General features: G+C 35.7%; 4 protein-coding genes and 1 long non-coding RNA gene across 5 annotated transcripts; 4 read left to right on the top strand and 1 right to left on the bottom strand.

Annotated features, from left to right (window-relative positions):
- Window positions 1-11192: 11192 nt before the first annotated feature.
- Window positions 11193-15027, top strand: LOC110908622. The gene is made up of 3 exons (XR_002574745.2): window positions 11193-12690; window positions 13599-13686; window positions 14586-15027. It is a non-coding gene; the product is annotated as an uncharacterized LOC110908622 (long non-coding RNA).
- Window positions 15028-28542: 13515 nt separating this feature from the next.
- Window positions 28543-33023, top strand: LOC110908621 (PLASMODESMATA CALLOSE-BINDING PROTEIN 3). The gene is made up of 3 exons (XM_022153559.2): window positions 28543-28916; window positions 29021-29054; window positions 32539-33023. Exons 1-3 carry the CDS (start codon window positions 28610-28612, stop codon window positions 32795-32797), a joined length of 600 nt encoding a protein of 199 aa, XP_022009251.1. The 5' UTR covers window positions 28543-28609; the 3' UTR covers window positions 32798-33023.
- Window positions 33024-35260: 2237 nt separating this feature from the next.
- Window positions 35261-37417, top strand: LOC110908620 (ER lumen protein-retaining receptor). The gene is made up of 6 exons (XM_022153558.2): window positions 35261-35501; window positions 36217-36482; window positions 36654-36769; window positions 36862-36935; window positions 37026-37089; window positions 37180-37417. Exons 1-6 carry the CDS (start codon window positions 35411-35413, stop codon window positions 37214-37216), a joined length of 648 nt encoding a protein of 215 aa, XP_022009250.1. The 5' UTR covers window positions 35261-35410; the 3' UTR covers window positions 37217-37417.
- Window positions 37415-40059, bottom strand: LOC110908619 (ankyrin repeat-containing protein NPR4). The gene is made up of 4 exons (XM_022153557.2): window positions 39505-40059; window positions 38756-38905; window positions 38161-38666; window positions 37415-38084 (listed from the first exon to the last, which is right to left on the bottom strand). The coding sequence occupies exons 1-4, from the start codon at window positions 40010-40012 to the stop codon at window positions 37482-37484; spliced, it is 1767 nt and encodes a 588-aa protein (XP_022009249.1). The 5' UTR covers window positions 40013-40059; the 3' UTR covers window positions 37415-37481.
- Window positions 40060-48222: 8163 nt separating this feature from the next.
- Window positions 48223-50928, top strand: LOC110908618. The gene is made up of 4 exons (XM_022153555.2): window positions 48223-48365; window positions 48493-48756; window positions 50352-50475; window positions 50706-50928. Exons 2-3 carry the CDS (start codon window positions 48535-48537, stop codon window positions 50463-50465), a joined length of 336 nt encoding a protein of 111 aa, XP_022009247.1. The 5' UTR covers window positions 48223-48365; window positions 48493-48534; the 3' UTR covers window positions 50466-50475; window positions 50706-50928.
- The last annotated feature ends 21161 nt before the right edge of the window (window positions 50929-72089 follow it).

Below are 72089 nucleotides of genomic sequence, written 5' to 3'. Positions count from 1 at the left end.
TCTTTCCAAGAGGTCAGTGAGTGCTGGACAATCTTACCATATCTATTACCAATACGATCAAAAATTGCCTTATCCCATAATTGAGCTGGTACACCGTTTATAAGAACTAATCGAGTTTAATATATTTATTGTTTTTAAATTATTTTAAAAAATTGTTGTTTCCACAAATAACAAATTTTTATCATGTTTGACACAAATTCATTATCTGCAAGTTTCTATATTGTATGAAAAAATATTTTGTCATCTCAAATAACATGTTTGTTTGTTATTCAAGGTAACATGTTTTTCTTTCAACACTTTGATCTTATTTTATGTGTGAAACGGACATCATATCGTATAAAACGGACATCTATTTACCATTTTTTCTTGTTTCACAAGTTTTATATTTTTATTGTTGATTATAACATTTGTAACTTTTATATTTATACATTAAATGATATAATTAACATAGCAAACAACTTCACATTAATATTAGTCATCAAAACCATGCTAAAACAACTCATAATGACAATAACTAATAACTTTATTAATTAAACTTTATAGTAATCATAGATATAACAACTTAATTTAGAATATTACAATTATGCCTATAACAACGACAATATAATGGGATAGCACATGAACCTTCTCTAGTACCAAACTTCTTGAAACATAAAAGTTGACATTGATCTTTAACACACGGTACCATAAACAAATCGGAGTGACAATCACGATTTGGCGTCACCATTCCGGTACCTGCATATTTACAACATATACTTTGTTATTTGTTTCAGTTCTATCTCCAAAGGTTAAGGCTAATAAGTTTTGCGTGTTAATAATTGCTAAAGGTTGGGCTAAGCTCGTTTATTACTATTAATAGTGAAAGTGCATTGTACAACAGGGCTTAACGTACATTGTGTATATATAACATGCGGATTTTGGGTATACAATATGCGGTTTTTTGGATGGGAGGTAAATTCGTATGTACATGAAAATAAAAATCCGCATTTTAAAAAAAGAATAATCGCATGTTGAAAAAATAACAAGTCGCATGTTGAAAAAAAAACCAAAATCGCATGTTGTTTAAAAAAAACCACATGTTATGAAACAAAATAGGCATGTTATATATTTACATCGTACGCCGCGTACGTTAAGTCCAATTGTACGTTAACCAACCCCTATATATATATATATATATATATATATATATATATATGAACACACTAGGTTAGAGATACATTTATTTATTACATGATTTAAATAAAAAAATATTAAATAGTTAATTGATATTTTGAAGTCATAGTTTATAAATAAGTTACTATAAATAGTAAATAATAATGTAATATACTATGTTTTACTATAATTGTTTATTAATTAACTTATCATAATTTTAGTTTAAGAAATGAAATATGAAGAGATAAAATAAGAGGAGCGAGAAAAATAATCTTGCATACATAGAATTATGACACTTGACACAACCAACTATTTATTTGGTATATAAGTATATTATTTAAATTTAATCAACATAATTACTTTTACAAATATTTAGGCGTGTTTATCTTTGTAACTCTGTCTACCCAAACACATTATATGAAGCTTGAGCTCGTTTATTATACAAGCTACCATTAAGGATCAAGCGCGTTGAAGGTTGACTCAATTGAACTTTTAGTGAACCGATATCGAGTAGCTAATTAGCGGATCAGGCCATTAACATCTCTAATCGGATCGGAAAAATTGTTTCCATGAATATTCAAAGAGGGTTCAAATGGATTTGTGTGATATTTAATTGTTAAATCAAATAGAACGAAATCATAAATTACCTGCGCTCAAGAAAAACACAAGAAAGATGAAGATAACCAATGCCTTAGTCATCGTTGACGTTCAAGTTATATAGGAAGTTGTTATACCGAGTTATATAGGAGATGAGACTATAATTAATCCATTTATTACAATTACATTTATTACAGAATTTAATAATATGATGTAATATCATAACAAATAACCAAGTCAATTAATTACGTTTTAGGCTATAGGGTGTGGGGACATAGGTTGGGTTATCAATCACCATGTAGGACCATTAATGGTTGCTACACCACCCGCTTCCTCTTCCACCATAGTTGACATGGATTAAATAATGACAACCATGGACCTCCTTTCTTTTTTTCAATATTTTCTTTTCACAAAAATAAATTAAAATAAGAATAATGGTTTAGGTTATGATCACACTCTTAGGATAGTGGTTTTGAACAATGGATTAAAAGTGGATGACATGGCGGTGGAGGGTCATAGTGACCATGAGGATCATGACCACACCCTATAGCTAGGGCTTACCCACCTTTAGAGGTAAGAAAAGAAACCAGATTATTATACCCTACTTGAAAGAAAAAAAAAAAAAAAAAAAAAAAACCTAAAACATGGTGTTAAAAACTTGGGTATTTTCAATCTGGTTCTCTACTCAAACCTATTTGTTGGATATTTACCAGGTACCTTGTTCTATTAATAAAAATTGGGTCCAACTTGGTATGCCTGACTCTCCTAGACCAAAACCTAAAAAGAAATTAATCACCATTCAAATCAGTTTCATGAATACTAGTGTTTATGTGTAACTATAGGTGAAGTATACAAAGAAAACCCTTTAGAGTTGAAAAAACTTAGAAAAATCCTATGTAATATTTTTATTTTTATTTTTCTAAAAAAAATAGGAAATGTAACATAAATTATATTTGGACATTTTTAATAATAAATGTAAAATCCGCCGACCAATTTTTTTTTTTAAATGTTCAAAAAATATGTATGTCACATTTTTTTGACATATATATTATGTAACATAAAAATTTTAACATTTTTTAAACCACTCGGCACTTTTTTGTTTTTTTTTTACAAAAATGTTCAAATGTATGTATGTTACATTCCCTTTTTTTAGAAAAAAATAAAAATGTTATATATGGTTTTTACAAAGTTTTTTTTTTAGTTTTTACAACTCAAGTGAGTTTTCGTTTTATCCCTCCCCTACAACTATATATATATATATATATATATATATGTATGTGTGTGTGCATGTGTGTGTGTGTGTGCACGCGCGCGCATGCTAATGGTGAAGTCCTCCTAGATAAACGAGTACGCAAGCACTACTTGTTATTTGCATAAACAACAAGCCTCGCGTAACAAAGAATATAAAGACACCACAAACAAAAGCAATTATATAAATATCACACTTATTCGTTAAACACCAAGCACACAATCTTCGGGGCAACGACGCTAAAATTTGATCGATGTCCAAGCACCAGTCAAAGATAAAGAGATATGTGTTCCTATTCACCTTAGCTAGTTGGGGAAGTAGGGTGTCGAATCACGAAGATTTTGCAATCAGTGGCTAAACTCGATTGATTAAGACTAATTTTAAGATTTGCTCAATGGTGGAGACATGAGATAGTAATTCTGATTTTATTGAAAATAACGAGCAACAATGAAATTATGATTTGTACACAATGGTTTATAAAAGGATCACACTTTGGTAAAATAATTAGCAAAATCTCATAACTATGGATTCGAGTTTAGATAAGCATAATTAATCAATAAGGTTTTTCACAATCAACACCAATTCAAGAAGACCAACAATCATCTATCAAATGCAGTTAGTGTAATAAAACCTTCACTAGATGCTTTTAACAATTGTATGCAATAAAGAATTGGGATAATCAATCAAATTGTAGCATAAACCATATGTCAATAATGATTATCTTAAAAATGTCGACGGTGCAAGAAAACCTTTAACTAGATGATTCAATAATAATACAAAACAATAGATTCTCATAAATTAATCAAATGATTACATGAATTAGTTCTCAAATAGATATAAACATGAAATAAACCCTAAAAACTTACAAACTCTATGCTCGAGGATGATCATGAGTAAATTAGCCTTGCATCTTCATGAATTGCATCTCGTATTCTTCATATTTCGGTTTGAAATCTTCAATCAGAGGTTTAGAATGAGAATCCAATTGTGGAAAATCACCCAAAATAGTCTAGAAATTGAATGTGTTTGAATGAGGACGAGGCCCTCATTGAAAACTAAAAACTGGCTAAATCATCTATTTCCTTAATTTCCCCACATGAAATCATCCCACAACGTCGAGGACACTAGAAAAGGCGTCCAGGATGCGCCTTTAGATCGTCAGCGCCCTCCTATGTTGCATTACGCCCCCAAGTTGCTCCCAGAACGCTGACTTTTGTTTTCTTCTATGTTTTTCGTTAGTTTGACCCCTTGATTCTCTAATCTCTCGCCTTATCTCATCCATAGCCATCCAAACTCATCCAAAATCCCTTTTGCATCCTTAATGCATATAGTCCTGCAATCATCAAACTTTCTCAAAGTATCATTTTTTTCTAGATAGTTATACATCTAAAAACAATAATTACACATCCTTAAACCCGGATTACACCTAGCCATCACATCCCCATGCTTACCATTTGCTTGCCCTCAATCAAACTATCTTGTAACACATTTGCACCAATTAACCAAATAAAACAACATCTCAACCATATGTGAGTTGAGGTCCAAGGTCATACCCGATTCACAAGACTTACATATATCAGTAGAATTACATCCCAGCAAATAACACGATGTGTGTGTAAAACACAAAATTGCCTAATTAAACTTGATGTGCCTCTTGATTCAGCATGCATGTAATCACACCTCTCACAATTAACATTCCACTCATTTTCATATATGGGCTAGCAATGATGCACTAGCATATTTGTAACACTCAAAACCGATTATGAATCTCATTATCATAAGCTTACATATCAATCATATCTCCACCAACTAACACAATCATAATGCACAAATCAAAAGGACTTAACGAGTTAAAATGTAGGCTAGGATATAAGGTATGGAATGGTTATTTGTTTGAGTGACTAAAGATGGTGAAAATCCAACTTGATAGGTCAAAACAAAACAAACACAAAACATCTAATTTCGATTAACTCAATCCACAAAGAAAACTCTTTTTAGTTATCTTTTTTTTTTCTATTTGATATTTTTTACTTGTCTTTCTCATACTTCTTTTAACAATACATAACATAACAACTATGACCTAGCTTTGACCGAATTTCACCACTCGGGTGTCAAAAACTTTAAAAAGTTAACAAAGCTAGAGGGGTTGGTTGTTTTGGGTTAAGAAAAAAAAATAGTTAATGCTCAAATAGGTGACTAAGGGTTATAAATGGATAGGAAGTTGAATTAGTGGCTTGCTCGATGGCTTACACAAAAACACAAGAGAACAAATTGAAATTTGAAATTGAAAATGAAAATCAACAGAAAAATAATAGAATTAATAAAAATTACACAAACCACGGGTTGTGTCCCGGGAGAGCTAAGGGTATACCCGTTACCTGCCACCACTCATAGTGGTTGAACAAAGTGCTTGCCTCCCTCAGCTTTCATAAATGTACTTCGTCAATGCTCTGGTAGGTTTTCCTATGTATTCCATTTTGGGCCGAACATCGTTGTGACATTCACCACTTAACAAGGTTAACGTCCGTTTAATTGTAATTTCATTGCTAGCTTGATATCTCAACTGAGCCTTTATTTGTGTAAATGTAATCTTGTGATTGGTAAACTTACCATATTTAGTAGGAATCTTGAAACAAAACCGTAGACAAGTCTGCTATTTATAGAAACTTTTGGGAATTAGTAAGTATTAGCGAATAACTGGTAATTGCTCAAATATGAAAATTTCAATCAACAAAACCTTAAACATATCAAAGTATGCTAATAGTAGTTAATTTAATCCAAAAATGATAAGAATTTACATAAATGGAATCTTTGGTTGAGAAACCAATTAAATGTTCGTATGTAACATCAACTAAGGCATTTAGTAACTTTAAAACCTAATTAGTTAAATTTTATATTTAATTAATAAATAAAGATTAATATAATAACAATAGTTATTATTTCCAAAAAAAAGTGAACGTTAAATTATAAATCCTTTTTATATAAATTTAAAACACCATAGTTCTCCATAATACTCAACATTTAGTGTAATTAATTAAAATTAATCAAATCAATTCCTAAAGCATCTAAGCCAACTTTGATCCTAACACCAATCAGCTAAAAAATGTCAACCATAGTAAATTCTAAATTATGGTGGATGGGAAGTGGATAACTAAACCGGTAGAAATTAAACGCGAGGTGCTTCGTTTTTTTCTCGCAACAAGTTTGTTGAAGATATGAAAGTTCGACCAGGCCTCGAATGCTTTGGTTTGAAGAATATTGGCGAAGACGAGGTGGCGGGTTTAATCGCGCCATTTTCAGAAAAAGAAATAAAGGATACAGTTTTTGAGTGCGGTAACGATAAAGCGTCAGGGCCTGACGGTTTTAATTTTCGATTTATTAAGCATTTCTGGAGATTTTTTGCGGATGATTTTGGGAGGATTTTCAAAAAAAATTCAAACGGGTATTATTAATCGAGGTGTCGGGTCGTCGTTTATCACGTTAGTTCCGAAAGTCTCTGATCCGGTTGCACTTGGAGAGTATCGGCCTATTAATCTATTAATCTGATAGGGGTGGTTAGCAAAACGATTTCTAAAGTTTTAGCTAACAGATTAAAGGGGGTTATGGGGGAGTATTATTTCAGAGACTCAATCTGCGTTTCTGTCTGGTAGATACATTCTTGATGGTCCGATGAGGATTAGTGAAATTTTAGCATGGGCGAAAAGAAAGGGATAGGAGTTGTTTTTATTTAAGATTGATTTTGAAAAAGCGTATGATAATGTTAATTGGGAGTTCTTGTTATTAGTTTTACGCCAAATGGGTTTCCCAGATTTATGGTGCAAGTGGATTCAAGGTATTCTAGTCTCTGCGAGGTCGTCGGTTCTTGTTAATGGCTTGCCTACTTTTGAATTTGATTGTGGCAAGGGTATTCGCCAGGGTGATCCAATATCTCCCTTTTTATCCATTATTGCTATGGAGGCGTTTTCAGGAAGGAATTCTGAATAAAGCTACTTCTATTGGGGCTTTTAACGGTGTCGTGTTATCGAATGGAGGGCCAATGTTGTCGCATTTTTTTACGCGGATGATGCTATGATTATGGGCGAGTGGTCAGATTTCATTTTTAATAATATGAAGAGGATGTTGAGAATTTTCTATTTATGTTCAGGGTTGAAGATCAATTTACATAAGTCCACGCTATACGATATTGGTAAGATATCTGGAGAGGTCAAATCGAAAGCTGAAGATTTGGGATGCAGTTCGGGTGAAGCGCCTTTTGTTTATTTGGGTATTAAGGTGGGAGCGAACATGAATAGGGTTGCCAATTGGGAGGTGGTAGAAAACGTGTTCCAGAAATGTTTGTCTAAGTGGAAAGCAGATACTCTATTTATTGGTGGGCGGGTTACTCTTATAAATTCGGTTCTTGAAAGCCTCCCGACATACTATTTTTCATTACATAAAGCGCCTGCTAGGGTTATTAAGAAGCTGGAATCACTGGTTAAGAAATTTTAATGGGGAAGTGGTACAAATGTTAAAAAAAATGCATTGGTTGTCATGGGAAAAGGTCACTCGTTCCAAAAGTGAAGGTGGGTTGGGTGTTAGTAAACTAGAAGCTTGTAATAATGCTCTTTTGTTGAAATGGTTATGGCGGTACCGTATTGAAAAAAAAGGCGTTATGGAGGAAGGTTATTGAGGCGATTCACGGTTCTAGGCGAAGGTGGGATCCAGTTGCCTGTAATAAAGGTATTACGGGTACTTGGAGCAGGTTGGTTAATGTTGCTAGTATAATAAAAATTGGTGATGTGGTTTTTAATAGTATGATTAGGGGGAAGTTGGTAATGGCTCGCAAATCAGGTTGTGGATTGATCCTTGGATATCACCGGTTCCTCTCAAAGGTTTGTTCCCTTCTCTGTTTCGTTTGGAGATGAACAAAGGTGTTTAGTGGTAGATAGGTTGGGGACTGGGAGTCACGATGGTGTTGTTTCGTGGGATTGGTCTTCATATCCAACGTCCGAGGACCAGTTAAAAGAGCTAGTTGAATGTCAGAGAATGATCGCGGATGTTTGTTTATCGGTAAAGGTCGATATGTGGAAATGGAATGATGGTTCGAATGATGTTTTTTCGGTTGCTTTGATCAAAAAATGGTTAAAAAGTGGTGAATCTTCCAATACAGGTAACAATTTTTTTTTTGGTGTAAGTGGGTCCCAGATAAATGTAACATCTTCATGTTGAGGGCAGTGCTAGATCGTATTCCTATTAAAGTGGATCTAAGTAGGAGGAATATTGATGTGGGGAATACTTTGTGTCTTTTTGTGGAGAATATGAAGAGACGACGGATCATATATTTTCGGCTTGTGGATTTTCTTGTGGTGTTTGGCATGGTGTTGCGTCTTGGTGTGGGATTCCAAATCCATACCTTTTTGCAGTTAGCGATGTATTGGAATTACATAATCATTGGGCGACAAATAATGTGAAGAAAAAGATTATGTATGGTATTGGCATAATTACATGTTGGAGGCTATGGAAAGCAATGAATGAGTTGTTGTTTTCTTCTAAGAGAAGGAGTGTGGTCGAGATTGTATCCGATATTAAAGCTTTTGGTTTTTTGTGGTATAGGAATAGATCAAAGTCGAGTTATGTAGATTAGAAAGGATGGTGTAATTTTGACATTATGTAAGTTTGTCTTGGTTTGGGGCGTGTTTGTCTCCGTCTTGGAGATAAGTCGTCCTTTGTGTTTTTAATGAAGTTAGCTTTTAAAAAAAGAGTAAATTCTAAATTATCTATCATTTGAATTCTGAATAAATTCAATCACATTATACATTATACATATGAAAAGAAAGAGCCGATGAATAGTGTTTCTCATTTTTTTAATATTTTTTTTAATATTATTCTTTTCTAAGTTTTATAATTTTGTTGGTTTATTACTTCAATTGATTTAAATATATATTTTTTTCAACTTTTAAGATACAATCAAAGTACCACATGAATCATAAAAAATTAATGTATACAAGTACCATGTTGTTCGGTATGATATGGTAGCGATACCGTATTAGTTCGCAAAAACAATAAAATAAATGTTGGTATCGATCGATTTCGATTGGATTTGGTACGATAACGACACAATATCCGTTTTCAAAAAATTATGGTAACATCGAAATAAAAAGAGGCGATGAACAGTGGTTTTTGATTTTTTTTCCCAATATTGTTTTTTTTCGAAGTTTTTATTATTTTATTGGTTTATTGCTTTAAATGTTTTACAAATAAAATTTTCTCATATAATGTTTGAGATACGATCAAAATATCTGTTATCAAACATGAAACCATAAAAATAAATGTTGAAGAGACGATTTTGCTTTCTATAAACTGATTGAAGAGACGATTTTGGCAATTTGCTCAAACCCCTTTTAATTCTTTTATTTAAGTATTTTTGTTACATATTTAATAAAAAAGAATATATATGGAGTTTTTAGAAAAAAAAATAATAGTTTTGTAACATAATTTTTATAAATTTTCATTCAAATCACTAACTCAGTTTATTTTTTTTAATGTGAAGGATGTTTTAAATTTTATAAATTAAGACAGAAATTAATTTACAGCTTCTTTATATAAATCAGTTTTATAAAGAGAAAACGTCATTGATGTGCAACACATAACAATCGATTACAACTTTTATGTTGTAGAGATAGAAAAAAATTATAAAACGTTACATATTTTTTAAATGTGTTGAGCACCTAGGAAATATGTTGGTAGAAATAAAATATTTAGGTAAATTGGATTTAAATAATCTCAGCTTTCTCAATTTGACCGATAATAATTCCAACTACGTTATTGACCGATAATAATCCGAACTGGTCCACTTTTGGCCGATAATAGTCTGCGTTAAAAATAGCTTAATGGAGTTATGCTTTTTTCCGAATTACAAACAAACTGATGTTTTATGAATTTTGATTAGAACAAGGATACGAGTTGATTTATGTAAAACTTATCTCGAAGTGATGCTTCAAATGGTTAGATTTGTCTTAATTAGAATTTTAAACACCCGAATTGAAGCACCATTTTCGTCGTTTGAGGCAGTATTTCGAGGTAAAATTTACATCAATCAACTCGTATACTCGTTCTAATCAAAAGCCCTAAAACATCAGTTTGAAATTCGGAAAAAAAAACTTAACTACGTTAAACTATATTTAACGCAGACTATTATCGGCTAAAAATGGACCAGTTCGGATTATTATTGGCCAATAACTAAGTTAGGATTATTATCGGCCAAATTGAAAAAACTGAGAGGATTTAAATCAAATTTGCCAAATATTTATTTAATTAAGAATATGAGGGTAACTAACTAATACTTATTCTGAGTGGCTTGAGTAAATAACCTTTTGGTTCATAGCATTATAATTACAATTTGGTGGGTAATTTAAGGTTTGGTAATGATACGTTGTTTGATAGAGGGAGGGGGCACTGGCTTCTGTTTTATCTTAGGAACGAATTTAAAAGAGTAGAAGATGAATTACAAACTTGGTACATATGATAAGATTTTTTATTTGACATTTTTCAATAAGGTCACCAGCATTTTGGTTTTATAAAATTTAGAGGTTTAAGTAGATTTTATTTTTATAAAACTGGTCTATATAAAAAATTAGAAATTAATTTCTGTCTTAGTTTATAAACATCCTTCGCCTTAATAGAAAAATTAACTTAGTTAATGTTTGGATGAAAATTATAAAAATTATGTGACAAAGCTATTATTTTTTTCATATAAAAATTGCATGTATATTATTTTTTATTATATATATAACAAAATTAATTAAATAAAAGAAATTTAAAAGAGTTTGAGTAAATTGCCAAAATCGTCCCTGTGGTTTTATATTTGTCAGTTTCATCCAAATATTCCCAACTTAACAGATAAACTAAGTTAATAATTTGGATGAGAATGACGAAAAGTTACAAACGTTTGGGGCAATTTGGTACAAAAGTGTCATTTTGGACGAAAATGGCAAATCTGCCCAAACCTCACGATTTTGGCAATTAACTCATTACAAAATTTGTCAAATAATCGGTTTCCTTAATTTTCGCACATGAAATTGTACCTTGGTGTGTAGGATGCCAAATAAGGAGTCCAAGACACCACCTTCATGTGACACCCCGTAATTTCGATGATAATAACTTACGTTGATGTACGCATAATAAATTACCTTATTATTATTATTTTATTTTAATTTTTAATGATAATAACTTATGACAAGCAAAACGTGTTATTAAACGGGCATTAACTTGTTAATTCGCCTAAGTATTTACGAGTCCAAATAACTATTCCTATGTGTGTAAATATATTTATATATGTGTAAATATATTTATATATCACACACACCCATATATACGTACATACAAATATTACTTCCATATTTTTTAGAGAAAAATTAGATCTCTACCACCACACACTTACACTTAGATTATTATAGTCTAAGGACCATCCCTTGTACTTTAACATTTGATGCCCTACTAACTCAATCCCCATGACTGTTTGTGTGAATATGACAAGACAAATGAATGGCACCATGACATGATGCGTAAAACACTCTCCAATATTATGAATTCAAACACTCAACACACATGCTTTCTGACATAGTATTGTTTACTCTAAACTTTTCTGGCCAAACTCACTCTAGACCTCAGGTTTGTGAATATATTATAAAAAAAAAAAGAAAAGAAAAGAGAAACCATGCCTAAAATACTTTGTACACTACAATAACACTCATAAGAACACTTCAACTCTCCATCTCACTCATCTCTCCTGGCCAAAACACACCAACACGTTCATCTTTTTCAATCTCTACACACAGACATAACACAGCCAAACACCCCCCCCCCCCATCTTCTTCTCGATCTGTTTGGTCAGGATGACCGGAGCCGGAACCTCACCGGCCTCCCTCTTGCTTCTCAGACGACAACAACACCCACCACCTTCTGGTGGTGGCGAGTAGCGGGCGACAACAAGATCGGAAGAGCCGACGAGAGAGAGAGAGAGAGATTGAGGGAGAGAAGATAGAGAGAGTTAGTGTCGGCGGCTGACCAGCGACGTAACTCCGACGGCGGCGGCGGGTGTCTCTCGACGGCAGTAGACGCCGGCGACGGTGAGAACGGCGGTGGTGATGAATCGCAGCTCGAGTTCTGGTACGATGTTCGGGTTTCGCGGCACGTTCAAGTTCAGGTCAGGTCAGAAGTTGTATTGGGCTCGGGTCACTTGGTTCATGTTGTTCAGATTTCGAGTTGGGGATTCAACGCGGTTCAGGTTCGGGCCTTCTCGGGAAAGATTCATGCTCAACATCTGATTTCGGTTCAACATCAGGCTCGGGCATCTGTTCGGATGACGTTCGGTCAGATCTGTTCAGGTCGGGTCGGGTTTAGCGGCACGGCCCGACTAGGGTCAACTTAAGGGCGCTTCGGGTTGGTTTGGTTTGAGATGAGTCACGGTCAAAATGTTCGGATCAGGATCATGCTCATCGATTCTATTCTAGTTCAGGTTTCGTTTGATTTTGAGTCGGGTTAAACTCATCGGTTCAAGTGTGATGTTGGTTTCAGCTTCAATCAGGGGTCGAGACGCGGGTTCGAGTCAGCGGGTCAGACCCCGGTCAACAACAGGTCAAACCGAGTTGACTCGGTCAACACCCGAGTCAACTCAGGTCAACAGACGGTCAACTGAGGTCAACTCAGTCAACGTAAGCTCCGTAAAGTTTAAACGTAGCGAATTATTCGTGCGTTATTTTCTTAGATTGTTAGAAATACGCGAACCGAGCTCGAACCATCGTTTATTTACTAATTATATACGTTAAATTTTTGGCGCACTTTGACGAAAATTATATACATATATTGTTTGGTTGGCAATGATTGAATTTTGATAAATGAAACGACAACTTTTTATTGTCGGGTTATTCCTAAAACAGAGGAAACTCTGTCCGATTTTCGCTAAAAACCCGTAACACAAAACATATTATATTCTAAGAACGACATATATTGAAGTTCAAGTTTTTCTTACAAAACGAATATAAAACCACTTTACGACACTTTGACAAAACACAAATTACTAGTTAACGAAGCCTGAATACTTATGTAAAATAAATATAACGTATATATTTATCTTGAACGTTTTTATAAAATAAATATAATTGTCTGTATTTATTTCAATTATTTCGGATCCGAATATTCTTATAACATGAATATATTTGTTATATTCGTTTCAAACGTTAAATTTTTGCACATATATATGTATATATATATTGGTTTATTTCCATCCTACGAAGATTTCAACGGTATATTACCAAAGCATATATGACCTTCGAGTACGAACTAATATTCACCTACGCCTACTATTCATGACGACTAATAAGGCTTCATTAATATGGTTACGTCTATATATGTATATATACATACTACACCCTTCGGGAACTAATTTATTTCGCGACTTAATTTTATCCCGATTATGAACGGGATCATTAAATAACCATCGATTGGTTATTCTAAGTCAAGGTCACACTAACTTAGAGTCGTTTGGTTAACGACTCGGTAGAGTTCGGACACGTAGTTTAGCTACATTTAAATTGGAAACTGATAAGTTGTTCCATGTTAGGAATGCTTTAGTTGCACGCTAGCGAGTTCACATTCTTGGAACTACATCACGGAAACACATTTAGCTAGCTTTGCACAGGAATGTCCAGGTGAGTTCATAACCCCCACTTTTTACTGTTTTACATTTTTTTTATAAATGTTTTTGGGGGTGGAAAGACATGCAAGTTTTGCAAAAACACAATGTTTCGATAAACAAAAATCACATGTTTCTAAACCATTTCGTAACAGGATTTCAACGAACTCAAATGGTTTACCAAAAGGTTTAATCCAAACTTACCGGTTTTTACAACAATACAAGGTTTTCGAAACATGTATGGGTTTCAATGACGTGGGCAAAGGCCCAAGGACATGGGCAAAGGCCCAATAACATTAGGTGTGTAGCTATGGAATTAGATGATAACAGATCACTGTGCGTAAGTAGGAGGATGACATTAGTAACCATTAATCACGTAGTGACCAAGGTGCAAAAGGTATAGATCTATCGAGTTTGAGGCGCACTCCACTCCGGGTTTGTTAACCCTTTATGAGTGCTTTTGTGATCCCAATTGATAACAAAGTTGTCTCGGTTTGGTTACTTACTTATGGCATAGGTCAGTGTATTAGCTACACACTGATTGATCCTTAGATTCCATAGGTATCCTACATACTATGATTTCAATACCGGTTTACAAAGATAACAGAAAACATTTCAATACCGGTTTACAAAGATAACAGAAATCGTTTCAATACCAGCTTACAGATATGACAGAAAATATTTCATTACTGGTTTACAAACTCAACAGTTACATATATCGGTTTATAAACATAACAGAAAACATTTTGTTACCGATATACAAAAACGACATTTCAAATGCTTTGAGATATTAAGATCTCATAAACCGGTTTTTCAAATGCAAGATTTCAAGTGTTTTAAAACGCATTTGATACAAAACAAACAAACTATGAACTCGCTCAACTTTATGTTGATTTTTCGCATGTTCTTTCTCAGGTTGCATTCTACAAACTACGGAACGGTTGGAATAGAAGAACCCATGGGAATTCGAGTACTTAGCGGCCGTTCACTGTTTAGAAGACTTAGCTCAAATACTTCCGCTGTGCAATGAAGATACCAGTCCAGTCACGCCAATGCTCTGATATTTCGGGGTGTGACACTTCAGATCTTTGACGCCCTACTCTATTACATTACACCCTCACCTTGTGTTGTATAATTGGTCTAGAACAGTGAATTCAAAGAAACTAACAAACCTGGAACCGAATTAAAATTGCAAAGTTTGTGATAAAACATGGATTAATCTCTGAATCGTATGAGAACTATCAGATAAACCTATTTGCGGGTTACACCCAATGATTTATCGGATTAGACAAAGATCATTGTTGTTGGAATTGAATTTGGTTGAATCTGTGAATGAGAATACCACTATCTCCTGTAACCGTATGCTTTTGTCGTTCCTTTTTTATATCAAAACTACGATCGAGAGTTTCTTATTTTTTCAAGTCCCAAACAGAATTTTTATATTTGAGGCCTTTATCCAAATCACATGTTTAGACGTTTCCATTTGAATTTTGTGGGCCATTTCAGTAAATTTAAAACGGGCTTTTAACTCAACACACACTAGACTCCAAACTTTTACACTCACAAATATCCTTATAAAATTGTTATGTGCCCAGTGTTGGTAAAATCTATATTAAGTCCAAAAAATTAATAACAAACTAAGTATTAAGTACAAGGCCATGTAAATTAATTATATAATGAATTCAAATAATATTAGGATTAAATCGAGCCCGCACTCCCGCGTCACCTAACTCGCTTAGTCTCTAACATTATTTCCCCGATCGACAAGTTAATCCAATACCCTAAAATCTGTTGATAACACTAAAATTACCAACAATCCTCTCCCATTTTAGTGGTATCCATAATTAACTTAACCATCCTCACAGAAACACAAACGCATGCATAATGAAAATGTCCTGAGGATTGAATTTTCACTTAGTATATTACACGTTACAAATATTAGAATAATAGTGTGTCTCTATGGATTGAACCCATGTTATCCATTTAAATACATGTAGGTAATATACACAAACGTTTACAAATCCAAATTCCACTTGACACAATGTTTTACTAGCCTGTGTCCTAATCCTTCAAAGAATATATCAAAGCTCAAGTCCAAAGCTTTTTGAAGCGGCTAAACTTCATATTCTTATAGGTAGTAATTACTCTTACACCTACACTGCAATTTATCAATGAACTATTAAGAAGTTCAACTTCAACCTACTTTATCTTGCAGTCTGAACACATACCTTGGGATGATTTGCTAATGTGTTTCGATATCGTTATGACAAGCTTTCCGCATTGAATTCTGCATCTAACGTTGTATTAGATGGGAATTAGGTGTCTTGACATAAGATATTTAAATGGACTTTAAACTCATCCCTTTAGCTGATATTTTCACAAGATCTCTTCCTAACCCTTTGGTTAGATGACCAGCTAAATTAAGCTCAGATCTAACAAGTTCAACGGATATCACACCATTCATGATTAATTCTCTAATCATACTATGTCTAACACCTAAGTGTCCAGATTTCCCATTATACACTTGACTATATGCCTTAGCCAATGTAGCTGCACTATTGCACCTGATAGAGATTGGTGATATCGGTTTCGACCATAATGGAATCTCATAGATCAAATTTCTGAGCCACTCCGCTTCTTTACCAGCTGCAGCTAAAGCCACAAATTCAGATTCCATAGTTGAGTCAGTGATGCAAGTTTGTTTCTTTGAAGCCTAGGAGATAACACCTCCACCAAGTAAGAACACCCATCCATTTGTGTAGGAATGATCTTCCTTATTGTTTATCCAATTTGCATCAGAGTACCCTTCTATAACTGAAGGAAAACCGGAATAGCATAAACCAAAGTACATGGTTCCTTTTAGGTACTTAAGCAGTCTGTTCACTGCTTGCCAGTGTTGAGCACTAGGATTACTAGTAAATCTGCTCAACTTACCCACAGCATAAGCTATGTCAGGCCTTGTGCTAATCACAGCATACATCAAGCATCCAATGACCTTAGAATACTCTAATTGTGAAACTGAATCACCAGAATTGGGCATTAACCGGATGCTAGGATCTATAGGAGTGCTTACAGGAGAACAATTATAATGATTGAATTTCTTCAACACTTTCTCAATGTAATGAGACTGTGTCATGGTTATACCATTGTTACTCCTTTTAATCCTTATACCAAGGATCACATCCGCTTCCCCCACGTCCTTCATTTCAAAAATCGAAGACAACAATTTCTTTGTCTTATCAACCTGATCTTGGTCGGTGCCAAAGATCAACATATCATCTACATATAGACAAATAATCATTCCTTTACCAGAGGATTCAAACCTACTGTAGACACACTTATCAGCTTGGTTTAGAAGAAAACCATGAGATAAGATCACCTAATCAAATTTTTGATGCCATTGCTTAGGTGCTTGTTTCAAACCATATAATGATTTAACGAGTTTACACACCTTGTGTTCTTGTCCAGGTAATACAAAACCCTTAGGTTGTTTCATGTATACCTCTTCATCCAATTCACCATTCAAGAACACGGTCTTGACATCCATTTGGTGAATTACCAAGTTACGAATAGAAGCAAGAGCTAAAAGAAGCCTTATGGTGGAAATTCTTGCAACATGAGCATAGGTATCAAAGAAATCTATTCATTCCTTTTGTCTAAAGCCTTGGATAACCAACCTGGCCTTAAACTTATCTATGCTACCATCAACTTTCATCTTTCTTTTAAAAATCCATTTGCAACCCAAAGGTTTGCAACTAGGAGGCAAATCAGTCAATTTCCATGTATTATTATGCATGGTAGAATTCATCTCATCTTGGATGGCTTCTTTCCAAAAAGCAACATCCCTATATGCCATTGCCTGACTGTATGTCTTAGGATCCTCCTCAATATTGAAACAATATTGATACTGATGTTCAACCCCATTCCTGATTCCTTCCACCAAATAAAGATGAAAGTCAGAGCCAAAAGACTTGGCTTTCCTGACCCTAGTACCTTTCCTGGGTTCAGTACTAGAAGATGGTACATCTTTGGTTCCAGCAGTGTTATTACCAAACTCAGTTACAGCTGATGTTTTCAAACTATAAGGCATGCCCTTTAGTCTAGGCACCGAAGAAAATCTATCATCATTGCCAAAATCAGAAGTTCTTGATTCAATCACAGTGTGAACAGAAACATAGTCATTTGGTTCTGTGACATAAAACCTATGAACAGGGGAATGCTCACCATACCCAATAAAGATGCAATCAATACCTCTTTCACCTATGTTTCTCAATTTTGGTTCATTAAGCTTTACAACAGCTCTACAACCCCAAACTCTAAGATGACTTAATTTTGGTGCCTTTTTGTGCCAAAGTTCATGTGGGGTTACTTTAGACTTTTTATTAGGAATTCGATTCAGCAAATAACAGGCTGTTAACATTGCCTCACCCTAGAAACCTTCACTTAATCCAGAATAGGACAACATGGAATTAACCATTTCTTTCAAAGTCCTATTCTTCCTCTCGGATACACCATTTTGTTGTGGTGTATAAGGAGCAGTGGTTTGATGTATTATACCAGTAGACTGAAAGTAAACTGGATCATAATACTCCTCACCTCTATCTGTACGAAGGTTCTTTATCAAACAACTTTGATGTCGCTCTACCTCTTGTTTATAAATTTTGAATTTATTAAGAGCTTCATCTTTTGAATGCAATAAATAGACATAACAAAACCTAGAGGCATCATCAATAAAAGTAACCACATACTTTTTATTTCCAAGTGAGGGCGTACTATGAAAGTCACATAAATCAGAATGAATTAATTCTAATACCTTAGAATCCCTTTTAACATCTTTAAACGGTTTCCTAGTAATTTTAGTCAACTTGCAAGTATGACATTTGCTAGAGTTTTGCATGTCATAGGCAGGTATTAGGCTCATTTTAGACATATCTTTCATCCTATAATAATTAACATGACCTAATCTAGCATGCCATAGACGTGAATCATTCTCAACATTACTAGAGGATGTAGATGCCATACAAACATATTCAATAGCAGACGGGACATTAATATTAAGCATAAACATGCCATTACATAAATATCCAAATCCAACAAAGGTTCCATGTCGAGACAAGATAAACTTATCCGACTCAATGACTTGTTTATAGCCACAATTGTTTAATACAATTCCAGATAAGAGATTCTTTCGAATCCCTGGTACATACAGCATATTATCTAATAATAGATGTTTTCCAGAAGTAAATACAAGTCTAACTTTTCCAACTCCTTTGATGGGCTCGGTTGCAACATTTTCCATCCTTAGTACAGATCCATCTTCAAGTGGTTCAAATTTCTTAAACCATTTGAGATCCTTGTAAACATCACTAGTAGCACCCGAGTTAACCCGCCATGCAAGCATATCATCTTGTACATAAAAGGATTCAGAAATAAACGATACATAATTCTCAACCGAATTATGTTTATAAACCATTGGACTTTTTGAGTCCAATAACAAACCCGAATACCGGGTTTCATTTATTTCATACATCAATGGGATTTTTTCGACTTGTACACTTCTTATGTTTGTACCATCACAGCTAGTATGCTGCGCCTTTGTATTGAATTTGTTTGATTCAAAAATATTACTTTTTATTGTTTATTATTCGAATCACAAGATACATTTGGTTTCTTTAAATCAGATCCAATTGTTGAGTTTTGTAAATAATTACCATGTCCCGAATGACTAATTGAATCAACTACAAAACTCGTAGGTTTTGTCAAACTTAAAGTGGAATCAGTAAGCGTACCTTGTGAAGCATTTAGATCTTTCGACCCACTTGGACCCGCTATATTAGTTTTGTTTCCACTAGTAATATTCACACGACAGTCTTTCTTGAAATGCCCCGGTTTGCCACATCTCCAATAACCTCCTTTTGGTTTCTTATTGGAATCATTATTACCCCGGTCAAACTTTCTTTTATCACCCTTAAGCTTGTTAAACTTCTCAATTTTCTCATCATGTTAAACCATTTTAAATCAATTTACTTTGACTTTGACCAAATTAAGATAAAACAGAATACCCTTCTAATTCAAGTTGAAAACCCACTTTCACTTAATAAAACAATTTCCCAATTCGCCAAGATAATTCTCTAACCAACAGAATTATTATCCTTGAATTAATTCTTCAAAGTAATCCACCAACTATAACCTTCCATTGATGACAACAAATTTCGATACATTTGAGAATATCATAATATTAATTTTTTTTTTTTTTTGAGAAAGGGCGAAATTTTATAAAAAACTTAAGCAAGGCGCTCAAGCAACATACAAACAAAATAAACTGAGAAAATAAACAACAAACAGTGATACATGATACCAATTACATCGACCCGAATTATAAACAAAAACTTCTCCATTTCTCCCAGTTAAGTTCCGCTAATTCAGCTCGATTCTTTATCCTTGTGAACGAAATCGCTTTGATATCCCCGATCAGTTTTGTCAACGAGAACACTTTATGTTTAAAAATTATTTCATTCCTCGTTAACCATAGACTCCAACATGTAGCCGCCACGACTGCGTAAATCGCCCTTTTCTTGTTCTTTTGACCTCTATATGAGTTAATGATTTCCAATAACTGAACCATACTCAAAATATAGCTTGGGAGAGGTATATTCAGCCATTGAAAAATAACGACCCATACTTGTTGAGCCGTTTCACAAGACACCAGCAGATGATCTGTTCATTCCACCGTGTTATTACAGAAAATACATTGAGTGGAAGGCAAGGAGATGCGACGAATAAGAAGCGCTTCTCTCGTAGCTATTCTATCAAGTACCACCCGCCATAAGAAACAATTTACTTTTTTTGGGATCCAATGCAGCCATTTGAGTACCTTCGTTTCGTTAATGGTGTCGATATGATCCAATTCCGCTCTAACTGTGCTAACCATATAATCATCGACTTCAGAGCCTGACTTCCAAAGCCATACGTCCGGACATGTCTGGATATCAGCATTACGCACAAGTGAGATACATTCGGCCCATTTTCCAGTTTGATTTGCATTTAAAAGAGAGTTGCTGCTACCCCAAAACCACTCAATCGAACCTTGATGAATGGTATACCTTTCCGATACATAACATCTTTTTTCACTTTCCAGATCATATAAATTGGGGAATAATTCTCGAAGTGGTCTGTCTCCAGCCCAAACATCCAACCAAAACAATGTTTTCCTACCATTTCCCAGCTTCAGAACTATCCTTTCTTGCACATTAAATGACTGATTTTGAGATATGCGACCCAAGTTAACGATGGATTTCCAAACCCCGCCTATAGAGCTTATCAGCGGTATGAATGAATGACATCTACCACCATCATGTATCGCTGTAATGAAACGAGCCCATAATGAAGATGGCTCATTTTTAAAACGAAAAACCCATTTGATCATTAAGGCTTTATTTGTAGCGGCTAAGCTACCAATACCCAAGCCTCCTTTTTCTTTTGGAGCAACCACTTTGAACCAAGGAACCCAATTAACTTTATTTTTATCCGAACAACCACCCCATAAGAACTTGCGACAGATCTTTTCCAGTTGTTTTAATACGTGTATCGGTGCATAGAATAGAGAAAGGAAATAGGTTGGAAGATTACCTAAAACCGCTTCTATCAGTGTCAACCTGCCGCCGAAAGAAAGTGTACGAGCTTTCCAAGATGTGAGTTTTGCTTCAAATCTGTCAATAATTGGTTTCCAGTTTTTAATTAAATGCCCTTTAATTCCTAATTCCTAGACCAAAATATTTAACATTAAACAACTTCAACGAACACCACTGAATCAAAATAATCAAATTCTTGAAATATAGCCAAGTTCAAATTAAATTGTAATGTTCTCTTTGATTTAATAATTTCACGGAATAGAATTTCCTTTGTTCACCAAATTCAAAACTCAATTTTTAAATCCAAATATTATGATTGAATTCGAACTGCCACTTAGAATTTCCAACAAAAAAAAATTTATCACAAGCCAGGCATGTATTCGAACAAAACTATAATTACAATTCGCACCAAATTGAACCCTAAAATAGGTTTATCTTTGTTGTATAATTGGTCTAGAACAGTGAATTCAAAGAAACTAACAAACCTGGAACCGAATTGAAATCGCAAAGTTTGTGATAAAACCTGGATTAATCTCTGAATCGTATGAGAACTATCAGATAAACCTATTTGCGGGTTACACACAATGATTTATCGGATTAGACAAACATAACTGTTATTGGAATTGAATTTGGTTGAATCTGTGAATGAGAATACCACTATCTCCTATAACCATATGCTTTTGTCGTTCTTTTATATCAAAACTACGATCCAGAGTTTCTTATTTTTTCAAGTCCCAAACAGACTTTTTATATTTGAGGCCTTTATCCAAATCACATGTTTAGACTTTTCCATTTGAATTTTGTGGGCCATTTCAGTAAATTTAAAATGGGCTTTTAACTCAACACACACTGGACTCCAAACTTTTACACTCACAATATCCTTAAAAAATTGTTATGTGTCCAGTGTTGGTAAAATCTATATTAAGCCAAAACGTTAATTACAAACTAAGTATTAAGTACAAGTCACATGTAAATTAACTACATAATGAATTCAAATAATATTAGGATTAAATCGAGCCCGCACTCCCGCATCACCTAACTCTTTTAGTTCTAACATTATTTCCCCGATCGACAAGTTAATCTAATACCCTAAAATCTGTTGATAACACTAAAATTATCAACACCTTGCTCTCAAGACGCCCCTCATGGAATGGTTATTTGTTTGAGTGACTAAAGATGGTGAAAATCTAACTTGCCAGGTCAAAATAAAACAAACACAAAACATCTAATTTTGATTAACTCGATTCACAAATAAACAACTCTTTTTTGTTTTCTTTTTTTTTTTCTATTTGATATTTTTTTACTTTTCTTTCTCATACTTCTTTTAGCAATACATAACATAACAACTATGACCTAACTTTGATCGAATTTCACCACTCGAGTTTCAAAAATTTTAAAAAGTTAACAAAGCTAGAGGTGTTGGTTATTTTGGGTTAAGAAAATAAATAGTTAATGCTCAAACAGGTGACTAAGGGTTATAAATGGGTAGGAAGTTGAATTAGTAGCTTGCTCGATGGCTTACACAAAAACACAAGAGAACAAATCGAAGTTTGAAAAATGAAAATCAACAGAAGATAATAGAATAAATAAAAATTACATAAACCACGGGTTGGCTCCCGGGAGCACTAAGGCTATACCCGTTACCTGCCACCACTCATAGTGGTTGAACAGAGTGTTTGCCTCCATCAACCTGCATAAATATACTCCATTAATGCAATGCTCTGGTAGGTTTTCCAATGTATTCCATACCGGGCCGAACATCGTTGTGACATTCACCACTTAACAAGGTTAACATCCGTTTAATTGTAATCTCATTGCTAGCTTGATATCTAAACTGAGCCTTTATTTGTGTAAATGTAACATTGTGATTGGTAAACTTACAAAATTTAGTAGGAATCTAGAAATAAAACCGTAGACAAGTCTGCTATTTATAGAAACTTTTGGATCTTGTGGTTGGTAAACTTACAATATTTAGTAGGAATCTAGAAACATAACCGTAGATAAGTTTGCTATTTATAGAAACTTTTGAGAATCGGTAAGCATTAGCGAATAACCGGTAATTGCCCAAATATGAAAATTACGATGAACAAAACCTAAAATATATCAAACTATGCTATTAGTAGTTAATTTAATCCAAAAAATGATAAGACTTTCAATAAATAGAATCTTTGGTTGAGAAACCCATTAAATGTTCGTATGTAACATCAACTAAGGCATTTAGTAACCTAATTAGTTAAATTTTATATTTAATTAATAAACATTAAAATAATAACAATAGTTATTATTTCCAAAAAAAAATGGATGTTAAATTATAAAATCCTTTTATACAAATTTAAAACACCATAGTTTTCCATAAACTCAACATTTAGTGTAATTAGTTAAAATTAATCAAACCAATTCTTAAAACATCTAAGCCTAATTTGATCCTAACACCCATCATCTTAAAAATGCCGACCATAGTAAATTCTAAATTATCTATTATTTGAATTCTGAATAAAGTCAATCATATTATTAGTAAAACCTAAGTGATAAACATCAAGTTTAAACAACAAATTTTATTAACACTCAAACTCATCCCTTACCCCTTAATAATACATAACCCCTACCCTATAAACTTTTTGAAAACAAACAACCTTTTAGCCCTCTTACTCTCTCAAGACCATAAAAACCTCAGGCCAGGGTCCAAGGAAAATCACCCAAAATCGTCAAAGAATTGAGTGTGTTTAAATGAGCTAAGGACAAAACCCTTACTAAAAATTGGTCAAATTGTCGGTTTCCTCAATTGTCACACATGAAACTGTCCCTTGGTGTCTAGGATGCCAAATACAGCGTCCAAGACGCCACCTTCAGATCTTTGACGCCCTCTTCTATTGCATTACACCCTCATCTTACTCTCAAGACGCCCCTCATCATCTAGGACGACGACTCCTATTTTCTTCTTTGTTTTTTCATTTGTTTGACCCACTAGTTCTCTAATCTCTCGGTCGATCTCATCCATAGCCAACCAAACTCATCTAAAATAATCCATTTTGCGTCCTTAATGCATGTAATCCAACAATCATCAAACACTCTCAAAGTGCCATTGTTATAGATGACTAGTTATATGTGTAAACCAATGATTACACATTGATAAACCTCGAATTATACCCAACCATCAATCATCATCATATTTTAGCTAATAACAAGAAACATTAAAGCTTACCAAAAGATGGTCTGCTGTCTAGGCTTCGATACCACAAAGTGTGCACATCCCATCCCCAAAGCAGACATTCCTAACCGCCAAAGCAGCCATTGTCAGGATGCCATGTTTCGTATCTACTTTAATTATGTTAGATGTCTAATACTAGATGGCATCCATAAGGTATAACTGAAAATCTTTCAGATAGAAATATTCTTGTTGGGGCCCTAATTGCAAATGAAATAATATCATGGGTGAAAAAAATTCAAAATCTAAGGCCATTTTATTCAAGGTTGATTCTGAAAAAGGTTTTGATACAATAAACTAGGATTTTGTGGATTTAGTCTTTCACCAAATGAATTTTCTCGATAAATGGAGGACATGGATCAAAGGTATATTTTCTTCTGCTCGGTCCTCTGTTTTGGTAAACCGCTCACCTTTGGTGAGTTTCAATGTCTTTAGGGTGGTTAGGCAAGGTGATCCCTTGTCTCCTTTTATTTTTATCTTGGCTGTGGAAGCACTCTATAGTTTCATGATTAGTGCTCTAGTGCCGGGATAATTAAGCACATAAAGCTACCTAACGAGGGACCAACGTTAACACACCTTGTTTTTACGGATGACGTAATTATCTTAGGGGAATGTTTGACACAAAACATATCCAACATTAGGTGTCTAATGAGATGCTTCTATCTCGTTTTAGGGCTAAAAATATATTTACAAAAATCTTCTCTATATGGGGTTGTGATCTCCTTGGATGAGAACACCTAATTGGCAAAACTCCTCAACTGCAATCCTGGGACACTTCCCTTCACTTACCTTGGTCTCAAAGTCGGTGCAAATATAAATTTAGATAATAATTGGGCACCGGTAATTGATACTTTTACTTCACGTCTTTCACTTTGGAAAGCCTCTACGTTATCCATTGGTGAGAAACAGGGGCGGAACCAGAGGGGGGTCAAGAGGGTCCGCTGACCCCCCGGACATAGAAATTTGTAAGAATTTTATATGTACATTATGAGATTTTTCTAGGAAAAAACGTGTTTTAGACTCTCTAGTTGAAGCCGGTAGAAAAGAGAGTCTTATGATGACCCCCTGACAAAGAAGTTCTGGTTCCGCCACTGGTGAGAAAGAAGCCACGCTGAGGAAAGATAACATTCACTTAAATCGCCTAATGAAAGGCTAGGTGGGAAACAGGCGAGATGTCCAATTCTGGACCGACACGTGGGTCTTCAACCTTCCATTTCAATACCTCGCTTGGTTCTCAATCGAAAAATTTAAAGGCTGCATGGGTATTGATAGTCTAAGAACGCCAGGTTCAGTGGTTAATATCGATTGAGCTGGCACCGAGCACCATCGTCAAACATTGAGTTAATAGAGCGTCAAACATTGAGTTAATAGAGCTGAATGGGATCATCACCGTCCTATCACAAATAACCATTACGACTAGGAACGATAGTTGGGTTTGGCAGGCCGAAGACCTTGGAACTTTCACTATGAAATCTATGCGAAAGATCCTCTCAGATTCTCAGGTAATAACTTAGATCCTTGTGATTTTGTCTTTGATTGGAACAGGCAGGTACCACGCAACGTGAACATTTTCAGATGGAGGATGAGCTTGGACCGGCTTCCCAAGAGAAAGGCGTTGGAGAAATGACATATCAACAGACCCTCGGTCATGTGCGTGTTATGCAACGAATCGAATGAAACAATTGAACACCTATTTACATCTTGTTTTGTTTGTTCGGTCATATGACAAATGGTTTCATCATGGCTCTCCATTCCAACTTTATATGCATACAGAGTCTATGATCTCTTGGGGTTGCATTCAAACATATATGTTCCAGCTTCAAAGAAAAAGATTGTGCAAGTTATTATGTTGATACCATGTTGGGGTATTTGGAAGTTTCGCAATGAAGTCATCTTTTCAGGGAAAATGATTGATATAGCAAGACTTATGACGGATATTAAAGCTACTTGTTATATTTGAGTGAAAAATAGAACAAAAATGTCTTCTGTAGAATGAGCAAACCGGTTAGCTTTTGACTTCCTCTAAGGTAGCGTTCGTTTCATGGAATGGAATGGGATGGAATTGGGAAGCTTTTCTTTGTAAAATTGATCTTAATTTGGGGAGGGAGGAATTTGAAATCCAATGAATTTCTTTAATCAATGAAATTTGTGACTATTTCAACATTCCATTCCATTCCTTCATTAGAGTGAAGGATTTCTAAGGAATGTTGAAATAGTCACAAATTTCATTAGAGTGAAGGATTTCAAATTCCTCCCTCCCCCAACCTTGATCAATTTTACAAAGAAAAACATCCTAATTTCATTCTATTCCATGAAACGAACGCTACCTAAGTTGTATGTATATTGTTGTATAGTCTTTTGTTTCTAATAAAATCCGTTGTCATAAAAAAAATTAAGAACCTTAATTATCTTTTCTCACATATTAATTATTATATCATAAATTTAATTTTAAATTAAAAGATTTGTAATTACTAAATATAAATAATAAAAATACTAAACTTGAATTATCAAAATAAATCTATACTATATGATAAAAGAAACCTGATTTTGTACACGTGTCATTCATTAAATATGTCTACATTTGTAATTTCCTACCTTTTTATTCTTAATATTATTATTTACCAAATTAACAATTTTTTTATTTAGTTTACCCTTATCTCTTATTTTATAAAAAAATATATCGATTATTTTATCTCTTATTTTCATATTGCATTTTTTTTAAATTTAGTTTGTACTTATCTTTTCCGTTCAAATGGGACAGAAGTAAAATTATTGGGTTTCACATTTGTAATTAGTTATTTTTTAGTAAGATGCTATCGTTCTATTTGCTCATGTTCAAAATAATCAAAAAAAAAAAAAACTCAGTTATTTTTTATTTCTAGGAAATCATAATCCATTTATTTGATTCAATCATTCTAGAAGTTTTAAAACTAAAATATAATCTATCATAATCAAATTCATATTTCAAACCTCAAAATTAACCATTCAATAATCACAATTACTCACACGTATAAGCCCATATATAATCTAACCTACTTTTAATAAAGGATTCCAGTTAATTCTACGTGAAATTCATAAAGACTTTTTGTTATACACTTATTTCATATATAATCTAATCTAACTTTTAATAATGTATATATGTGTGAACGCTCGGAGGGCAAAAGTGAAAATGCACTAATTTTAACGTTATTTCACTAAATTTGTGAAAATAACGTTAAAAGCAGATGGTTAATCATGCATCATCATCATCACGTGGTGGCGTTGATAGCAGAAAGACAAAAGGGAACATGCACTAATCGGTCTTTATCCCGATTGTTGAGTGTTATGTGCCTTATGTTCAAAGCTTGATGCAAAACTACTATCGAGTCGGGAGTCTTACTGAAAGCAGCCTCTACATCTTACTCTCCTCAGACCCTACCTTAGCTTTGCTATTTGTGGGATTTACTGAGTATGATGATGATGTTGATGATGATGATGATGATGATTTAGTATATATAATTAGATTTATTCAACCCATATAATACACGGGGTTTATAAAGATATACTTTTTTATTATTTAGTTTATAAAATTACATTTATCCAACCCGTGTAATATACAAGGTTACAAAATTACATTTATTTAACCCGTGTAATAAAGATATAACTTTTTTTATTATTTAGTATATATAATTAGATTTATTCAACCCGTATAATACACGGGTTTTTATTATTTGTTGTATAAAATTACATTTATTCAGTACAATACATGAGGTTCTTAGTTATATAATTTTTTATTATTTAATATATAAAATTACATTTGTTCAACCCGTGTAATAAACGAGATTTTTAAAGAATAATTGTTTTAATTTAGTATATAAAATTACATTTATTCAACTCGTGTAATACACGGGGTTCTAACCTAGTATTATAATATTTATTACTTTAATTTTATTTGATACATTAACACGGAAAAAACAATTAAAAAACAACTCAAATATAGTAAAGATGCAAATATATATATATTCTAGAACAATCTTAAAAACCCTTCTCTCACCATCAATACAAACACTCACAAAACGTGTGTTGTTTCGTATCTGCATTTCAAACCTCAAAACACTCTCGAAATGACAACATTCCCCAATGTAGCAGTCGTTCTGGCGATGCACCTACTCATCGCCACCAAACCTATTGCGGCGGTATGGTGCGTCGCAAGAAACGACGCCAGCGCAGAAGCGCTGCAGAATGCGCTCGACTACGCCTGCGGTGCCGGAGCAGACTGCGCGCCGGTACAAGAGAGCGGCGCATGTTTTGTTCCGGACACCGTCCAGGCGCACGCGTCTTACGCGTTCAACAGTTATTACATGCACTCGTCAATGGATCCTGCCGCATGTGACTTCGCCGGAACCGCCACCATTGCTAAGACCGATCCTAGTTAGTAGAAATCACAGTTTTGCCATTGAATACAAACATTGTTTATGGGGACTTGTAACCTAATTTTTTTTTTTTTTTTTTTTTTTTTTTTTGTGTCATCCCAGGTTACGGATCTTGTGTTTATCCGGCTTCTCCTAGGTATGTCCTAATTCCTTTTCCACGTAAGCTTATTTTTCTATGTACTTTTTATATTTGTTTAAAGTTGAGATTTTTTCAAGAAAAATGTTGTATGCCATAAGCTAAAAATAATGTATTAAATCAAATACTTTAAAGGTTTAAATTCTGGTAAAACTTAGAAAAAAATAGTTTATACAGGAAAAGACCAACAATTTTTATACGAAAAAGTCACTGTATTTGTGTACTCGTGAAATATATTTAAAGTAATGATTTGTTAACACTTAAAATTGTAAAAATAATATTATGTGGATTTTGTATATAAAAAAGTTAGAATGTCATCATATTAGACAAGTTAAAAGGTAACAACATATTATTTTAGATATATTTCATATACATATTTGAACGGCAAATATATTTCATATATATATTATTTTAGATTTAGATATATTTCATATATATATTATTTTAGATTTAGATATATTTCATATACACATACTTTAGAAGTGAGGAAGTTAAAATAGCAAAAATGAACCAAGAGATTTTCTGGTATTTTTTTACATGCTTATAAATTTTAATATGTTAAAACTATTTTTAGTAGCTTTTTCATATAAAAATTATGTTGTTTTTATGTTAATAATAAAAACGTGCTATAAAATGTGAACGATTAGTACTTTTTTAATAAAGATTAGAGTAAATTACATAAATCGTCCTTTATGTATGTCAATTAATGCAAACTGTGTCATTTATCTTCAATAATTACAGAAAACGTACTTGATGTTTGCAAACTCTTACAAGTTATGTCCTTTAGCCCTACCTCAGTTAATTTTTTGTAGTTAAATCTGACTAAAATGGAACCCACATGTGGGTATTTTGGTCATTTTACTCTCATATGAGGTCCATTTGGTCAGATTTAACCACAAAAATATTCTCATGTGGAGTCAATTTGGTCCGATTTAACCACAAAAATTAACTAAGTTAGGGCTAAAGGACATAACTTGCAAGAGTTTGCAAACATCGAGTACGTTTTTTGTAATTATTGAAGATAAAAGATACAGTTTGCAATAAGTGAAATAAAAGACGATTTTTGTAATTTACTCTAAAGATTACGGATTACATATTTTATTAGAAGGATGAACATAATTCTTGCCTTTGTCCACATAGTGTTGCTAGATTCTCATTCTCATTCTCAACATCTTATATTAGAAAAACCATTAAATGAAAATAAATAAATACTACATAAATAGAAGGATGTTTAAAAGTCTGCAAAAAGATGAAACGATTTATAAACTTTTATTGAAAGGATAAACAAAAGAGTATATTGATTTGAAATCTTTTGACATTATTGGTGGGAGTTTATACAGTGAGGAGGGACATATCACTGTCTGGTGTTCGCGTGCAAGAGGGTGTAATTTTTTGTTTTGTGCGTTTCGACACGTGTCGTCATCATATGGGTCTGTTGTTTTCGGTTTCATTTTCCAACCCTTCGATTACTGTGTTTTGTCTACACACTCTTTGACCAGTCCCCTCTCAATATTTCTTTATTTTTATTTTTGATAGAGTTAATTCCATCCTTAGTCCCTGTGATTTATAAGAAATAACAAGATCAGTATTAATAGTTTAAAATGACATTCTAAGGTAATTTTTAATTTTATAATAACCTAGGGTACTGAGGCTAACATATGTTAGTTTTCTTTGTTAGGTTCTTGGGCATTTAAGTCATTTTACATCTAAAGGACTAATTATATAACTATATGGTTAACCAGGTACTGTTTTTGTAATTTACAAAAAGAAAAGATAATAACATTACATGAATACATGGACTGTTTTTATACAGTAGTTTTTTTGTTAGGTTCATGAAACTTATAAAACGAAATCGCCTGTGATCGTTTCCATTTAATACCCCTAGTCGCCTAAAACCACTCAGAGTCCAGACCAAAAACCAAGTATCCCGTCACCGGTTATCAACCAGTAAAGTGGACTGAAAACAGGAATGACAATCCAAGAGAAGGAACGATCAGCAACCCGATTCAAGTGACAACCTTCGACGATAAACAACATCACCAGCAAAACGATAGAGATCCAAAAAGTGATAAAAACAAACATCAACCTGTACTCATAAATGCACCGAACCAGAAATCGGCTAGCATCCAACCACCATTATCGTCGGTAATCAACCAGAATACCTCCTTCACATCCCTTGACTATCCTTCACCGTTATCCTTCCAATACTACAAAACACACACACACACACAACTAGGTGTGTTTTTGAACATCCGATATAGATGAACAAAGTTGCGGGATCCAATAATTAAAGCAGTAACAAGGAGAGGTGAAATTAAATGGTTCTCCTATGATCGATGCACACCTCGTAAACACTGAATATCGTCATCTGCGGCGGTTAACTGCGGATCGATGGTGGTTAAAAGGGTGGGTTTAGGACTAGTTGGGGGAAGAAAGGGGTGGCGGCGATGACTTGATTTGGTGGGCTAGTTGGAGAGAGAGCGCTAAGATAGAGAGATTTGTGTTTAAGTTTTTAAAATTTAATTTTGTTTGTTTAAAATTATTTTAGATAAATGAGTATTTAACATAAATGGCCCTTGAAGTTATAAAGGGCAATTTTGTCATTTCGTTGAAATCTAACGAAAAAAAACTAACATATGTTAGCCTTGGTACCCTAGGTTGCTAGAAAATTGAAAGTTGGCATCCTAGAATGTGATTTTAAACTATTAGTACCTTATGTTATTTCTTATAAACCACATGGACTAACCATGTAATTAAGTCATTTTGATATGAAAAATTCACGTAAAAACCCTAAAATATACAATTACCGCTAAAAATGTACAAACAATTTTGCATAACGTATTAGTAGGGGTCCGATTCAGCTGTGATTGAGATTAATTTTTGGCTAAACCGCTAACTATGATTTTTGGGAATCGACATACCGAACACTAGAGCTGGCGGGTTGGTAAGTTGGGCCAGTTATTTTACCACTTTGAACCATTTTATTTTTATATTCCAAAATCAATAATTTATATAAAAAATAAAATAATAAAGATCTTCAATATTATAATACATATAATAACTACTATAAGTATATAGTCCAAAAATAAACAAAATATATATAAATAATAAAGGTCAAACCGTTGGTTCGATTTAAGAGCCAGTTCCAAGTTTCAAACCGACCAAACCGATAAAACCACTAAGCTGTGAAAACCGAACCATTTGGATATCAGACTATCGATTTGTTTCGGTTTTAGTGGTTTGATCGGTTTCAATGGTTCCTGAACACCCTAACTCACAAACACTCTAATTCTACTCTTAATCTACACCTTTGTCCACTGTGGATTTGTGGTACTTGATCCCTTACCCTCACAAAGTTCAATAAACATCAACATAAATAAATTATTATTCTATAACATTAACCATTGTTATTCAATAACATTGTTTATACGTAATATGCATGTTATGTAATATACTAATATGTATGGATCGTTATGATTTGCAGCACTGCTGGAGGAGTGAAAAATCCACCTTTAGACACTCCAGTGCCTGCACCACAAAATGGAGACAGGAGCGGAGGAGCATTAATGCCGCCTGCAGATATGAATTTCACTGCACCGATGGGGAATGGAGAGGCGTTAACTCCGCCAGGCATGGCACCCGCGATGGACAACACTCCTCCTTCCGAAGCCTTTTCAGGGTTTTCGGTGTCGAGATTGTTGGTTACGGGAATGATGTTAATGGTTTTCTTTCTGATGTTCTAAACAATGGATATCTTTGTTGCATAACTTGTGTTGCTTAACTCAGAAGTAGAAGATAAGGAAAGCTGATTTATAAGGAAAAAAAAAACCGTGTCAATCATTTGGGGTTGAAGGATTTTCGGTTGGTGGAGAGTTTCGGGTTGGCAGGTTGAATTCTTCAACCCTAGCCCAATCCATATATATTTGTGTCGTATTTCAAATCGATATGTTTTAGGGGTGTTTGGGATTACTTATTTTAGTGACTTATTACCTTATTGACTTTTTGAAAAATTAAAAGGTGTTTGACATGAAATTGTTATGTGAAGGGGAAAAGTCAATAAGTTGTTTTGAAAAACTAAGCCAAACACGGCCTTAGACTGGAGGGTGTGGGGGCCCCAAGGCGCTATCGAACCACACCCTAGGCGCTATGGCGGGGCGCCATTGAAGGCTCGCCACCATGGTAATGAGCTCGTAGGGCTTTATCAGGTGGGGCCTATAACTTGTAAACCAATCAAAATTTTTTTTTTTAATTTTGTTTAATAGGGGGCTCCATCCACACCCTAAAAAATTAAAGGGGGGCTCCATCTGACGTGGATCCTATGTGAACTTGATAAAGCCCCATGGGGCTCCAACCACACCCTATAGCCTTAGTGTCCGTATGTGAATATGAGTAATGCCTAATTACTTAGCAATCATTTTAAAACAATTAATGACTTCATCTTAAATTAAACATTTTAGAACCAGTGTCTTTTTACGTTATTTTGATTATGTATCTCTCAGTCATAGCTAAGAAGCTTGGGTTTAAAAAGACGAATTGAAATGATTGAAGAACACATAATTAGAACTAACAATTAGAACGCTTACAAGCAAGCTACACTAAGGGATGATCTGTTAATCTTGTGTTGAGCAATTAAGAGGTAGCTTGCTAGTATGTTTCTAGAACTTACCCATTAAGAGGTTCCACAAACCATTAAAATGTGTCTTTTTAAGTGAATCAAACAAACTCTACCTCTAACCGATTCAAAGGTAGCATGTTAATCTTGTGTTGAGCAATTAAGAGGTAGCTTGCTGGCATGTTTCTAGAACTTACCCATTAAGAGGCTCCACGAACCATTAAAATTTGTCTTTTTAAGTGAATCAAACAAACTCTACCCCTAACCGATTCAAAGGTAGCATGTTAATTGAATCATTAAGAGACCAAACAACCCCTAAGTTCACGTAGTATGACGTTTGAAACCCAAACAACCCAACCCCACCTTCCCAAATACTTCGATGACGAAACTTGTAATACCCTAAACCTTAATCTATTAGTTATAAACGTGTGACATGTGAAATTTATATTTTATATTTTGTCAAATGAGTAAGTAACAAGTAGAATGGTTATTTGAAATAACAAGCAAAAATAGATGAAAAAACGTTGAACACCATACGCACGTTACGGCGTGTTAACTTCCAAAATTTTGAACGAAACGTAAAACAAAAAAATTGCGAAAGATGAAAAGTACGGGGGACCAAAGTTGAAAATAAAAAAGTGACGGGGTTAAATTGAAAAGATAAACTTTGGGTTAAAAGTAAAAAAAAAAAAATCAAATGAGTTATAAAAAAGTAACGGTGTTAAATTGAAAAGATGAAAAACTTTGGGTTAAAAGTAAAAATTAAATGAGTTAAAATGAAAAAGATAAAACCTTTAGATTAAAAATGAAAAATCATTTTTTTTAAAAACTCCCCATGCATGGTATACAACACCATAATAAAGCAATAAGATGTTACTAATTTATTCTATGAAAATAATAAAATATATTATATTTGATCATACTCCGTTAACTTGGGTCAAAGGATAGAGAAAAATAAGCTCGTATTAACAGTATAATTGTAATTTTATAAAACGTTCTATTTTAAAAGTTATAAGACGAAAACAAGTTAACCAGCTGAATGAATTATAATTATAATATAGAGAAAAATGTCAGGATAATCTATATTGTTTCCTCAATTTTCACCTATAGTTTATACACTTCTAAAATTACAGTTATAGTTCCCAATTTTTGCATATTCGTTCTTGGATAGTCCATAACGTGGATAGGAGTTAGTTTTTGGTGTTAAGTGGGTGTGAAATGACTAAAATGCCCTTAATATTAAAAAAAGAGTAAATTGTCAAAATCGTCCATAAGGTTTGGGCATGTTTACCATTTTCATTCAAATAACATTTTTATACCATATACTTTTTTATTTTTGTGATTTTTTACCATTTTCATATCCATATGTTACATCCCAAAAGTAACCCCTTACCCCACTCCTAGCGAAGAGCCATACTAATGAGTTAAATTTGGTTATAAACTACTAGAACAATAATAATTCATGTATCATCAAAAGCACAACAAAGTTTTTTATACACTAGGCTTTTTTGATGAGGCCCAACTTGATTTCTTACAACCCGAGTCCATGAGAAGAACCTGACCCGTTTCATGATCCACTCACTATCTTCGTTTCGTTTCGTTTCGTTTCGTTTCAGGAGGTTTTACATTTGGGGAAAGAACGAAAATACCAGAAAGAACGATCTCATTCTCTCTGCTTGGATCACTCCAACAGATCGCTTTCAATACCACATTCTCCAAGCAGATCGCTTCCACATTCGCAACCATGAATATATTCAGACTTGCAGGCGACATGACTCATCTCTTCAGTGTTCTCGTCTTGCTCTTGAAGATTCACACCATCAAATCATGCGCTGGTACCGATTTCCTCCACATTTCATCTTTTTTAGATTTCTATTCTCTTTAGATTTCTCAATTCGTACCTTTCTCAGCTTCCGTTTTCTCTAAATTGCCGTTTTATTTCTTCATTTGGTGACGAATTTGTGATGTTGTTGGTGATTTAGGTGTTTTTGGATTGATTGGTGGTGGTTTTGTTCATTAGGAGTGATTTGCCCTATTAACTTCTTGTATATAATTGTATAATGCAGTGATTCTTAGCTAATTGTGTGTCTGGTGTAGGTTCCGTTGTCGGTTTAGCATTTAGGGTTGATGAGTTAGGGCATTTTGTAATTCGTGTGAGGGGAAACGTCAGAGATTTGTTTTGATGAAAAATATTGCAAAGTTTTTGTATCTGTTTTCGGATAAGAGAGGAATTTATGATGTCATTGGCGAAGTAAGTTATTTTCGGATTTGATCGTTGATGAACATTCAACTTATATTGTGTTATCTGTTCATTTAAACGTTGATTTCTGATAATTATGCAGTGAAATTTGTTGATAGTATGGCTAGTTGTTTTGTCCATCAGGCGTGATAGTTGTTCTGTTCACGTGTTTGCTCGTTTAGCTTCTTTCAGTTATGGAAGCATTGTCTTGATCCCTGCATTGCTTTATTACCAGCCTGTATCGTTTTTTATTTGGAATGCAAATGACATGTCGTTTGATCGTTTTTTTTTAAATCTAATATTGCATTCAGGGATTTCACTGAAGACTCAGGAGCTCTATGCACTGGTGTTTACTACTCGCTACTTGGATATATTCACGGATTTCATTTCACTATATAATACTGTCATGAAGTTAATCTTTCTGGGGAGTTCGTTCTCTATTGTATGGTATATAAGGCGCCACAAGATTGTGCGTAGATCATATGATAAAGATCAAGATACCTTCCGCCATTATTTTCTCGTGATTCCTTGTTTGGTTTTAGCTGTGTTTATTAATCATAAGTTCACTTTTAAGGAGGTACACATGATTTTATTTTATTTTTTCTAAGGGTCAAATAATCTGTTTTAGTTAAACAGTTTCATACTTTTGATTAACTGATTATTGTGACTTCAAATTGTAATAATCAATTTTTTAGTGTTTGGACAAAATGTTTTTTTTTACATATATTTTAAAATGTGTTATGAGCAGGTAATGTGGACATTTTCTTTATACTTGGAAGCTGTTGCGATACTCCCGCAGTTGGTCTTGTTGCAAAGAACTAGAAATATCGACAATTTGACTGGTCAATATGTGTTTCTTTTAGGGTAAGCACTTCTTCTTTACACTAGTAATAATAATATTATTTTATATAATGTAAAATGTTCGCTTTGATTCTTTTCATTTTTTTTTTCTGCAGAGCATACCGTGCATTGTACATTTTGAACTGGATCTACCGCCACTTTACCGAGCCTCATTATGTTCACTGGATCAGTATGTTTCTTCCTCATTATGTTCATTATACAAATTATTACATTTTATGATAAAGTATTAATTGTTATAATGATTTATTTGATATTGCAGCTTGGATAGCAGGGGTAGTCCAAACATTGCTCTATGCTGATTTCTTCTACTACTACTTCCAAAGGTAAATTTCCTTATCAACCCGTTTAAACCGAAGCTATGTTACCGACATTTTGGCCAAAAATTTAAAAGAGTTTTCTTTTTCCGAATACAGCTGGAAAAACAATGAAAAGCTCCAGTTACCTGCTTGATGCTCGTTTTATGATAATGATAGTCAGGCGATAGAGTTTTGAGAGTCTTACTTTATATACTTTACTTTACAGAGGAGCTTATCAGCGTATGCTATTTCTGTTATTTTTAGTGCTTTCTTAACTTAGTGTAATGTGATTTGACACTCTTACTCTCTTCCAAATTAACTTGATCAGATATACTAGATATTAAGCTTATCATAATTTGGATAAAAAGTAATTTGAATCTATTTACATTAACGTAGGAATTTAACATGCTATTAGAGTATTAGTCATACATCCTTTTGTTAAAAATGCTTGGCCCGTATGTAGAATAAACTAGCTCGACAAGCAATGGGAACTGAAGCATAGCAAATAATGTCACGGGTACTGATGCAAACAATGTAACGGGTGCCGCAATCCATGATATTTCATCTTGAAGTAGTATTGCAAGTGTTGCACTAAACGCAATCATTGTGGCAGCGAGTGACAAAAAAAGTGATACGAGCGCGATCATCATTCTTTTAGGTAAAGCATAGAAAAAATCCTCTTCTGCATACCGGGATGTTAGTATTGCTAAAAACATCAAAACAGAATTCGTTGAAGCGAATAACGCAATGGCATCTGATACTATGAATAGGAGAAATGTTCTATCACTTTGGAATAATGGTAGACCGTCACTGTTGTTGCCACCTGGCACTGTAAAAGCGGCTGCAAAAGCCATAGTGACCACGAGTGCACCGACAACCGTAGATGATGATGCCGTGTCTTTCATCCATGCTTCTCCTTCTTCAAGTAAACCCTTGTGTTCTTCTGTAAATACCGCTCTTGGTGTCTTGTGATCTTTGTTTAAAGTGTCTTTATATAACGGTTCCACATGCTTTTCCACTTCCTGCGAGAAGTTTATTTAAAATCGCATAATCACTTTCAAAACAAGTATCCAAACACACCCCAAGCAGTTACGTTACCTTGAACCACTGAAGCTCGCGTTGCATTTGCAAAGCGGCCCCGCTGACGGTCTTAAGGCGTGGCAGAGGTGACAACCTCGCAGCTAAATGCAACGGGTTATCTCCGTTAAGATTAGCAGTGGCCGCAAATACTTTATGCCCTGTCATTTGATACACGAGATTGAACACTTTTTCTTGACGATATCTTATGGCTGAAAGGAACAAATAGAACCCTTCATCTTCATACCATACTATGTCCGGGTATGTCTCGACACAAACTTTTATAAGTTCAAAGATCCCGGTTTTTACAGCTGTAGAAACTGCAGTTCCTAGCACATCCCACGCTATAGCATGGCTTCCTTTTTCTATAATGACCGAACACATTCGTTCTACAAGTTTGAGTGTCTGAACATGCTTTAGTTTCATATTATAGATATCTTTAACACACGGGGCTATGAGCAGGATAAACTTTGAGACGAACGATGCCCAACGGTGGCCTGATGCTTTTTCAAGATTCACAGGAATACCTTATTTAACACAACCGACAATCTTTCAGCTTAATGTAAATAGGATTTTAAACGAAGACATGTAAATTTATAGGCTATAGAGACCATACAGGTGTAGATGAGATGCTGGTAGAACCACAGCTGGCTGCCGCTAGGAAAAACGTTTGGTTTTGTAGCCAAAACTTGCAAGGCAGTCTGGCCTTCTCTATCTTTGTGGGTAACCAAATCCGGGTACTTTTTAACTAGATAAAGTGCTACATCTGTAGGACAAGGACACATGCATACACCATGGCATTAGGATTAAGTTTCATAAGAGTAATCTCGGTTTTGAAAAGCACGCATGAGACGTGAGATGATTTGGAAAATGACTCTAGGCCTCGAGTCGGTGCCGGCTGATAAAAAAACAACCAAAGGGATGAAGAGATCATGAATGGTTGTACATTGAAAATTGCCTTGTGTATGTGAAGCTCTCACATCATGCCTTTCTCCGAGGCGTGCCTCGCGCTGGCACACTTTGGCTTTCGGTACTTAAACACCTCGGAGCGCCTCACGATACCGAACCCGACCCGTTTAGCTAAACAGGTTTGCGGGCTCAACCTGAAACTGACCCGAACCCGTTTAGACTAAACCCAAACCCAAATTTCGTGTTAGGCTAGTGTCGTGTTTTCAGGTCGTGTCAGAAATTCACACCCCTAATTGACAGATTAGGCAGGTCGGGTAACGTGTTAAGAGTAGAAACAATTCATACACCTTGAGTCGGGTCGGGTCGGGTCAGGTCAGGTCAGTTTCACTCACAAACACTTTTTGTCTTTGCTTAACTTTTATAAATAGTTAGTTATAGATAATATAAAATACTAACCGCAAAAACCGGCAGTTAGGGTGAGTGTAATGAGATCAGCACCAGAAACACCAGTGTATGGACTAGTCCCATCCTCTCCCGGTTCATCTTTAGTAACCTCCAACAAGTACCATAATGTCTCCAACCGACCATACTTGGCCGCCAGTTTCAGGGCAGTGTGTCCATCTTTATTAACGATCTGGGCAATGTCTGGATCCTTTGCCACCAATAGCTTAGCATCTGTGGTATTTCCGACCTTGGCGGCATAGTGAAGGGCGGTGTTTCCCGACCAACTCGTGGTTCTTAGTTTCCGAACATCTGTATCCGCGATCCGCTCTATGATTTTATTCACAAACACGTGGGACGAGTTGGTTCCAATGGCGATGTGTAGTGGTGTTTCCCACCAGCAGGTGATTTTTGCATCCAGTTTATCGGGTCGAATATCAAAGATGTGCTCCACCATGTCCCAGTTGTCGCTCATTGCCGCTTTGTAGATCGGAAGATTGCGGATGGCGTCATCGATGTCCATCGTATCGAGGCCGGAAGTTGATTAGCAGGTCTTATTAGAGAATGGGTTACATGAATATTGAGAGTTGACTTTATTTTTGGTTGATCTTCATATAGTAGGGATATATATATAATGGGAGCAGGTGGAATCAAGTAGCAGCCACAACAGATCATTACTTCATTCTGCATTTTCTAATTCCTTTTAGTCAATCCATATCATGGAAGTTATATTTTATTATGATTCCTATATTATTACATTTTCATCTAGTTTACGCATACTTTCTAATGCAATGCAAATTATATATAAAAGTTTCTTAGGAAATTAACAAAATATTTATTTAGTATTTTACTTTTGATAAATAAAATCTGAGTTATTTGAAAACGGTTCAGGTAAAGGTGGTCTATTGGGGTGGGGTGGCGTGGCGTGATAGCGAATTGAATTGTTCAATACACTCGTATTTATTTATGTAGTGTCGAGCCTATTTAAAATCGTGGTGTCCGTGTTGTGTTTTGGGTCGCCCTTTTTTATTTGCACTTGCAAATATGAGTAACAACCGGTAATTTTATAACAATTTAAACAATCAATTACTCCGACGCAAATAAAACATTTTTGTAGTTGATGTTCTTTTAGTTCTATTCGTTCTCTTATTTTCAATTCTTTCTCTTAGATCATGCGTAATAGGCAGGGGCAGACCCAGGTATGACCCTTAGTGGGCGAACGCACCCCTTGGAAAAAAAATTAGTGTATTTTTTAGGCAAAAATCCCGATCGCAAATTCGCACCCTTGAAAATATGCTTGAACCACTCATTCGCATCCCCAACAAATAATTCCTGGGTACGCCACTGGTAATAGGCATTATAGGGATTTGAATGGGCTTGATAATGCCCTCGACACCACTCCTAGGCGTTATAGGGGCATGAAGAGGGATGAACGTTTCTAGTATAACGCCAAATGAAGAGGAAAAAAATAGAAAGTAATGACTGAAAGGGCATTAAGGAGCGTTGACCATGACATATTAACCATTAAAGATGGTGTCCTGGCTAATTAGAAGTTTTGAATAAAGTTGTTTTTGATTAAAAATTTACAAAGATCTCATGTTGTAGGAAAATAAAAATTTACGATATCAAACTTTAAATTTTTACATGTTTACCCTTCTTTCATCTAAACTAAAATCGTTTTGAATCTCTTAAACGAGTTAATTGACTAAAATTACATATTAAACGATCAACATTTAGATTGACATACTTAACAACATGAATTGACCAATCCAAAACTTTTTTATATTCGTCTAGTGTTTGTGTCGTGTAAGAAATAAATTTATCGTTCTAGCGTTGGTTTGAATATTGATTTCAAAAATCTGATTCGAATACCAAGCGGGGTTGGATGTGAGGTTGATAGATCCACAAGAACGAAGTCAATGATAATATTCATATTTGAAAGATTAGCATGATAAACGTTGATGTGAGGTTTCTGCATACATTTGATACAACTAATATATAAAAATGTCTTTAGGATAAAAGCAAAATATATATTTAGTAATTTAGGGGTGTTAAATTTGTCGTGTTCGTGGGTTGGCAGGTTTAACCTGACCCGAACCCGTAAATTTTAGACGAACACGACCCGGACCCGGACCCGGACCCAAACCCGAAAATCATGTCATACATGTGAACCCAAACACGACCCGACAATATCTTTTCCTCTTCCATGAATCGACTAGGCTAACTTAACAAGCATTTCACCAATTCATCAATATGAGCTTATACAATATGTAAATCAGTGTAAACACAACACAACTAAAATCAACAATAAACAATCAAAACCCTTTAGTGGGTTTTGTTTTTACTCGTACTATCATACACTGATTAAAGGGCAAATGTTTTTACTCGTACTATCATACACTGATTGGTATTTTAAAAGACGTTTATTTGCTATCAAGCAAGGCTAAAACGATAAATTTCTATTTGTTGAAATGTATAGTCATTAAACCTCAATACCGATGATCTAATAGCTTAGGGGAGGGGGTGGTTACTAGTGATAGGATTCTATCACTCCCACTATCCAATCAAATCATGCCATGTCAGCACCCAATATTCTATCACTAGTGATAGAAATGTAGTGGGGGTGGTATCACTAGTGATAGGATTTCAATGTACAAGTATTAATGCACAATGTACAAGATACACATTCATCACCCAATATCTTCAACGCGTTATATATATAACGAGTTATACTCTATCACTCGTTATGGAAGTGGAGGTGGCGGTGTTCCACGAGTGATACTATTGTATCACGGTAAATAACGTATCCGCCCCGTGTAGCCTTAGTGATATAATCCTTATCTCTAAAAAAGGTGGCGTGGGTTCAAATATGTGAAAACCTAAGTTTATACGTACTTTCTAATGTAAAGTATATATAAAATTTCTTTAGGATCAAAAACATTATATATATTTAGTATTTTTTTTTTTTGAACGGATTAGTATTTAACTTTTGATAAATAAATATTTATCCGTGACATTGTCATTTTTTTATTTATCTTCTTTTTTATCGATTTATATATATATATTTTGATTCTCGTTTTGAACATATATTCAAATAGGAGGAGATTTTAGAGAGAAAGTCAAACTAATTTGTAACGGGCCTACAATCACTTTCATCTTTTGGTTGACTATAAATGCGTCGTAATCTCAAGATTTCTTGGAGAGAAAACATTTATATATTATTTAATTAGAATTCGGTTAGAAACACAATTTGAATTCTTTGAAAACGGTTAAGTGGGTCAATTGTGGTGTCGTGGCATGGTAGCGGATTGAATTTTTCAACACGAACACCACTTACATTTATTTGTGTCGTGTCAAATCAATTTAAAGTGGTGTTCGTGTTGTCTTTTAATTGACATATTTAATATAACATACCATATTAACTTATTCAAACCTATTTATTTTTGCCTCTTTGTGGAGTGTAAGCCTTTTGATTGACATATTATAAGCTTTGGTTTGAATATTAATTTTCTAAAGTCTGATTTGAATATCAAGCGTGGTTTAATTTTGAGTCAATGGTTTGATGTGACATTAATAGATCCACAAGAACGAAGTTTGCCGTTTATGTATACAACTTATGCATAAAATGTCTTTAGGATAAAAGCAAAATATTTATTTAGTATTTATTTAGCGTTTGATAGATAAATATTCAACTAAGATCTGGCATTATCATTTTATATCTACGTGTTGATTATATTGATTTGATAATGATGTAGCTAAGTGTTGCAAATGCCTCACAAGGGCTGTTTTGTAAATTTTGTGTCTCCTTGCGAGCTACTCACACGTAGGAACTTCATATAATCTATCTAGGATATTATGTGCGCTAAGAATGTGTTGTAGTTTCGTGACATTTTTATGTTCATCAGCTTGCTCTCATACCACACAGACTTTGCGGCCTTTCTCTCTCCTTCCCACGTATTGTCCGGTGTCTCTTCGTGTACTTCTCACAAGCCATCCTATGCAAACTTAATAAACATTTCAACAATTGATCAATATGAGCGTATATATAGTATGTACTTCAGTGTAAACACAACACAATTAAAATCAACAATAAAAGATCAAAACCCTTAAGTTGGTTTTGATTTTACTCGTATCATAAATGACATGATGTTTTTTGAAGGTATCAAGAGGGTAAAAGACTTTCATTTGCCATCAAGCTAGGCTAAAAAAATGGTGTAATAAGATTATGGAATTGTAGTTCTTGGCTGTGAGAACGAAGTGAAGAAACAACTATGAAAAAAAGTGCTTGAAACTCAATACGCATTCATTGTTGTATAATTGGTCTATAACAAGTAATTTCAAAGAAATAACAAACCTGGAACCCGAATTGAAATTGCAAAGTTTGTGATAAAACCTGGATTAATCTCTGAATCGTATGAGAACTATCAGATAAACCTATTTGCGGGTTACACGCAATGATTTATCGGATTAGACAGAGATCACTCTTATTGGAATTGGATTTGATGAAACTGTGATATCAAGAGAACAAAACTGTAACCGTATATGTTTCTTTTTGTTTTTGTACGTCTTCTGTGTTCGAGAAAAACTACGAGCATCTATCTTTGTATCCTTTTTTATTGGCCAAAGGACTTAAAAGTCTTATACGGACTTTCGAATTCCAATCAGCCATATTGGCCTTTTTGCCATATCATATGTACATTAATTTAATTTAATTCAAGGCCCAAATAAAATAACTAATAAGTTGATTGCGATGGCCATTATACATTGTAATGGATCTTTAAATTCAATTGACCAAAACAAGTTCTTTACTAAACTAAAGGTAAATCACATTAATGAAATTTGCAAAACCATTAATAAACTAAAATACATTAATCAATTTTAGATCCAAAACAATATGGCCATTATAAAACCACTAAGCCCAAAAGGATGTTATATAAAACTGAAATAACATTAGAATTAAATCGAGCCCGCACACTCGCGGCACTTAACTCGTTCAATCTCCAATGTTATTTTCTCGATCAACAAGTTAATCCAATATTCTAAAATCGTTGATAACACTAAAATCACCAACATTCGTTAAATTAAATAAAGCTTGATGTAGACAATTATGTTATGGTATGGTTAACGAGGGAATAAAGGGTTTATTACAATGTTAAGTTGACATTATTATATGCCATTAAAAAATGTCAAATAATCAATTTAACCACCGGCGGCCCTGGGGTGGGAGGGGAGGACCACCGGTCAGGACCCGATATTTCAAAGACACGTTATTTAAAAAAGGAAAATTGGTTTTTAATAAACCAACCTTTGTCCTGTTGGTAAATAATAATCTTACCTACGTAATTGGTATACAATAATCCTACCTATCAACATGTTGGTACTCAATGAACTTCCGTTAATTTTTTTTAACTGAAGTTAGTTTTTAAGTTTTATTTATTACACAAACAGTCCCTGTAGTTGTAATTTACTAGTTTTAACTATTTTATAAAACAAAAAAACCTTAAGGGCCATGTAATTAAATTTTATATATACATATGTGTACTAGTTAAAACTAGTAAATTACAACTAGAGGGACTATTTGTGTAATAAATAAAACTTAAAAACTAACTTCAGTTAAAAACAATTAACGGAAGTTCATTGAGTACCAACATGTTGATAGGTAGGATTATTGTATACCAATTATGTAGGTAAGATTATTATTTACCAATGGGACAAAGGTTGGTTTATTAAAAACCAATTTTCCTTTAAAAAAAACCTCCATATGTATTAAAAAAGTTAATAGGGTATATTCATACAAACACCAACATAGGCCTACTCAAAAAACTATTCTTATGATTTAGATTAGTTATTAGCCCATTGACATTAGGTTAGACCTTTAGCGAGTCTAATACCCAATTTTGTTAAGGCCTAAGGGCACGTTTTTTTTAGTTCGGACAAGGTACACGAATTCTCAGGGACGACCCTGAATTTAACCTACAAAGCTTAGCATTTTGATTAAAAAAAAGCTTATCCTGATTTTAGGTCACAACCCACAAGATTATGCATGATCATAATAAATAATAGATTGTCTATTATAAATGCAGGGAGCGGATATCGTACATGACAGTTTTAACGTACGACGCATATCAGTTTTAACGTACGACGCGTATCTGACAATTACAGCCGAAGATTTCCAAGATTAACGATTTAAAATGGCGCGATGGCAATCACGTAAATTAGAGGATTCTACAACTGAAAAAACAAATAGAAACCCCCCCCCCCCTCAAAGATAATATTAAAAAAAATACATCGTATAGTGTTAACGAGCATTTCATTATCTTTAATTCGAGTAGATTATTGCTATAGTTTTCTTAATTTAAAAAAGTTACAAGTTATAAAGTTACGTGATAGTTGTTGGTGCATATGTCTGTCGACTTCGTCTTGTATCGAGTCTTGTGTTAAATTAGATAGATCAGGGCACGAAATACGAGAAATGTATGTTTATGGGCATTTCGCACGAAATGACATGTAAGTCATTTCGTACGAACCATTTCGTGCGGAATCAGGTTGCCTATAAATACTAGTTCGTGCCAAATCATTTGTAAGGTTGTGATTCCGGTAGCGAAGCTCTGCCGAAGTGTCTCCAGCTTTGTAATACGATCTGATATCAATACAGAGACAGTTTAAAGTGATTTCTTGTTCATTACAGCTGAAATAACTCTGATACATCTGTTTCCGCCTTTTGTATCGGACGAGATCTCTTCTGAACGACTCGTTTGGGTCTGAAAACGATCTCACAATTGTGTAACATTACGTGATTATGTTCTAGTACGTATTTACGTACTGGAACAAAATCATTGAATATCTAAATCACGTACCATATGTGCAAGTAGTAACAAATTCTCAAAGTAACACTACATCTATAATTATGTACCAAATGATCAATGAATACCTAAATCACGTACAAGATACTCATTGTATATCTAAATCTAGAATCACGTACCATGTGTGTAAAAGCAGTAACAAATGCTCGATGTAACACTACATCCTTAATCACATAATGACTTATATTACAAATCTACTCATGTGATAGCATAAAAACAATTAAGTTCTCATTATATTGAAGGTATAATTACGTAATAAACATAACTTTAGTAATAAAAAAAACATTATACAATAAAAAAATTTATAATAACGTAATTACGTACTAATACATAATCACATGACATTACACTTGTTACATATCGTACGTTATTATAGATGTAGGGTTACATTGAGCATTTGTTACTGCTTGCACATATGGTACGTAATTATGTACTAAAACATAATCAAGTAACATTACACAATCACGTAACATTATAGCTTGTAAAATAAAATAAAAAAACCAAGAAAAAAATACGAATGACGTGCTCAAATTAAAGAGAATGAAATGCTCGTTAATACATTATAATTTTTTTCAAAACATATTCACATATGAAAAAAAGTTATAGTCATTTGAAAATTATTGGGGAAGTAAGTCACGCAATGAAAGGACGATAATACCATTCCCACCCAAAATTAAAAATTACACGTGTCACACCGAGATTGTCCTGTACACTTTGTACGATAATTCCATCTTGTACGTGATTCGATGCCTATTAATGCATGAGAAAATGCATTGAGACTGATATCGTATTTACTCGTTTATTTTTTAATAGCAAATAAGAGTTTTACAAAATTGATCGACAAGTCTGCTTATTTAGCTTGTATATTTATCTTGAACGAGTCAAGCTAATTTAGTTTTTTTTAACGGTAAATTTGGATCACTGACGGACTACTGGAGTATCATCGTGCCACCAACGGAACCACCTGATCACATCCATCTCCACTAGGAATAATGTCTATACACCAAGTAAGGAGGAAACCTAATAAATATGGAACCCCTCTCTTGTGGGAATCGAACCCAGGACCCATTGGCCCCGAAGTCTTATCCCACCTCAAGATGTCACTAGGCTATAAAGTTAATTCAGTTTTAACTCTTCAAGTTGAGCTCGATGTTAATCTAGTCAGCTTAACCTGGCTCGTTTATTTCTAACAAGATGAAATTTAAGCGAGCTCGACTGGTAAAGAATCGAACCAAAATCATTTTTTTAAATTGCAGTTAAAATTAATATCTTTTGCATAAACGCAAAGTTTATTACACAGATTCAATATGGCCCAACGATAGATCAATTTAAAACTTAGTCTAAGATTCATTAAGATTGGATAGCAATTTGGATTATAAGTTATAAACATTATAACTTTTTTTTTTTTGAACGACAACAATGGAACCTTTATTCATCATGAAACCCGACGCATAGCAAGGAGCTATAAAGCCATAAGTACAAACCAGAAAATCAAGAGAAACTTACATCAAGAGAAAACAAACAAACAGACTATACAAACTTTCATCTTTTCGGGATCGAGAAATAAATATTATAACTTTTGCTTAACATAAATGAGTCAATGAATAAGTTTACCTTTAACACCAAATCATTAGCAAAAGATGCAATTTCAAGTTTGCTTTTCTCAAACTTTTTACAAACGAATTTCGGGTAGCGAGCTTTTCGAACACTCCTACTTTAACACTATTAAAATATGAACTTTAATTGTATTATAGCAAACAAGACATTTAAATTTAAATTTTGTTGTTATTGTAAAGGAGGTGATTTGAGAAAAACATTTCCGACTGAAATGAAAAAAAATCTAACTTTGAGGGGGTAAAAATGCATTGTTGATTTATTGTTGTTTCTAACAAAAACCCAAAACATTTTCACCGACTTGTATATCAATCCACCCTCAACCGGCGAACCTCCACTCCTCCGGCGAACGGTTGCTAGCAGCGACGTTATCAACCGTTACTTCTAACGGAATATCCGGTCAGTCTCTTCATCGTTACTCTATTAAGTTTCCTTATAATTCACATCCATTAGCTTTTAAGTTAGTAATTGAATCATATAAAAGTCAAAACCCTAATTATAATCCTGACTCTTTCAATTGAACCAGAATTTGGGAAATTTGTGCAAGAAATTGATTTGAATAAGGAGGATGGGGTCTGGTGAAGCTTTGAAGGCTGCAAAGGTTTATAAAGAGTTGATGAAAACAGTGAAGAAACATATTGGGAAGGAAGAACATAAAGCTCATTTTAGAGAGTTTATAAAGACAGAGTTTAGGAAAAGTGTTGACGGGTTGGAGTCGTCGGTTATTCAGCAGAAGATGAAAGTTGCTAGTGATTATAGTTATCTTTTGAGCAGTGTTCATCATCATCAGGTACACATTTCTGTTTGTTTTGTGATAATAGTTTATATACCGCGTGCGATAATTGTATGGTAATCGAAGCTCAATTAAGATTGCAGATCATAGTTGGGTTTATGGTTTGATTAATTTGTATACGTTTACCACTGGGGTTGGTGGTCTAGTGACAAGGCAAAGCCTTTTAATACGCTTAAGTACGGTATGACTATGAGGTCTTGGGTTCAAGTCTCACAAAGAGCAAGAGATTCGCAGTTCAAAAGAAACTGGTATATGTTTTTAAAGTTAGAGATAGGTTTAGACTTCTGTTTTGGTTTTTGGTAACTGTGGAAACCTGCTAGGGCCACTAGGTTGCTTTTGAACGGAAACATCCCGAGGTCTCACCAATATCGTGCTAACCGGCAAAGTTTAAAAGAACGGAACCGAGCCTCGAGGCGATCCGAGGTGGAATTAAAAAGTTAATATAAGAATTATATATCTTAAAAAAATAAAATACTAAACATCAAAAAGTGTAAAACTAAAAAAACACACAAAAAGTTTGTAATCAAACTCGAACAACATAAAACGCACCACTTTCTAACTGGTCATCCTCACAATCATCTTCCTCAACCCATGAGGCGCCGCCTCATACATGTTTTTTACCGCCTGGCCTCGAGGTGTGCGCCTTGACCGTTTTTTAAACCATGCTAACTGGTGGCGCTAGGTAAAGCCATAGTAGTCAAAGGCGCATCCTAGGCGTCCAGGGAAGACGAGGCTCAGCTAAGCTGCCTTGAGTGCAGCTAGGCGCACAGACATAGTGAACCGGCCTGAACTGGCAAAAACCACTTTTAAGTTTTAACTGGTCTGAAACAACTTGAAATGGTTTGAACCAGCCTTAATTTGCCTAAAACAAGTGTAAAACAGTCTAAACGAGCCTAGAAAATTAAAGATGACCTGGAATACACATGTGCTTTGCTTGCCTTGGGCCCTAACTTTTTAAGCACCTTACGCCTAGGCAAAGGCAACATGCTCACCCTTTGCGCCTTGAACGTGTCTTGAGCCTTCGACTACCTAGGGTAAACGTTGTTTGCGTTGGGCACGTGGCCTTCAAGGGCTAAGAGCATTCACAAATCACAATGCTCCTATGTGGCAAAGGTCTGAAGTTGAGGACCACCGGCACCCCCCATGAACTGATGCTGCGTTGTGGAGTGAAGTCCGGCACACCCATGTCCGGATTTGCAAACCTCCAATGGACCTCAATGTGGGGCCCTCCTCTCTCATATACAAATACTAATTATATAATTTCAATATTTATTAATGGAGGTTTGTGGAGGTTCGGTGTTGTGGGAAAAATGAGGGGGTTTTGAGGGAGGTTTGAAATCTTATGTGGCATGCTGAGGTGGAGGTCTGTAGCAACCAACGTTGTGGATGCTCTAAGGGCTAAGGTAGAAATCAGGGGAAGCTGTATTCGAACTTGAGACCTCTGTTAGAGGGGAACCAAACGCTACATACCACTATGTTATAATTAGTTCGTTTCACCATATTTGGGTTTTTTTTTTTTGGATTAAAGTAAATGATGTTGTTTCCGTGATGCCCACCTCACATTGAGTTTGGATTTTCTTGTGACGCTGCAGGACTTGTTATTTAGCTACAACATTGCAGTCGATAGATCAGACGAAATGAAAAAAGTACTTGGAAAATCTGCTGCAAGTGTCGGTCTCCAGCTTCCTGAGGTTTACCAGCCTTGAAATTCAGCAGGTTATTATCCTTCTCACAATCCTATTTCATTAGGCCCAGGTGGGTATTCGGGTAATCATGAATTTATACGATGCATAAACCCAGAGAGTGATGTCATTCTAGTTTCATATTCTACTTTACACCAATATTACTTAAATATTTCCCTTGCCCAGGTTTGAACCTGGGACCTCCCGTTAAGAGAAAACTCGTATGAAAGAAAAAAGAATCTTGATCTTTTTTCTGTTGTGCAGGGAATAAAGATGAAAACGGGTTTGAATATGTTTGAAGCACGATCAATAGAAATTACTTTACAGAATAAAACTGCTGATCATCGATTGTTTTGATGTCATGAATTGAAGATTTTGTTTTGTTTATCATCTTCCTCCTCTCACAATCCAGTGATCCACCAAAAACAAAAAATTTGACTTAATAATATTTAGATTTGTGGCACTTGAGCCGCCTTTTCCATCGGTCTTAATAGTTTATTTTTTTTTCTTGACTTGCGTTACCTTTATCACTGCATTACTTTGATCAGTTCAACTCAAGTGTATATGTGATGCTCATGCAAATGTGTTGCCATCGTTAGCAGCACCGGACTCGTGTACAGCCATTGCTTGGGATGTTAATCACCAATTCTAGGATTTAAGACTGGCCCAACCGATTTGTATAGTTGGTTGTAAACTTCGTTAGACACCATCGTGTTTGTTGCATTGACGCCATCATGTCTGTTGTACAATTTTCAAGAACCTCATCGCTGTCTCGGATGTGTAATGTCAATGCCTTGTTTTAAAATGCCTTATCCCACAGTATTGAAACCATCACAACCATCCTGCCATTCGTCAACTAGACGTGATGGAACATGCGATAATGAGTACAAGTGTAAAACGAAAACCCACTTGATTTTTGAATTAGTGATTAAAAGTCATAATATATATCATTATCTTTCTGGTTTCCACAACAATGATAGGGATGTCAATGAAATGGGTTTGGCTAATCCCAACCTCCTATCCTGTTATAAGAAATTGTCTCATACCCGACTCAAAAGTTATCTATTAGGTAAATATTCGTCGGGTATAGGGCATACCTGTGGATTTCAGGTATGCTCGTGGATTTTGGACATACCCATCAGATATTAACGAGTAAAAATCCATGTATCTTAAGCATTATTGTTAATTAATGTGGCAATCCTTAAGGGTGTAAGGGGTGCTCACCTAATAGGTGAGTCCCCTCTCTTACGCCAAACCAATCCTCGTGTGTCACGTCAACTCCCCTCTTAAACTCCCCTAACACCCTAAATTGATGGCGGCACTCCCCTCTTAGGTGAATTGGTTTTTAAAAAAAAAAAAAAAAAAAAAAAGAAAAGGAAACTTTTGATTGGTCAAGCTCTCCCTCTCTCCTCCCCTCTCTTCGGCAGCCACTCACCCATTTCACACTCTCTCTCTAACTCACCTATTCATTGGCAGCCCCCCCTAATCGGTAAAAAGGGTCACCGAAGGGGTCCCCGAAGGGTGCCCCGATCACCCTAATGACATTGATAAAGTAATAGACTGTTACCATATTCAAAGGACTATCGGGTTGGTCCACTTGGAGAAGAAGACGGACAAACGGTCTCACGGTCCTCTTGGAGTCTTGTCACTCGGAGAACTGAAAAAATAGTGGGTAAATGTCACAAATGGGGCAGGATACCTTTTGGGATTGGGAATTTTACATTAAGCATATAATGCTTATGTATTATCGTTTAATTAGTCATATTTTTCATGTTACACTTGGACACATTAAAGTTCAGTTCTAAGTCAAGTATGTGCGAGTGTCATAATTTAAATAATAGCAACATATTTAAGATCAAATATGCAATCATATAAGCTACATCATAGTATATTTGTGCTTCTTAATATGTTTAATTATTTAAACATCGAAATTTATATAATTTATAATTTATTTAGTAGACTACAAAGATGAAAATGAAGAGGGAGGATAAAAGAGTAAAAGACTAAATAAACAACATATAAATAATGAAACAAATTTATATCGGGTGAACGAGCACATATAACGAGGTAATCTGGACGGCTAAACGGGGACATATAATTAGGTAAACCGGTATAACATCAAGTCCCATATCCGTATTATATTTTCAAAACTAATCTCATATCCGTCTCCATACCCACCCATATGTTTTGTTCCCATTAAATTTGAGTTTCGTTGTCATCCCTAATCAACGATGGAACGTTATTTTCATTTCATTAGATGTTTCATTTCCTCTCTTTTATGTTTCAACTTAAGTTAATGTTATTTATATATAAACTTCGACTTATTTTATAAATACAATCAAGTATATAAGTTTTAATGAGTAGAAATGTAGTTTTTCATAGAAGGTACAAGTACTTAATTTATGAGTAGGAATATAGTTTTTCATAGAAGGTACAAAGTAATTGTTCGTTTGTTTCGTCCGTCCCGGTTTGCGGGTTCAATGTGTTTTAATGAAGTTCTCTTTTAAAAAAAATAGAAGGTACAAAGTACTTGATGGTTTGCAGATCGAAATTTTGATTGTAATTTATTATTAATGGTTTGCAGATATCGAAATTTTGATTATAATTTATTATATTTTGAAGTTAGAAAATCCAAATTATTTATATCGAAATTTTGATTATAATTTATTATATTTTGAAGTTAGGAAATCCAAATTATTTATAATAATAAATTGTTTTTAACAATTGTTGAAACTTAAAAGAAAGTTGCATATAAAATATTGTCTCATCAATTATGCACATAAAATACAATCAAGTATATAAGTTTTAAAAGAAAGTTGTTGGCACAGCCTTTGTCAGTTCATTTTATCCTATACGGGTCGTATAAAGTCATAAAGCCCGTATACACTATGTGAGAACAAGATTTTACCATGTATGATTATTAGGACCCTGTAAAATATTCTCTTTATCGATTTAAGAAATTGCCGTTCAAAAATAAATCGATTAAAGAACTTATAAGAAGTAAAACCACATTTGTATATATTTTTTTTGAACATCAACAACTCTATATATTTGTATATATTTTTTTGTCACATTTGTATATATTAATTAATTAATGAAAAAAAGGAAACGTGATGGATCATGGATTCATGAAGGTAAAGGATACTATAGGGCTATATATAATACAACGAGTGGAGAATCACGTGACAGCAGAGAGCTTTTAAGACTAGACGGGAATCACACCAAACATCCATCTACAATAATTAATTATAAGTTGTCGTTCGTAAATTTTGTTGCAAAATAGTCTTACTTAACTTAGCCTTTAATGGTTATTAAGAGGCTACATTTTAATGGAACCATTAAGAATTTTACCAATGAGAAGGTAGAAGAATGTGACATGTGATATTTACCATTCAGAGGTTACCTCTTAACCATTCAGACTTGAGGTTACCTCTTATTCATTCAGAGGTTTTAAACCATTAAGAGGTAGCATCTGAATGGTCATTAAGAGGCTACCAAACAGCCCCTTAGTATCTTTAGGTCTTTGAAAACATGGTGCGAGCAAATCACATCTAGTTCACATATCAAAGATCTTGTACGACAAACTCATGATAAGAGCATAGTTATTAATAACGACAATGTACCTATATGCTACGTAGCGATAGCGATGGAATAGCGCTCGCTATTTTGTGTATAGCGATAAGGTAGTAGAAAATTTAAAAAGTATAAAGATTAGATATTTATAATTTTTATATGCATATAATGTTAATTGTATACTTTTTACGCATAAATTTAGAAATTTAAAGACCAAATGTATACTAGTGAAGATAAAACGGGTTAAATGTTTAAATACACAAACTAATTTTACACTTTTTATGTAAAAATTAAAGTTTTATGGACTAAATATAAACTTTGGTGTCGAGATTCATACAAGACCAAGTTTTTATGGCGTTTTCAAATGGGTTTTCATGGCGTTTTCAAATTCACATAAGGTTTGTAAAATCACTGCTGAAAAAGCCTCAATCTCTTTTATGAATTTGGTGTCGAGATTCATATAAGGCCAAAGGGTTTAAGGTTAAGCCTTACCACGGGTTAGGAGGCAGAGAGCGCATGAACATAAAATCTAAGCTAAATCTATGACCCAACGGATATGAGCTCTTTGTGTTAGAAGTTTTTGTTTTTACGTGGTAAAATATCAATGCTTGTAAACTTGATCTAATGTTGGTTAACTTTGGCTTATTTTACTACGGCAACTTTCGTGTGACCTGACCACATATGTGTCAACATTGACATCTCAAAGTCAATCCAAAACACTTAGTGAACAATTGGTTAAAGAAACTTCATGCCCCAAATTCATATATTGCAAACCAATTTTTTTTCAAACCTAAACATTTTAAGCCCAGTTGTATAATACGAAACCCATACTACTACCAAATAGAGATCTCCGAGGCAATTGTTTTAATTTCCGACAAATTGATGTTACGGTATGTTTCGATTGCATGAAGGCTTCTTTCAGCCTGGATCAGAGTGGACGCTCCTATGATCACTGAAGAAACCCTCCGGTTAGCCAAGCAATAACCAACAGCAACTTCCGCATCACCCGCTACTTTCATACCCCTTCCGGCTGTTCTCAGATGATTATCCGGCTTTCGAATTTCGGTAGGAGAGCCAAAGTTCTGATGTAACATCTGTGCTTGTAATCATTGTGAACAGTGCAATTATCAATAAAATAATGTTATTTGATCCCAATGCTTGTTTCATTGTGTTTTACATTTTTCGTGTTTTGACTTTTGTTCAATTCCAAATTCTACATCGCTTTCTGGAGAATTATACGCAAACTGATGCGAAAACGTACTCAGTTTAATGCGACAAATACTCCGGAACATCAACATATACTCAACATACCTTAAATAACCTTTACATAACTTAGAAATAAGTTTTGAAGGCTTTGGTATGGCAAAAACAAGATAATTCGCTTACAGGGACTAAACTTGACAAACTGCGAAAGTATGCCAATTTGAACTGTAACGAACATTCCGGAACATGTCCATAAGTTAAACATACCATAAATATCCTTTACATAGCTTAGAAATAGGCTTTGAGAGGTTTGGTATGCTAAAACAAACTTTTGGATCATTCAGGGACTAAAAGTGTCAAAAAGTGCATAAGTTTGCACTTTCGCGCATAACTTACGTTCTGAATACATCCGGACATCCAAAAATTTATGTAAGCATCCTTATATTATGCCTTAGTGTTTGGCATGAGAAAAATCCATTCGTCGCGTCATTTGGATCGTCTTTCACGCTTATGCGCATTCCGTCGTAATTAAGCGAACATCGCGATCGTACGGCCAAACGAACCGACATCCGGAATATTTTTGAGCATATTTCAAGTCCCCTACACTTTAACTTCATCTTAGAGCCTTGAAATGAGGTTAACGGGGCTTAAACGTGCCAAAAATGGGCCAAAATACGTGTTTCTGAAGTGCAGGGACCAAAATTGAAAATTCTGGTCTGGGAACCTTAGGCGGGGCGCGTAAGGATTTGCCAAATCCTTACGCGGGGCGCGTGAACATGTCTGACAGAAAGATTTTGCAATAAATGCAGAATCTGGCCTTTCGTTCGATCAAAGGGCAATGCCTCTTCACCCAATGAAGGGCCAAAGGCCAAGTTCACTGAACTTATCCACTAGACACATGTACGCACGAGATCAAAGCACGATATTCGATAAAACGATCCTAACGGTTCCACTTTTCCTATAAATACCCCCCCCCTTTTGTGTAAAAACCCACAAAATCAGATCTAAATGCTCTAAGTTGTTGCCTTTGCTTCATACCTGAGCTATTAGATCTAGATTAGCACTCGGGGACCCTCCGTAAGTCTTCTTTCGCTGTTTTATTCGCTTTTCGAGTCCGAAAGTCAACGTTTTGTTGACTTTCTGCATTGACCAGCTTTTGGTCAATGTGAAGTTCATGGAACTTCATAACGTGAGCGTGATCACGATGGTTATGGTCCATAGTGACCATACCTACTGATTACCACGTTATCTAGGCTCAGTGACGAGTCGTAGTTTCGGCCAAAATGCGCATTCTTGCGTATTTTGTAACCAAACTACTCGAGGGCATCAAAGCCGTTTGTTTTGATGCCAAACCTGTTTCTAAACTTAGTTAAGCATGTTCTAACATGCTTAGCTCGTCACTTTTAGTTTAGTGCTTATATAGGGTCGTAAGGTAAGCGATTTAAACCATCGCTTATACTTTCGAACCCGACCCATTTGGTCGGTCATTAGGACCTGACCAAACACATTAGGTGACCATAGCTATAACCTTCCGAGGTTATACCTTGTGGTCACGATGTTAGGCGTTCCAGGCGCGTTCTACGCGAACGACGCGTTAGGGTAGCGTAAGCTACCTAAACGGGTCGTGATGGACCGTAAGCACTTAGGTTAAGTTTCATTTTAGTATGTAGGCTTTGTTGAACCATATTACACAAGTCTCCATACTCGTTTGGTTTACGAACCCGCGTACTATCCGATCTTCCGATTTGGCCCGGTATATTAACATAGCTACCTATTAGGTGCCGTTGATATTCCGTGACCTCTCGCATTACCTAGTTATTTCACAAGAACAACAAAGCAACCTCAGGTGAGTACATAGAACCCCATCTTTTACTGTTTTCCAAACTGTTTTGGGGTGGAACACATGTGCCTATCTGTTACATTCATGCTTTTCATGTTTTCACATCATATGCCTGCTATGTTGTTAGTACATTATAGTACACGTTTTCATTACATTTTATGCTATGTATGCCCATTGCGTGCGTACTTAGTACATTGATTTACACAACATTTTTGCTGCATATGTTTACTCAGCATATGGGCACATCGATTTACATGAACATTTCTGTTGCATATGTTTACTCAGCATATGGACACATTGATTTACATGAACATTTCTGTTGCATATGTTTACTCAGCATATGGACACATTGATTTACATGAACATTTCTGCTTCGTATGTTTACTCAGCATACTTAGTACAATTGTTTACATCACATGCCTTCATTTTGTTATGACATTTGGTTTGTTTAACATGGGACAATACATTCATTAACACTAGCTACGCCGTTCGTTAGTAGGTAGTGGTACCATAGGAATTGACAACTCCCATTCCTGAAGTCCTGGGTTTGATAGGACTGGAAGGAATGACCGAATTCGATATACATAACTTAGATAAACCTTTAATTTGTTTAAGGGTTTATCGCCGCAGTCTCAAGGCTTGGATGTATGCATAGTTTACAATACCGCATAAATGTTATTATCGACTGAGCATGCATTCTCCGCAGAACATATCATTGATTTAAACTACGTTTTACTTCAATGACTTGTTTTGTGCATATGGTTTAAGCTGATACATTTCGCTTACCATACATGATACATTTTGAGATTTCATATTTCATGATTTACATTGGACATAAACACGTTGACATTGACATACACATTTGTTGGTTTACATTACTCATAAACATTTGACATGGTTTATACAATAACACTTGATATTTGGGTTATACATGAACAATTTACATGGGGGATTGGTTTGGGTAAATGGTTCGGGTAACGTGGAGTATATAATATGATGCAAACATGGTGGATACGCCGCTGGTACTTCCTATATATAAATGTTTGTATGATATTACATATCTTAGCGTTATCTACATCATTTCAGTTAGACATATAACATTCTATACAAATAACATACTTTTCATAAGACATTATCTTACAAAACAGCTTTTCATATTCAACTCATTTTACTTGGTTACTCGTTTAACCTTGCACATATCTATATATATCATTTGATTTTATCGTTTTTCAAGTGATTTACAAAGCAAGACAAAGTACAGGGTACATGACTGACTGTTATTAAACATTCTTTAAACTTAAGTCATGAACCCTATTTTCACAAAACCTATGTATCTCACAGGCATTTTTATGCTGACGTACCTACTTTCACATGTGTTTTCAGGTGTTGTTCCATAAGGCGTTGATCACATTACTAGGGCGGACCTGTGCCTTAGTGCCTAACAATGAAGATAGGCTAGTATAATTATGTTCTAAACTATGTGCTTTCTGTTTTAAGACAATGTAACACCTTTGTTTATAAATAAAATACAACTTGTATGCCATGGTTATGAAACAATTTAATTCTGTTCACAACACTCCCCGACGTTTTCCGCCGCGGTTGCATGTTATACGCGGTCGGGGTGTGACAGAAGAGTTGGTATCAGAGCCAATGGTTATAGGGAATTAGGTTATTAGTAATGCTTTGACCTAGACTATAACTTTCTAGGACCCCAACACAAGTTGTCTTGTGCTTAGAGTTTAAAACATGCACATCACCTATCCTTAGGTGATAACTACAACGGGAACTTCGGTTCCGCATCCGCTTTGAAAATTAATCATCTGTTCTAGGATGATTGATTACTAGGTTTTGAACCCTCTATTATAAGGTTTTGAACCCCTTTGGATTTTCAAAAATCCCGTCAAAGTGTTGGGTTAATAGTGTGAACACGTGCGAACTGGAAGGGTGAATGCCTGTACCCTGGGTTTTCTGTCTAAGGCTAGAGTGTTCGTACAAATCCACATAATCGGACCAGTCACTCTTACCTGGGAACTCTTGGGGTGAGTGTTCACTTATAGGCGAGCATGTCTTCGCGATACACTAATCCTGACCCATTTACTTTGACTAGACATTTCATGTCGCATATTTGCTTTGCGATGCATAACCGCCATCTTTGCTTTTGTTGCTTTTGCTTCATCTCATTCTCTTCATCGAAACATCTCACTCGTTTCATTTCATGTTTTTCTCTTCTAGAATGCCTCCTCGACGCGACAACCAGATAGCTACTGCCGAGCTGGCGGAGATTATTGCGCAGCAGATGGCTGCTCAATTTCCGAATCTCTTTGCTCAATGGAACCAGGCCAACAATAACAATGGTACATGCAAATACAAGGATTTTAACCAGGCTAAGCCACTCAAGTTTAGTGGTTCTGAGGGAGCAACTGGGCTTCTTCAGTGGTTCGAGAGCATCGAGAACACTTTTCGCCATGTGCAGTGTCCGGATAATCGCAAAGTCGAGTTTTCTTCAAGCGTGTTTCAGAAGAGGGCTCTAACATGGTGGAATGGGGTTATGAGAGATCAAGGTGCAGAAGTTGCTTTAGCTCAGACATGGGCTCAACTGAGAGCTCTTATGATGAGGGAGTTTTGTCCTCGTCATGAGCAACGAGCATTGGAGAAGGAATTTGATGTGTTGAAGCAAGATAGTGGCGAGCACAGGGCTTATACCGATAGGTTTGAGGAGCTGAGTCTTCTTTGCCCGAATATGGTTACCCCACTCGATAAGGCCATCGAAAGATACATCGACGGCCTACCTGACTCAGTACAAGACATCCTTACTGGTAGCAACCCTACTACACTTCGTCAGGCGATCGAGTTATCAGCGACGTTGACTGAGTCGCAGATCCGAAAGAATAAACTACACAGGAAGGGTGACAAGGGCAAGAAGCAGTCGACAGACAAGGAGGATAGCAAGAAAGGTCAAAACAAGAAAGGAAAGGACTCTGGTTCCTCAAGGGGGTCAAGGAAGCGTAAGGCTTCCCAAAATTTTGCTGTCACTGCCCAAGCAAACCAGGCAGCTCCCAACCAACCTCCAGCAAAGAAACCTTATTCAGGAAGTGCACCTTTGTGCAATCGATGCAACAGTCACCACCAGCCACAATATCAGTGCCGTTTCTGTACTAACTGTGGGAAGTCGGGTCATCTTGCCGATGTTTGTCGGTTTGCTCAGAATCACGCAGTCCAGAACCCTGCTCAACAGGTTGCTCAACAACAGGGTCAGGCTGCACGACCAAACTACCCACCAGGTGCTTGTTATAACTGTGGGGATCTGACCCACTACAGAAATCGGTGTCCAAGACTAGTCAACCAGAACCAGAATGCAAACCAGAATCCGGCACCGGCTCGAGGTCGAGTCTTTAACATGAATGCACAAGAAGCACAAGCAGACAACGAGGTGGTGAACGGTACGTTCTTTATTAATAATCAGCCAGCATCTGTTCTTTTTGATTCGGGTGCCGACAAGAGTTTCGTGTCATTGTCTTTCGAGACAATGCTTCGCGTGTCTAGAACGAAACTAGGTAAACCTTTGACAGTAGAGGTTGCCAGTGGTGAACCCATTGTTCTAAATTCTGTTCTACGCAACTGCCAGTTGAATCTTAACGACCATATTTTTCCTATTGACCTCACGCCAATGCAACTTGGAAGCTTCGACGTTATGGTGGGAATGGATTGGTTATCCAAGCATCGCGCAGAGATAGTTTGTTCTGAGAAGATTGTTCGTGTGCCGCTGTCTACAGGCGAGATCCTACAGGTTCGTGGTGAGAAGCCTGCCGGTGGACTCAAACTCATGTCTTGTTTTAAAGCACGGAAGTATCTGCGAAAGCACTATGTGGCGTTCTTAGCACATGTTACAGCAGATAAAGGCAAGGGTAAGTCTATTTCAGATATTCCTGTCATTCGGGATTATTCCGAAGTATTCCCTGAAGACTTACCTGGTCTACCTCCAGCACGCCAAGTCGAGTTCCGTATTGATCTCGTACCTGGTGCAAATCCCGTTGCCAGAGCTCCATACCGTCTTGCACCGTCAGAGATGCAAGAATTATCTAAACAGCTTCAGGAGCTCTCCGACAAAGGTTTCATCCGTCCTAGCTTTTCACCTTGGGGTGCTCCCGTTCTCTTTGTAAAGAAGAAGGATGGATCTTTTAGGATGTGTATCGATTATCGTGAGCTTAACAAGCTTACCATCAAAAATCGATATCCCCTACCTCGCATTGATGATCTCTTCGATCAATTACAAGGCGCATCTTACTTTTCAAAGATTGATCTACGATCTGGATATCATCAGCTTCGTGTACATGAAGAAGACATTCCCAAGACAGCGTTCCGTACTCGTTATGGACATTACGAGTTCACAGTCATGCCATTTGGTTTGACTAATGCTCCTGCTGTTTTCATGGACTTAATGAATAGGGTCTGCAAGCCTTATTTAGATAAGTTCATCATCGTTTTCATTGACGACATTTTGATATATTCTAAAACGCGAGCTGATCATGAGCAACATCTTCGTCTTACATTGGAACTCCTAAAGAAAGAACAACTTTTCGCCAAATTCTCCAAGTGTGAATTTTGGCTTAAAGAGGTTCAATTCTTAGGACATATTGTCAACGAACAAGGTATTCATGTAGATCCCTCCAAGATCAGTGCGATTAAGGATTGGGATACACCTACTACCCCTACTGAAGTTCGTTCTTTTCTTGGTCTAGCGGGTTATTACCGCCGCTTCATAGAAAATTTCTCGAAGATTGCAGTTCCTCTAACTGCTCTAACTCAGAAGAACAAGCCATTTGATTGGGGAGTCGAACAAGAGGAAGCGTTTCAGACTTTGAAACAAAAGCTTTGCGACGCGCCTGTCCTAACATTGCCTGAGGGCAACGATGATTTCGTCGTTTATTGCGACGCATCTAAATTAGGACTTGGTTGTGTCCTAATGCAAAGAAACAAAGTCATAGCATACGCATCAAGGCAGTTGAAGATACATGAGAAGAACTACACCACTCATGATCTTGAGTTGGGTGCAGTTGTCTTCGCTCTCAAAATTTGGAGACACTATTTGTACGGTACAAAGTGTGTGGTTTTCACTGACCACAAAAGTCTTCAACATATCTTCAATCAAAAAGAGCTCAACATGAGACAACGACGTTGGGTTGAACTTCTAAACGACTACGACTGCGAGATTCGCTACCATCCTGGTAAGGCGAATGTCGTAGCCGATGCATTGAGTCGCAAGGAACGTATTAAGCTTCATTGTGTACGTGTCCAATCTGTTGTTCAAACCGATATCCAAGCCCGTATTTCTCAGGCTCAACAAGCCTGTGTTTCACAAGGTTTAATGGATAAGGAATTTCCTTATCACATAACACCTGCTCTTGAACTGAAAGACAATGGATCGTACTATTTCATGGACCGTTTGTGGGTCCCAAGCCAAGATGATCTTCGTACCTTGCTTATGGATGAAGCCCATAAGTCTCGTTATTCCATTCATCCTGGCTCAGATAAGATGTATAAGGATCTTCGTATTCAGTATTGGTGGCCTGGTATGAAGAAAGACATTGCCTTATACGTATCTAAATGCCTTACTTGTCTTAAGGTTAAGGCAGAACATCAGCGTCCTTCTGGTTTATTGGAACAACCAGAGATCCCAGTTTGGAAATGGGAAAACATTACTATGGATCTCATTACTAAACTCCCGCGCACAAAGAAAGGTCACGATGCCATCTGGGTAGTCGTTGATCGTCTTACCAAGTCAGCACATTTCTTGCCAATCCGTGAGGATTATTCAGCTGACAGACTTGCTCAAATCTACGTGGATGAAATCGTAGCTCGACATGGTGTTCCTTTGAACATCATTTCTGACAGAGATGCTCGTTTCACTTCTCATTTTTGGAGAACCATGCAATCTGCTATGGGGTCCCAACTTAATTTAAGCACAGCTTATCATCCGCAAACGGATGGTCAATCTGAAAGAACAATCCAGACACTGGAGGATATGCTTAGAGCTTGTGTGATCGACTTTGGTGGTAGTTGGGATTCACATCTTCCATTGATTGAATTCTCCTACAACAACAGTTATCACTCCAGCATCAACATGGCTCCTTTCGAGGCTCTCTATGGTCGAAAATGTCGTTCACCAGTCTGCTGGAATGAGATTGGCGAGGCTCAGCTTACTGGACCTGCCCTCATTTTAGAGACAACAGAAAAGGTAAAGAAAGTTCGTGATAACCTTCAGACAGCTAGAAACCGTCAGAAGAGTTACGCGGACCTAAAACGCAAACCCTTGGATTTTCAAGTCGGTGATCGTGTATTACTTAAGGTCTCACCTTGGAAAGGTGTGATCAGATTTGGAAAGAAAGGAAAACTTGCACCTAGATATGTTGGACCATTCAAGATCGTCGAAAGAATCGGTAAGGTAGCCTACAGACTTGAGTTACCTCCTGAACTTGGAAATGTTCATCCAACCTTTCACGTGTCCAATCTCAAGAGGTGTTTAGCCGATGAGAATCTCCACATACCGCTTGATGAAATTCGTGTTGATAAAACATTAAAGTTTGTTGAGAAACCGGTAGAAATCATGGAACGTGAAGTCAAGTGGCTCAAACGCAAGCGCATTCCTTTGGTCAAGGTTCGTTGGGAATCTAAGCGTGGACCTGAGTTTACTTGGGAACGTGAAGACCAAATGAAGGCAAAATATCCGCATCTTTTTCCATCAGTTTCCTCTAAATAAATTTCGGGACGAAATTTCCACAAGTAGGGGAGACTGTAACATCTGTGCTTGTAATCATTGTGAACAGTGCAATTATCAATAAAATAATGTTATTTGATCCCAATGCTTGTTTCATTGTGTTTTACATTTTTCGTGTTTTGACTTTTGTTCAATTCCAAATTCTACATCGCTTTCTGGAGAATTATACGCAAACTGATGCGAAAACGTACTCAGTTTAATGCGACAAATACTCCGGAACATCAACATATACTCAACATACCTTAAATAACCTTTACATAACTTAGAAATAAGTTTTGAAGGCTTTGGTATGGCAAAAACAAGATAATTCGCTTACAGGGACTAAACTTGACAAACTGCGAAAGTATGCCAATTTGAACTGTAACGAACATTCCGGAACATGTCCATAAGTTAAACATACCATAAATATCCTTTACATAGCTTAGAAATAGGCTTTGAGAGGTTTGGTATGCTAAAACAAACTTTTGGATCATTCAGGGACTAAAAGTGTCAAAAAGTGCATAAGTTTGCACTTTCGCGCATAACTTACGTTCTGAATACATCCGGACATCCAAAAATTTATGTAAGCATCCTTATATTATGCCTTAGTGTTTGGCATGAGAAAAATCCATTCGTCGCGTCATTTGGATCGTCTTTCACGCTTATGCGCATTCCGTCGTAATTAAGCGAACATCGCGATCGTACGGCCAAACGAACCGACATCCGGAATATTTTTGAGCATATTTCAAGTCCCCTACACTTTAACTTCATCTTAGAGCCTTGAAATGAGGTTAACGGGGCTTAAACGTGCCAAAAATGGGCCAAAATACGTGTTTCTGAAGTGCAGGGACCAAAATTGAAAATTCTGGTCTGGGAACCTTAGGCGGGGCGCGTAAGGATTTGCCAAATCCTTACGCGGGGCGCGTGAACATGTCTGACAGAAAGATTTTGCAATAAATGCAGAATCTGGCCTTTCGTTCGATCAAAGGGCAATGCCTCTTCACCCAATGAAGGGCCAAAGGCCAAGTTCACTGAACTTATCCACTAGACACATGTACGCACGAGATCAAAGCACGATATTCGATAAAACGATCCTAACGGTTCCACTTTTCCTATAAATACCCCCCCCTTTTGTGTAAAAACCCACAAAATCAGATCTAAATGCTCTAAGTTGTTGCCTTTGCTTCATACCTGAGCTATTAGATCTAGATTAGCACTCGGGGACCCTCCGTAAGTCTTCTTTCGCTCTTTTATTCGCTTTTCGAGTCCGAAAGTCAACGTTTTGTTGACTTTCTGCATTGACCAGCTTTTGGTCAATGTGAAGTTCATGGAACTTCATAACGTGAGCGTGATCACGATGGTTATGGTCCATAGTGACCATACCTACTGATTACCACGTTATCTAGGCTCAGTGACGAGTCGTAGTTTCGGCCAAAATGCGCATTCTTGCGTATTTTGTAACCAAACTACTCGAGGGCATCAAAGCCGTTTGTTTTGATGCCAAACCTGTTTCTAAACTTAGTTAAGCATGTTCTAACATGCTTAGCTCGTCACTTTTAGTTTAGTGCTTATATAGGGTCGTAAGGTAAGCGATTTAAACCATCGCTTATACTTTCGAAGCCGACCCATTTGGTCGGTCATTAGGACCTGACCAAACACATTAGGTGACCATAGCTATAACCTTCCGAGGTTATACCTTGTGGTCACGATGTTAGGCGTTCCAGGCGCGTTCTACGCGAACGACGCGTTAGGGTAGCGTAAGCTACCTAAACGGGTCGTGATGGACCGTAAGCACTTAGGTTAAGTTTCATTTTAGTATGTAGGCTTTGTTGAACCATATTACACGAGTCTCCATACTCGTTTGGTTTACGAACCCGCGTACTATCCGATCTTCCGATTTGGCCCGGTATATTAACATAGCTACCTATTAGGTGCCGTTGATATTCCGTGACCTCTCGCATTACCTAGTTATTTCACAAGAACAACAAAGCAACCTCAGGTGAGTACATAGAACCCCATCTTTTACTGTTTTCCAAACTGTTTTGGGGTGGAACACATGTGCTTATCTGTTACATTCATGCTTTTCATGTTTTCACATCATATGCCTGCTATGTTGTTAGTACATTATAGTACACGTTTTCATTACATTTTATGCTATGTATGCCCATTGCGTGCGTACTTAGTACATTGATTTACACAACATTTTTGCTGCATATGTTTACTCAGCATATGGGCACATCGATTTACATGAACATTTCTGTTGCATATGTTTACTCAGCATATGGACACATTGATTTACATGAACATTTCTGTTGCATATGTTTACTCAGCATATGGACACATTGATTTACATGAACATTTCTGCTTCGTATGTTTACTCAGCATACTTAGTACAATTGTTTACATCACATGCCTTCATTTTGTTATGACATTTGGTTTGTTTAACATGGGACAATACATTCATTAACACTAGCTACGCCGTTCGTTAGTAGGTAGTGGTACCATAGGAATTGACAACTCCCATTCCTGAAGTCCTGGGTTTGATAGGACTGGAAGGAATGACCGAATTCGATATACATAACTTAGATAAACCTTTAATTTGTTTAAGGGTTTATCGCCGCAGTCTCAAGGCTTGGATGTATGCATAGTTTACAATACCGCATAAATGTTATTATCGACTGAGCATGCATTCTCCGCAGAACATATCATTGATTTAAACTACGTTTTACTTCAATGACTTGTTTTGTGCATATGGTTTAAGCTGATACATTTCGCTTACCATACATGATACATTTTGAGATTTCATATTTCATGATTTACATTGGACATAAACACGTTGACATTGACATACACATTTGTTGGTTTACATTACTCATAAACATTTGACATGGTTTATACAATAACACTTGATATTTGGGTTATACATGAACAATTTACATGGGGGATTGGTTTGGGTAAATGGTTCGGGTAACGTGGAGTATATAATATGATGCAAACATGGTGGATACGCCGCTGGTACTTCCTATATATAAATGTTTGTATGATATTACATATCTTAGCGTTATCTACATCATTTCAGTTAGACATATAACATTCTATACAAATAACATACTTTTCATAAGACATTATCTTACAAAACAGCTTTTCATATTCAACTCATTTTACTTGGTTACTCGTTTAACCTTGCACATATCTATATATATCATTTGATTTTATCGTTTTTCAAGTGATTTACAAAGCAAGACAAAGTACAGGGTACATGACTGACTGTTATTAAACATTCTTTAAACTTAAGTCATGAACCCTATTTTCACAAAACCTATGTATCTCACAGGCATTTTTATGCTGACGTACCTACTTTCACATGTGTTTTCAGGTGTTGTTCCATAAGGCGTTGATCACATTACTAGGGCGGACCTGTGCCTTAGTGCCTAACAATGAAGATAGGCTAGTATAATTATGTTCTAAACTATGTGCTTTCTGTTTTAAGACAATGTAACACCTTTGTTTATAAATAAAATACAACTTGTATGCCATGGTTATGAAACAATTTAATTCTGTTCACAACACTCCCCGACGTTTTCCGCCGCGGTTGCATGTTATACGCGGTCGGGGTGTGACATCTGAATTGAACATACCCATTAATTCAGTGCACGAATGAATAAAAATACTAAAAATTTTGTGTAATATTCAAACGTCATGCACCTTTAAACCGATGTCGCGTCGATCGAGCCGAGAACCAGGGGATATCTCTACTGTATTTACCACTAAGAACTCCATCATAAAGTGTATTGCAGGTGACGATCCCAATATTATCCCCTAATGAAGCGTAATCGTTCTCAACCTGTATTTATAAAAATCATAGTTATCAAAAGCGGTAGATTTTGGCGCCTAGGCGATTTTTGTTCTCTGATTAAATTCTGTCGTATTTATTATTTCTTTATTAACAGCGATCCCGATCATGAGCTTTAATATAATTTAACACAAATCCCTATTGCATATATATTATAGATCATCTTAACCTAATTCAGAATTTCTATAACTCAGAACTCATAATGAGACATGAAGGACAAAAGCTGATACAGTACCATACGTCAAAGAAGATCAGAAACTGTTTCAGACTTGCAGTTACCAGGTATGTACGTTTAATCTACAATCGGCCAAAATCCACAATCACCTATATTATTGTGTTACTGAGTACTATCTACAATGACTGAGTATTATTATGCTAGTGAGTAAGTGTTGTTTGTAAACAAGCAAACAAGAAACGTATATAAATCTTGAAAACAATTTCGTTATATGTTACCTGTTGCTTGCACTTCGCAGTACTGTGTTAATTTTAGTTGCAGCTGGTCAAATGGGTCAACTGTTATTTACTGAAAACTCACAAAAAGAGGGAAAATGTGTTTTATTGTCGGGTCGGTATTGACTTACGGACCGACAGAACCGTATTCATAAAGAACCGGAACCACCCAAAATTTAGGGTATTAAATCGGGTATTAAAGTTCTATGATTTCGGTTGTCGGGTTGGGCCAGTTGGTTTGAAATGATCACCCCTGTCTGTGTATCGAAAATATGTGTATCCAATGAATAAAAGACTTATTCAACCTACTTTATTTAACAAACTACTAGCTCTCCTTGATACCTGGACAAACTTACGATGCATGGACTCAACTATCTATGCTAAAACTCAAGAGTCATTCAAATAGTAAATATGTGATCACTAGAACTAAAACTCTTGCTGACTTATTCAGATGACCCAACGAATTCAGCTCCAAAACCCATTGACCCATAACCTACCCAAAACATCAAGATTAACCCAACATTCATTCATCATCCTGATAACAAGTTCCTAGTCTTATCACAAACAAAATTACTTTAACACATAACCGCTGCCATGATTCCGACTGTGTTTCCGGCTTACCGCACTTGACCATTAACCAGCGTAAAAATCGATACAGTCACATATGTAGATTCCACAATCATTTTAACAAAAAAACTGAACCACGAAAGGCAAACTGAATGAAAAATCGATTTACAATTAAGCACGAATACATAGAGATACTGAACCAATTCTAATTTCAAAAATAGCAAACATGAACTTTCATTCCAAAACAAGAATCATGAACATGCAGAATCAATAACACTTACACGAAAAACAAAATCCTATAATTTAAATGCAAACAACAACGATTGTTCTAGAATATCAAGCAAGTTACAATAGCAAATAACGTAACAAACTAACGATTAACGATTATACCTCACTTAAATAAAAAAACATGAGTGGATCGGTGTGAAACTTTGACGTTGCAAGCTGACATGCTATTTACGAGGAATGCATAATACGTGCATCACATGATGTAGTGATATGTTCACATTTAAAATCAATATTACATATGTTCACTTAGCCTACAGAATTATTTCTAATTCCCATACATTGCTCAACTAAACACATTCAATAAATTCAGTTACATAACTCGTGAATTGTATGTTGTATCTTGAATGTGCAGCCACTGGTCCAATAAGACCACGATCCTCTGCAATCTATTGGGCTTTCTTAATGTTGTTGGCGCACTAGTAGGACGCCCCCCAATAGTGGATGAGGCCATCCTCAATCAGAAAGTTCATCGCTCTAACTACTTCTTCAATTGACTTAGGGGATTCGGGCTCAGTACAGTAAGCCAAATCAAGATATTCCACTTGAAGCTTCTCTATGGATGCCTGTGCAATATCAAATAGTCAGATGGTTATAATACGAGAGTATTGTACACAATGAATAATGCAATATGACTAATATATTCTATTTAAAAAAACTTATTGACTACCATGGTTGTAAAAATCCCGACTAGGTGCCGATCAATCCCCGATTAGTCGCTGATTAATCCCCATTAGTTCCGATTAATCGCTAATCCCCACCACGCCACCCGATTAGCGACCAGCGATTACTTCAACATTGTTAACTACTAACCACTAGCAACTAACAAAATCCTGATAAAGCTCTTGAAGATACCTTTGCGATTTCAATGAGGCGTTTCCTTGAGTGCAGGGTGTTTACAACACGCGAATCTTGAGAACCGATGTTTGTTGCAAGCACATAATCCCGATCGTTTCCTTGAGAACCGATGTTTGTCCCTGAGGTTTCTCCAAATTTGCCATTTTAGTCCAAATAGTTTTTTCCCCTCTGGGTCCCAGACTTTTTCCTTTTGTTGCCATTTTGATCATGTTGCCTAACTCCATCTAAAAACCCCATTTTTAACCAGGGGTATTTTGGGGATTAACTTTAAAAAATGGTTTTACTTGCAGTTTTGATCCATTCTTTTACCGGTATATAAACATAATTTACCCCTTTTAAAACCCTTATTCACCCTTACCTTCCATCTTCTTACACACGATCCTCAAAAATCATCCAGTAATCCTACATAATCACACAACTCCTCAGTCGACGATTGAAAGCAACAACAATGTGGAATGCTCGGCCTCCCGGTTCAACCTTTAATCCCGACGTCGATTAGGGTATGTGCTAAAACCCACAAAATTAGTGTAATGATCCCCTGTTTTGTTCGATTAATGTTGTTTAATGGTGTGTTTTGTTGTTGATTTTAGCTGACGAGCCAGACCTGTTCACATTTGAGATACATCATGGAGGGGAATTTATTGACTTTCCAGAATTTGGGTATGAGGGTAAAGTATCGTATATCGACAAGGTTAACCCTGACTACTTTTCTTTGATCATATTTAATGATATGATGTGTGAGCTAGGTTACACAGAAGATGAATTAGGGGGATTAAGATACAACTTTAGGATTCCAGGAGAATATTTTGAATTTGGGATAAGATCCTTAATGGGTGATAGTGATGTTATTAGGATGATAAAGTATACTCAAACCAACAAGGTCATTGAGGTATATGTTGAGCATATTTGGGGTATTAAAAAACAAGCTGATGCTGCAAACTTTGGTGATGAATCACAAGCTGATCCTGCAAACTTAGGTGATTTAACACAAGCTGAAGTTCACGGTAAAGAAAAAGAGGTTGGGGATAATGAAAAAGAGGTTGGGGATAATAAAAAAGAGGTTAGTGAAGTAGATGTAAGCTCTGACTCTAATTCAGATGAAAGTGATGAAAGTGATGACAGTGCTGATGTATTAGATGATGAACAGAGCAAAGAAACTAAGGTAACAAATGAAAAGTTTATTGATCCTGATGGTGGTGATGATCCTGATTACAGTGGCAATGAGGATGAGGGTAGAGATGAAAGTGAGGAGGGTAGTGATAAAGGTGACGAGGGTAGTGATAAGGGTGAGGATAGTGATAAGGGTGAAGATAGCGAGGATCCTGATTACATAGTAGACGAGGAATACTTAGATGATGATGTTGATATGGATCAGGTTAAGTTTAGAGCTACTGTAGAATTTGATATCAGTGATGATGAAGGGAAGGATCATGATGAGCAACAAGTTGATGACTTTGAGAATTTTGATAGTCTTAGTGATGAAGAGCATATAAGTGTTAGAGATAGGGCAGTTAGGGGTATAAGGAAGAAGGGAAAAAAGGCAACTGATGATTGCCAATTCTATGTTGGTCAGTGTTTTAATGATAAAGAGGACAATTAGGCAAATGGTGAAACAACATGCAGTCCAGTCTAGAAGGCAATTGTTTATCTATAGAAATGATAATGCTAGAATGAGGGTTCTTTGTCATGGAATTAATCCAAAATTAGGTAGTTGTGAAGCTGGTAGTTTTGAAGCTAATGTTAGTAAGGGCAAGAAAGTAAAATCATGGGAAGATGAGTCACATGTGGATGTTGGTAGTTCAAGTGCAGTTAATAAAGCAAGAAAAGTAAAGGTGGTGGGCCCAAAACAAGACAAATATCTAAAAAGAAGAAGATTCCCTCTTGCCCTTGAGTTGTGATGGGCCCAAAACAAGACAAATATCTGGAGTTGGTTTCTGAGGTGTTTGGGAGATGACTTGGAGCTGCATCGAAATGACAATTTTGGTTGATGTTCATCTGGTAAATAAGCATTCAAAGACGCTAAATTGGTGGAAATGGTGGAATCCAAAGAAAGAAGAGAAAAACTTGTGGCGGCAAAATTTAAACGTGAGTAGGCGTATATTAGACACTTGAGCGCGAAAGAAAAAAAATAGTGATTTAAACATCTTGTTACAACCGCATGACAATTTCGTCGAACCGTATAAATAGATCGTACTTCAACACAAACGCAAGACATGTGAAAAGTGGGGTTGGGAGATGCCGTAGATTTTTTAGGTTTTTTTAGTT

Source organism: Helianthus annuus, chromosome 14 (assembly GCF_002127325.2).
Source record: "Helianthus annuus cultivar XRQ/B chromosome 14, HanXRQr2.0-SUNRISE, whole genome shotgun sequence".
NCBI lineage: Eukaryota > Viridiplantae > Streptophyta > Magnoliopsida > Asterales > Asteraceae > Helianthus > Helianthus annuus.
Note: the sequence above shows the minus strand (reverse complement) of the source record. Positions and strands in the feature narration are given on the sequence as shown.

Bases quoted from the DNA above. Each gene is read 5' to 3' on its own strand.
- LOC110908620 (XM_022153558.2), top strand. From the start codon at position 35,411: ATGAATATATTCAGACTTGCAGGCGACATGACTCATCTCTTCAGTGTT. The intron at 36,936-37,025 runs GTATGTTTCTTC...TTGATATTGCAG, and splicing joins TCATTATGTTCACTGGATCA to CTTGGATAGCAGGGGTAGTC. The intron at 37,090-37,179 runs GTAAATTTCCTT...TTCCGAATACAG, and splicing joins TTCTACTACTACTTCCAAAG to CTGGAAAAACAATGAAAAGC.
- LOC110908618 (XM_022153555.2), top strand. From the start codon at position 48,535: ATGGGGTCTGGTGAAGCTTTGAAGGCTGCAAAGGTTTATAAAGAGTTG. The intron at 48,757-50,351 runs GTACACATTTCT...GTGACGCTGCAG, and splicing joins GCAGTGTTCATCATCATCAG to GACTTGTTATTTAGCTACAA.
- LOC110908621 (XM_022153559.2), top strand. From the start codon at position 28,610: ATGACAACATTCCCCAATGTAGCAGTCGTTCTGGCGATGCACCTACTC. The intron at 28,917-29,020 runs GTTAGTAGAAAT...GTGTCATCCCAG, and splicing joins CATTGCTAAGACCGATCCTA to GTTACGGATCTTGTGTTTAT. The intron at 29,055-32,538 runs GTATGTCCTAAT...TATGATTTGCAG, and splicing joins GTTTATCCGGCTTCTCCTAG to CACTGCTGGAGGAGTGAAAA.
- LOC110908619 (XM_022153557.2), bottom strand. From the start codon at position 40,012: ATGGACATCGATGACGCCATCCGCAATCTTCCGATCTACAAAGCGGCA. The intron at 38,906-39,504 runs GTTAGTATTTTA...CTTGTCCTACAG, and splicing joins CCTAACTGCCGGTTTTTGCG to ATGTAGCACTTTATCTAGTT. The intron at 38,085-38,160 runs GTAACGTAACTG...AACTTCTCGCAG, and splicing joins GCGAGCTTCAGTGGTTCAAG to GAAGTGGAAAAGCATGTGGA.